Below are 72089 nucleotides of genomic sequence, written 5' to 3'. Positions count from 1 at the left end.
GGGATTTCAAAATCAACAGCAAGTTATTTTTATCCGTGAAAGGGCTGAAATGCCTTTCTTTTCCATCTTGGAAAACAAATCTTAAGGGACCATTGTGCCGCAGAGTTTTACTCTGGTATTTGAGCATTTAGGAGAGAGGCTTCTGGAAGACCTGGACTCAGAAGGAAAGAAATCCAGAAAACTGGGCTGCTGCAGCCGACGCACCCCCTCCCCTAGCCAGGAGTCCCCCGGGGATGGCCCAGAACGCAGCCCTGGTGTGGCCCCATGCTTTCGTGCCTTTCTCTTGCCCTCCAGAGTGGGCACCTCCTTCCATCCACCCCACCCACCAGCTCCCCCATTCACTGACCCACTTTTCTCATCCAAAATCTTAGCCTTCTGCATCTGAGTGGGGTCCAATTCAGGAATATGTGACTCCTTCCTGCAAGGCAGGGGTCTCCCAGGCTGGGAGTGCCGGCTCCAGGAACTGCACAGAATAGAACATGAGATGAGAGAAGAAACCATTAGAGCTTCCATTCATAGGTACTTTCCATCTAAAAATGGGAACTACGTTTCTATGTACTAATACTGAATGTATATATAGATCCCGGTACCCTCAGACTCCCACCAATCATTTGCATCCATGCGAAGCTCTGTGAGGAAAGTGAAGTTCTGCAAGGTGGGTGGGGGAGGTCCTACTGGAGCCCTGATTTCTCTTTTCGCATATAATTATGTGTGTGTGTGTATATATATGTTTGTTACATAGGTAAACAGGTGCCGTGGTGGTTTGCTGCACCCATCAGCCCATCATCTACATTAGATATTTCTCCTAATGCTCTCCCTCCCCTGACCCCCCACCACCTGGCAGGCCCTGGTGTGTAATGTTCCCCTCCCTGTGTCCATGTGTTCTCATTGTTCAACTCCCGCTTCTGAGTGAGAACATGTGGTGTTTGGTTTTCTGTTCTTGTGATAGTTTGCTGAGAATGATGGTGTCCAGCTTCATCCATGTCCCTGCAAAGGACATGAACTCATCCCTTTTCATGGGTGCATAGTATTCCATGGTCTTGCATAAACACAGCGAGTCAATTTACAAACCATATTATCTCATTTTAACCAAATCACATTTACAAAATGGAAAAATGTCTTAAAATAGCTTCTGTAAGGAAACTGGAGATTGTTGACAATAGGAGCAATTCAGGCCCAAGAAGGTAAGAAAAATGCCATATCATTTCTTCGACTCCTGGAACAAATTATTTGCCAGCCGTGTATTAAAGCTAAAAAAAAGTAATTTAATTAGGTTTCACAAGATCTGGCCAAAAAATTTTCCAAATCTTGAAGACTACATTAAACATGGATATATATTTATTGTCATTAATCACAATTAGTGCTCTGGGGTATTATATTACCAGGCAATGCTAACAGATATTAGCTAGGGCATGGAGTTTATAAATAAATAAATATGCCTGTATTGAAGGTGGTTCTTAAAAATATTTACGATGGGAGTATAGGGTCAGAAAAGTTTTGAAATGACTGCTGTAAAGGAATATCTGCTGAGGGCCAGCAAGATTTTTGCTGGTGGTGGTGGGAAAACCCCAACGTTTGCAACCGGTAAAAATCAGAGTTTAAATTCTGACTCTACCATTCAAGTCGAATTTACACACTCAGTTTACTATGTGACTTTGGGAATATATGTAACTTCTCTGAGTCTCAGTTTCCTCAAAATCACAATAGTGACACTTACCCCACTGATCTATTGTGAGGATCAGTGAAATACTTTCTATTGAGGGTCTAGGGTAGAACTTGACATGTAGTAAGCAATGCTCAAGAAGTGTTTGACTTATCCAGTCTAACCTTGCTTCTGCCGGGAAGCTAGGGAAGAGCCGCGGGCTCAAGATGAAGCCCATTCTCGGCAAAAGTCTGCTGGTGGGCCTGGGGAGCTTCCCTCATGGCCGAGAAGGTCAGCTTGTATTTTCTAACACATCACTAACAGCCTGTTCTTGGCTCTAAGAGGAGAGGACTATGTGTATGTGTTTAAAACCACTTTGGGTAGGCCTTCCTGGTGGCTTCCTAACCAGTATGAAACAAACGGTTATATGCTGGTTTCAGTCCAGTTCCCAGCAATCTTTTTTCAAAAAACGTTTGTGTCAGAAGGTATCACACAACAGGGCCACAGTTGGCAGGAATTAGCCCCCCATTATGCAACTGAGCCAAAGGTCTCAGAAGTAAATGAGCCTTGGAAACTTAGAACCCCCCACTGAGCCTGGAGCCTGGTCTCTGCCAGAACATTTGGACAGCCAAGCTATGCTATAAAAGAGGAAAAAGTCAGTGTGTATGTATTGGAGGGATGGTGTTCAGTTCTTCTAGTTCCTTTCCCAGGCTCCCATTTTGCACACAAGGATACAAGAAGGATGCTGAAGACATCCAAGCGTGAGAACCTCCATCTTCCCCACTACCAGCTCTGATCCATGTTGCTGCTCAGACTGGGATTCATATTCTCTGGAAAAAGCCTCATGCAGGCTCTGAGAGAGCACCAACCAGCTTGTACATATGGAGGTCCTTACCTCTCAGACTCTCCATTCTCAGCAGTGCTTCAGGCTCCAGCCTTAATCCTAGATCCACTACCCCCTGCAGTTGGTCCTGGGAGAGATTTTTGGGAGTCAGAGGCTCCATTCCAAGCTGAAAGAACTTGATCAGTGAGTGTTTCCTTCACAGTTGTCAACTGGGAGATGAAGGAAAACAAATGAAGCTGTTAAAGCCCAGAGCTCAGAGTACGTTTTCGAAATGGAAAGAGACTCTCTTTACAAAGAAATAGCAAAAGAGGAGTGATCTGGTCTGACTGCAGGGTCTTACCTGAACACAGTTCACAGGGAAACTGCTGTGGCCCGTTGCTCTCTGGGCAGCCTCCTGGGTGTGCTCTCCCGCAGCCCATTCCAAACAGGTGACCAACCTGTGAGTCAGGCTTGCCTGGGCTGGAGGCAGCTGATACAGGGAATTCACCGTTTCCATTCCTGTAACCTGACAGCGTTGAACTTTGGTCTCTGAGGTTTTACTCCAAGAGGGGACAAAACAACCCTTGTTTTTATAACTTGCCTACAGGTTATAAGGAAGGAACACTTTTCTTCCCTCTCTCACCATGCTTGATCTAGTTTTGTTTTGTTTTGTTTTTTTGGATTTTCTCTGAGCCACCCACCTCTTTCCTTGTCTCAGGTCAGACTTTCTTGGGTTTCAGATTAACTGTGCTTGATTTGTGACTCTGACATTTGGATAATTCACTTTTCCATTTTAACAGTTAACGCCCAGAATCCAATGTGCCAGTTCCTATGCTCATAGACAGTAATATATTTCTGGGATTCTTCCATCCTGCCAAGCATTCTTTACTCTCTGAATATCAGAAATCCATCTTGAGGGCTTAATTCTCTTAGAATCAAAATACCGACTTCAGAAGCAGGCAGACCAAAGATCAAATTGAGGGTCCTTGGACACGTAACTACAAGTCTGAATCACGATTTTCTCTTTTGCAAATGGGGTAATACCTACTTGATAGAGTTGTTATATTGTTTAAATAGAATCATGTAATAAAGTGACTTTCAAAGGACCTGATACATGGCAAATGCCCAATAAACATTCTACAAGGTAGAGAGTCCCGTTTAAATGGTTTCATTAAATATTAGTTTTATGTATTTTTAGAAGATTATATATATTGAAAATTTACATAACATGAAAATATTCAGAAGCCAATTAGAAAACTACCTGATATTCTTCACTATTGAAATTTTAGTATAAATCTTTTCAGCACTGAATTATGTACACATATATTTGATACCAAACTTGATTTTTATTGAGGTAAAATGAATATAATAGTGATATGCACAGATTTTGAGCAGTTTGATGAATTTTAATAGGTATATTTGTATAAGCAATATACCAGAAAATTCCAATATCCACACCCTACCGTCAATCACTATTCTGATTTCTTTTGGCATAAGTTAGTTTTGCCTGTTCTTGAACTTTATAATTTATGGGCATTAGGTATAGTACTGAAAGGTTTTGCCTCAATAGTAAAGCAAAATTAGCCCTAGGCTAAATACTGTTCTGTTCCTGCCAAATAAAGCTTAAAAGCAAGACTCGAAAGGGTCAAACTATTTCCAAGTAACTTAACTCAAGGGTATTTTTAGGAATACAAAAATATCCAGCCAGTCCACTATGTCTGGCATCCAATAAAGAGTTACCAGGCATACAAAGAAGCAGGAAAATATGACCCATAATGAAGGAAAAAATCAGCCAGTTGAAAATTTCCAAGAAATGACACAGACGATAGACTTAGTCCACAAGGAATTAAAAGAGAGTAACAATTTCACACGTTGAAGAAGCTAGAGAAAAGACCGAACATGCCAAATGTGATACAAAAGACCCAAGTCAAAATTCTGCAGTTGAGAGCTATATAACATATGACATGAAAGATACATTGGATGGGATTAATGGCAGATTCAACACTGTGAAGTCCTAGCAATGAAATGACCCTTAATAAAGCACACATAAAATAAAGAGTGAAAAGAAAAATGAGCAGAGTGTCAGTGAGTTGTGGGACAACTCTAAGTCTCTGAATAAACATGCAGTTGGAGTCCCCAGAGAGGCAGAGTGTGTGATAGAAAAAAAAAGGAAACTTTATTAATGGCTGAAACTATTCAGAATTTGATGGAAACTATAAACTCACCCATCTAAGAAGCCCCACAAACCCCAAGCACAAGAAACATGAAAACAAAATATGCTAAGTACATCAAGTTTCTTAAAGCCAGTAATAAAAAATAACTCTTAAATGTCTTAAAAGATAAGATATTTTACATACAGAAGATCAAAAGAAAAAATAAAAGATTCCTTGTCAAAAACAATTCAAGGAGGAGGATAGTGCCCAACATCTCTAAAGCAGTGAAAGTGAAAAAAAAACAGGCAACCTAGAGTTCTATACCTAGTGAAAATAATCTTTTGAAACAAAGACTTTTTCTGACACAAAATATTAAAAGCTTTTATCACCAGCAGAACTACACAAAAAGATTATAAAAGACATATTGTTTTCTTTTTTTTTTTCCGGCATGGTCCCATTTTTTTTTTTTTTTTTGAGAACCACTTCTTCTTCTTTTTTTTTTTTTTAACTTTTTTCTTTGTTTTTATTTTTTATTATACTTTAAGTTCTAGGGTACATGTGCACAACGTGCAGGTTTGTTACATAGTTATACATGTGCCATGTTGGCGTGCTGCATACATTAACTTGTCATTTACATTAGGTATTTCTCCTAATGCTATCCTTCCCCTGCTCCCCACCCCACTGCAGGCCCCCATGTGTGATTTCCCCATCCTGTGTCCAAGTGTTCTCATTGTTCAGTTGCCACCTATGAGTGAGAACATGTGGTATTTGGTTTTCTGTCCTTGAACTCATCCTTTCTTATGGTTGCATAGTATTCCATGGTGAATATATGCCACATTTTCTTAATCCAGTCTATCATGGATGGACATTTGGGTTGGTTCCAAGTCTTTGCTACTGTGAATAGTGTCACAATAAACATACTTGTGCATGTATCTTTATAGCAGCATGATTTATAATCCTTTGGGTATATACCCAGTAATGGCATCGCTGGGTCAAATGGTATTTCTAGTTCTAGATCCTTGAGGAATCACCACACTGTCTTCCACAATGGTGAAACTAGTTTACACACCCAGCAACAGTGTAAAAGTGTTCTTATTTCTCTACATCCTCTCCAGCATCTGTCGTTTCCTGACTTTTTTTTTTTTTTTTTTTTGAGACGGAGTCTCGCTCTGTCGCCCAGGCTGGAGTGCAGTGGCGCGATCTCGGCTCACTGCAAGCTCCGCCTCCTGGGTTCCCGCCATTCTCCTGCCTCAGCCTCCCAAGTAGCTGGGACTACAGGCGCCGCCACCACGCCCGGCTAATTTTTTTTTTGTATTTTTAGTAGAGACGGGGTTTCATTGTGTTAGCCAGGATGGTCTCGATCTCCTGACCTTGTGATCCGCCCGTCTCGGCCTCCCAAAGTGCTGGGATTACAGGCTTGAGCCACTGCGCCCGGCCGTTTCCTGACTTTTTAATGATCACCATTCTAACTGGTGTGAGATGCTATCTCATTGTGGTTTTGATTTGCATTTCTCTGATGACCAGTCATGATGAGCATTTTTTCATGTGTCTGTTGGCTGCATAAATGTCTTCTTTTGAGAAGTGTCTGTTCATATCCTTTGCCCACTTTTTGATGGGGTTGTCTGTTTTTTTCTTGTAAATTCTGGATATTAGCCCTTTGTCAGATGGGTAGATTGCAAAAATTTTCTCCCATTCTGTAGGTTGCCTGTTCATCTTGATGGTAGTTTCTTTTGCTATGCAGAAGTGCTTTAGTTTAATTAGATCCCATTTGTCTACTTTGCCTTTTGTTGCCTTTGCTTTTGGTGTTTTAGTCATGAAGTCCTTGCCCGTGCCTATGTCCTGAATAGTATTGCCTAGATTGTCTTCTAGGGTTTTTATGGTTTTAGGGCTAACATTTAAGTCTTTAATCCATCTTGAATTAATGTTTATATAAGGTGTAAGGAAGGGATCCAGTTTCATCTTTCTACATATGGCTAGCCAGTTTTCACAGCACTATTTATTAAAAAGGGAATCCTTTCCCCATTTCTTGTTTTTGTCAGATTTGTCAAAGGTCAGATGGTTATAGATACATGGTGTTATTCCTGAGGTCTCTGTTCTGTTCCATTGGTCTATCTCTCTGTTTTCATTGCAGTACCATGCTCTTTTGGTTACTGCAGCTTTGTAGTATAGTTTGAAGTCAGGTAGCACGATGCCTCCAGCTTTGTTCTTTTTGCTTAAGATTGACTTGGCAATGCAGGCTCTTTTTTGGTTCCATATGAGATTTAAAGTAGTTTTTTCCAATTCTGTGAAGAAAGTCATTGGTAGCTTGATGGGGATGGCATTGAATCTATAAATTACCTTGGGCAGTATGGCCATTTTCACGATATTGATTCTTCCTATCCATGAGCATGGAATGTTCTTCCATTTGTTTGTGTCCTCTTTTATTTCATTGAGCAGTGGTTTGTAGTTCTCCTTGAAGAGTCCTTCACATCCCTTGTAAGTTGGATTCCCAGGTATTTTATTCTCTTTGTAGCAATTGTGAATGGGAGTTCACTCATGATTTGGCTCTCTGTTTGTCTGTTATTGGTGTATAGGAATACTTGTGATTTTTGCACATTGATTTTGTATCCTGAGACTTTGCTGAAGTTGCTGATCAGCTTATGGAGATTTTGGGCTGAGATGATGGGGTTTTCTAAATATACAATCATGTCATCTGCAAACAGGGACAATCTGATTTCCTCTTTTCCTAATTGAATACCCATTATTTCTTTCTCTTGTCTGATTGCCCTGGCTAGAACTTCCAATACTATGTTGAATAGGAGTGGTGAGAGAGGGCATCCCTGATAAAAGATATCTTTCAAGCAGAAGAAAAATGATACCAGATAGAAGTCTGATATACTGAATAGAATTAAGAGCCTTGAAAAAAATTATATAGACAAATATATTTTCTCATTTTAAACATTTCTTTGAAAACTTGATTTTTTTAAAGCAAACACAGAAACAATGTAATATAGGTCTTATTACATATGTAGAAATAAAATGTATGATAACAGTAGTATAAAATTTTGGAGACAGAGAATGGAAGTACATTGTTGCAAGGTTTTCTAATACAAGTACAAAGTGGTATAATGTTACTTGAAAGATAACTGTGATAAGTTAAAGACATAATCAATGACCCTATATCAACCATTAAAATAATAAAACAAAGGAGTAAGAAATATTTTTAAAAGTATAATTAACCCAAAAGAAAGCATGGAGGAAAAAGGGAACAAAGAATAATAGTTGGAATAAATAGAAAATACTAGCCAGCTGGTAAATTTAAAATCAATCATATACATATTCACATTAAATACAAAAAGTTTAAACCCTTCAGATTCAAGTCAGAGGTGTCATTTTGGATAAAAAGAAAGACTCAACTATATGTTACCAACAAGGAATGCACTTTAAATACACAAACACATTAAAATAAAAAGATGAAAAATTATATACAATGTTAATAGTCATCAAAATAAAGCTAATAAGGCTATATTCATATTAAAAAGTAGGTTTTACAGCAAATAAGATTACCAGGGATAAAGAGGACCATTTAATAATGATATAGTAGTCAGCTCATCAAGATGATATAACAATCCTAAATATTTACACACATAATAACTGAGCTTCCAAATACATGGAGCAAAAACTTAAGGAAAACAAACATATTCACAGTTATAGTCAGAGATTTCAGTAATTGATAGAACATATAGACAGAAAGCCCATAAATATTTAGGAGATTTGAATAACACTATTAACTAAATTGACCTAATTGACAATTATAGAACATTGCACCCAACAACAGAATATACTTTATATTAAAGTATTAATGAAACATTTCCCAAGAGAGACCAAATGTTGAATGAGAAAACAAATCCCAGTAAATTTAAAAGGAGTCAAGTTATAGAAAATCTGTCCTACAGTGACAACAATGGAATTAAATCAGAAATGAGTGTATCAGAAAGATACCTGGAATACTCCAAGTAGTCTCAAGATAATATTTATAAATAACTCATGGATCATGGTTGACAAAATCAAAAGAGAAACTGGAAAGTATTTTGAACTCAATGAAAATGAAAACAAAATACACAAAAAAATTTGAGATACAGCTCAGGCAGCACTTAGGGGAACATTTATAGAACAAACAGGCTTCATATTAAAAAAGAAAAACATCTCCAAATCAATGAACTCGGTTTCCACCTTAAGAAACTAGAAGAAGAAAAGCAAATAAAACCCAAAGAAAGGAAAAGACATGAAATGATCAGAGCCTAAATAAATGCACTGGAGAACAGAAAAACAATAGAAAAAAAAAATCAATGAAATCTGGAGATGGTTCTTTGCAAAACTCATAAAGATCAATAATCTAGTTAGACTTATTAGGAAAAAAAGACAAAAGACAAACTACCAATATCAAAAATGAGAGAGGGGGCATATCTAATTTCTAAAGATATTAAAATATAACTAATCAAATGGTACAAACTGTATTATTCCAGTTATATTAAATTCTAGAAAAAAGCCAATTACTCTGTCCTGAAAGAAAACAGATCAGTAGTTGCTGAGGATAGAGGTGCAGGAAGAATGGATTATAAAGGGACACAAAGAAACTTCTGGAATTGATTAAATGTTTGTTATTTTGATTGTGGTGATGGTTTCATGAGTATATACATATTCAAAAGCTGATCACATTGTACATTTTATACATGTATGGTTTAATGTACTTTAATTATACCTCAATAAAGTTTCTCTGTAATGTTAGCAGTGGCTGATTAGCTCAGTTGGTTGTTGTCCAGTGTTAATGAGGCCAAGACCACAAGCTCAAGTCATTCATAGCCCAGTTAGCTTTTCTATTCCCAGTAGCAAGAAAATGCACCTCTATTTTCCTAAATTTTAAGGTCATTGGGTTAGAGTGTGAATGGCTCAGGGAAACCCATAACCACTACAAGGAAAAAATAATTTCTCAAAGTAAATTGTTTACAGATGATGGATCTTACCAGATTCTTGGTTTACAATGGTGAGCACTGTTTCTCCTTTTCTCTAAAATGGTCTCTAACTAATCCCACTTAATTCTGAATTTCACTTTATCTCTTAACAATAAAGACCAAATTGACACATTAAGAGTAACTATTACTTACATAAGTACATATAAATATTTTCATGTCATTTCTTGGCATCTAAATATCTGTTCTTCCTTTTCCTTCTTTTAAATAAAATTTAAAGAGTTTTGCTGAAGTATAATTGACACACAATAAGCTGTACAAATTAAAACACGTAATTTGATAGGGTTTAACTTATTGTACACTGTGAAACTATTACTGCATTAAAGCTAATGAACACATGACCCAAAGTTCCCTCTAGCCTTGTGTAATCCCTTCCTCCCACACAGCCCCTCATCTCCATCTCCTGTCCTCAGACAACTGATCTGAATTCTGTTACCATATTTTGGTGTATTAGTCTATTTTCGCACTGCTATAAAGAACTACCTGAGACTGGGTAATTTATTAAGAAAAGAGGTTTAATTGATTCACAGTTCTGCAGACTGTATAGGAAACAGCCTGTACAACAGACTGGGAGGTCTCAGGAAACTTACAATCACGGCAGAAGGTGAAGTGGAAGCAAGCACCTTCTTCACGTGGTGGCAGGAGCAGGAGAGATAAGGATATATACACATATATATGTGTGTGTGTGTATATATACATATATGTGTGTGTATATATATGTGTGTGTGTATATATACATATATATGTGTGTGTGTATATACATATGTGTGTGTGTATATATATATGTGTGTGTGTGTATATATATATATAGAGAGAGAGAGAGAGCGCAAAGGAGGAAGTGCCACACACTTTTAAACCATCAGATCTTGTGAGAACTCACTCACTATCATGAAAAAGCAAGGGGGAAATCTACCTTCATGATCCATGACCTGCCACCAGGTTCCTCCCCCAATATTGGGGATTACAATTCAACATGAGATTTGAGTAGGGACACAAAACCAAACCATGTCAATGAGTTTTCATTTTGTAGAATTTTGTATAAGTGAAATAATATACTATGTGTTTCTTTGTCTGGCTTCTTTTCCTGAGCATAATAATTTAGAGATTCATTAAGTGCATTTATAAATGATTTGTTCCCTTTTATTACCAAGAATAGATAACCCTGCCCCTCCCAACACATTTATCTGTTGATATATATTTGAATTGTTCTCAGTTTTTGGCTATGAAAAATCATGTAAAAGTCTTAGCACAGACATATGTTTGTTTTTCTTGGGTAAATACTTAGTGGAATTGCTTGATGATGTGGCAGATGTGTGTTTAATTTTTCTTGTGACATTAATTTTTCATTTTAGGATAAATTTGAGTTTACAATAAAGTTGAAAGGTAGTACATATACTCCCACAGCCAGATTTTCTTGCTATGAAGGTACTGCGAGAGTATGGTATGTTTTTCACAATTAATGAACCAACCTTGTTACATTATTATTAACTGAAATCCATATGCACTGATATCCTTGGTTTTCACTCAGTGTCTTCTTTCTGTTCTAGAGTCCAATCCAGGATACTTCATTACATGTGTCTCTAGCTCCTTTTGGCTGTGATAATTTCTCAGACTCTTCATGTCTTTGATCACCTTGACTACTTTGAGGGGTACTGATTAGATATTTTGTAGAATGTTTCTCAATTGAGATTTGTCTGATGTTTTTCTTATAATTAAATTGTGGGTTATACAGTTTTTTAGAAGATACATTCAATTTTTCAGAAACTTGTATGCTATTTTCCATGGTAGTAGTACCATACTACATTCTCACTAGCAGTGTTTGAGAGTCCCAGTTGCTCTTCCTCCTGGTCAACACTTGATATGGTCAGCCTTTTTACATTAAGATCTTGTAATGAATATGATATCATTGTGGTTTTAAGCTGCATTTTCCTAATTACAATGGTATTTGGCACTTTTTCACATGCTGATGGGAGATTCTTGTATCTTCAGTATAGTGTTCAAACCTTTTGCCATTGTCTTCTCATTGAGTTGTAAGAGTCCCTGATACATTTTGAATACATTTTTATTTTATTTTTGTCAAATATATGTGCTTAAATGTGTTCTCACAGTCTGTGACTTGCCTTTTAATTTTCTTAATGGTATCTTTTGAAGAAGAAATTTCTTTTCATTTTAACGAAGTTCAATTTATTGATTTTCCCTTCTGTGGTTCAGGTTTTTGATACTATATCCAGAAATGTCTTGCTTAATGCAAATTTTTCTACTCTGTTTACTTATAAAAGTTTTACTATGTTTACTTACAAAAGAGTAAGGTTTTACATTTAGGTCTATGATTCATCTGAATTAATTTTCATGTATGGTTAAGTACAGATCACATTAATTTTTTGCATGTAGATATTTAATTGGTGTACTACTATTTATTGAAAAGATTTTATCATGTTTTTCAGAAATCAATTGAATAAATATGCATTAGTCTATTTCTGAAGCTTCTATGCTATTCTGATCTATATGTCTACATAGTCCTCTGACTGATTTGTCTGTTTTGTTCACCAACTCCAAACTATCTCGGGTCATGTCATTTTATAGTAAACTTTGGTATTCAGTAGGGTAAATCCTCCAACTTTGTGTGTGTGTGTTTTCTTTTGTTTTAATGAAAATTGATTTGATCCTCTGCATTTCCATACAAACTTTAGAATCCACTTGTCCATTTCTACAAAGGACCCTGATAAAATTTTGATTGCTATTACATTGAACCTATAGACCAATTTGCAAAGAATTTTGATTTTAACAATATTTGGTCTTCCTATCTATATGTATGGTACACCTTACTATGTATTTTAGTCTTCTTTAATTTCTCTCAGGAACATTGTAGTCTTTTCAGTATAGAGCTCCTGGGAATCTTTTGTTAGATTTATTATTAGACATATCTTCTGGCAACAACGTAAATGTAATGTTAAAAAAAATACTTCTCATTATTTGCTGCTATTGTATAAGAATAACATTGATTTTTGTGTGTTAACCCTGTATCCTACAATCATGCTAAATTTATTCACTAGTTTTAAAATTCCTCAGTTGTTACTGACATAAAAAGTCATATAATCCACAAACAAGGACAAGTTTGCTTCTTCCTTTTCAATAATTACATCTTCTTTTTCATTTTTTTAGCCTTTATTGCAATGTCTAGGGCCATTGATAATTTTTGAATGTCATTTTTATGATGAAAAATGAAGTGCACTGCCATGTCTGTTGACCATTTGTACATAGTTCATTCCATACCTTGAATATAACTTGTTTGATAGCCTTTTGAAATCCCTTCATCCTCTGACTTTCATTCAAAATACTACCAAATAAATTAAAAGCAGTGATTAAAAATTAGTCTCTCATACTTAGAAATGTAAGAACATGATAGTGCACAGATTTAGTGCAAAGATGGACAAATATTTTTGTTTTGCCAAGAATAGAATAATGGAGTGTGTAGCAAGTGATACGTTACTGTCTACTATTTGCATGCTATTTCATGAATTTGAAGATGCTTTTGTATCTCACACGTCAGTGTACATAAAATAGTAAACAAAAGGTTCCAGGGAAGTAGCCACTTTGACGTTTTAAAAATCCAGCTTCTGGTGGCAGTGTAGACATTTTTCACAGCAAGTCATGGGGAATAACCATTAAGTGATACCATTTGGTGAAACAAGGAAAATCCTATGGTCTAACTCAGTATAAAATATTCACCCAAAACTAAAAACCTCTAGCTCTGAGTTGCAGCACTAATAAAAGAAACAAGCAGTCACAGTAGGCATACTCCGAGTTCTTTGAGAGAGTTACATTTCTAGCACTTGCTCATATTTCTGCAGTAGCTTATTAGAATAGAGAAATCAGTCTTTGTTTTGGGCACTTGCCAAACGGTTTTTGCACTTAGTACGGCCTTATTCAAAGAAATGACCATCTTGACATGCATTAGTAATGATCATCATGAGACACAGAAGAAGCTTAGTGGCAGTGAAAAAAAAATGGAATCAGAATCAGGACACTGAAAGTTCCTTAGCCAACAAGCAAGACTTGGTATTAATTGCCCAATCTGTGGCTATATCTGCTGTTATTGGTAGAAAAGTGCGTGTGTGTTTGCTGTCTGTCGACCAGTACATAGTTCATTCCATACCTTGAATGTAACTTGTTTGACAACTAATTCTTTTTGTTGACTTTTACACATTTGAATTACTGTATTAGCCTCTAACACTCAACCTAAGTACAGCGATCTGATACTTGCTGTCAAGATTAACAGTGAGGAGGGGGTACCTGTTAGGTGCTCTGCCTGTCTCACTTCCCCACACATCATTACATTTTCACACTATATGTTTCTGAGCACCTTTGGAATTTTTGGCTATAAAGCTGAGAAAGCTCTGTAAAAATTTTCATCTGTAAAAACTGGAATAATAGTAGTTAGCTATTTTGCAAGTCCTGCTATATGCAAAACAATATGCTAAACACTTTATATGTTTGTCTTAAAATAATAGTACCCATCTTCTAGGGCTGCTGTGAGGTTTAAAATAGATGTATGTGAAGCACAAAATCCAACCCCTGATACAAAATGAACATGAAGTAAGGCTTAAGCATGAATTAATGATATTAATCTGCTTCTGCTATTAAGAAGGTTTGTTTGACAAAAGTCACATTAATATCCAAATTGATCATTTTATCAAAATTACATGCAATGCTGTGGTGTTTATCTTTACATATGCAACTGCATGTCTGAAACTGTTTGTTAAGTTTAAAACTGTTAGAAATGGAACTGCTGTTCAGACGTTTTTAGTTGCAAGTAATAGGAAGCATCTTGAACTCTCCTTGGGAAAAAAAAATATTTTCTAGATTCAGAGGTGAGTGATGGGCCTCTGTGATTGTCAGGAAGGCAGCTGGAACTGTGCAGGTTCCAGAGCCAGGAACTGAAAAACTGTCAGAACTTCCTCTCCATCTCGTTTCTCCTGTCTGTGCATCTGTGGCATTCTTCCCTCTCTTGGCAGGCAAGTTTCCACTGTTTTTCTTGTTCCACATGATAGGAAGCATGACCTTGCAGCAATTCCAGAATTTATGCATCATGGGTCCAGCTATGTAACAAGAGGCCAAATCTCTCTCTTTCTCTGTTACAATATAAAAATCCCGAGGACAAGGCTCAGTGCTTACTCTTGCCTGTGTAGCTGTGGCTGTGGGGAAAGACACCCGTCATTGGGGGCTTCTCTTGAGGGTGGGCAGACAGGGCCCAGAGCAGAGTGCCTGGCAAGCAACTCTGTTTCCACTCTGCTGGGTCAAAGTTCGTGCATATAACACTTTTTTCTTTTCTTTTCTTTTCTTTCTTTTTCTTTTCTTTCTTTCTTTTTTTTTTTTTTTTTTTTGAGACAGAGTCTCCCTCTCTTGCCCAGGCTGGAGTGCAGTGGCGAGATCTTGGCTCACTGCAACCTCTACCTTCCGGGTTCAAGTGATTCTCATGCCTCAGCCTCCGGAGTAGCTGGGATTACAGGCGCCCACCACCACACCCAGCTAAATTTTTTTTGTATTTTTAGTAGAGACGGGGTTTTGCCATCTTGGCCAAGCTGGTCTTGAACTCCTAACCTTAACATCCACTCATCTTGGCCTCCCAAAGTACTGGGATTACAGGCGTAAGCCACACTTCTAATGTGTATTCCCAATTTCTCTCCAAAATGATTTCTGTCTATATTTCTACTAATGGTATATGTGAGCAGCTGTTTCTAAATAAAAATAACAGCTCTCCAGTCTGTTCTATTACATTCGAGTCTTTCAACTGTAATTGTCAGTGAAGGTAACTAATATATTAGAGAGGGAGGATCTAATGTTATGTCTTTTTCCTAAGGCAAAACATCTCTCCTACATCTTAAACTCCTGCCTCAACTCCTTTCTTCACGTCTCCTTCCCTTTTGCCCCTACTTTTGGGCAACTTCAAGGAGCTAGGCTCATCCCTCAGCCCCAGCCGCTCTCCCAAGAGGTTTACCAACTCTCAGAATTTCATTTAGCACTTTTGTAATAATGATCTTCAAAATCTAACTGCTCTTCTCTTATGTCATTAATAACACATTCTTTTAATATTTATGGTCAGAAACTGAGACATCAACTTCGACTTCTCCTTTTCCCTCCTTGGCTATATCCAATCTCTTACCAAGATGTTTTGGTCATATACATAGGTGTCTTTGTTTCTTTTTTGCCTGCCACCTCTCTCTGTAATCTACAGGCAAGCAACAAACATCAGATCCTCAGATCCCAAGTTTCGATTTTACGTTTGAGTCATACACAATAACGGACTCTTTTAGCCCCAATTCCAAATTCTCTGAGTGGGTCATGCACTTATTTCTAGACCGATTGGGTATGGCCAGGGGTGAGGGTCACACAGCAGAAATATGAATGGTTGTTGGCTCGTATAGGTGGGATGTGTTGTTTCCAGAACAGAGGGTCTGAGAGGAAAACTCCATAGGAGGCCATTACCTCAATCATTGAAACATCAGAGAAAGAAAGTCAAATGTTATCAGTTACCAGCATTTGGGAAATATTCAGTATCCTTTTGATGAGCTTTCAGTTCAACTATAGATTTCCTGAGTAAATAAAGCTTAATTTTTTGCTGGAAATTTTTTATATAATTATTTGATGAAAAAATAATAAAAATGATAATAATATTTTTTAAAATAACAAGATAATTTTTTTGAAAATGAAAATAATACAAATGGAAAAGGATACATCATTCTATCTTCCTGTCTTTGGATTAGACAGAAAATCGCACCACCAGTGACCAGCAGCCTTTGCAGATCCACATTTTCTTCACATGGACACGTAGCTTGTGACTCCTCTGCTGCAAAGGTTTATGGCCTTCACCTCCTTGTTGTTTCATGCTGCTGGAGGGACATTAGCACTCTGGGTGTTCTCAGTTGTGAAAGGATCTTAGTATGAGTTGAATTAGGATCAGGAATGGTAAGCAGACAGGTCTAGAAGAGGCTTCCCTGCAGTTTAAAATGCTACCCTTACTACATTAACAACCAAAGTTAAGCTCAAAGAAAACAATGAAACTCTAGGAGACAGTCACTCTTTTGACTTTTACATTTTCAGGCATCCCTATTAAGTATTCCAGGGTAAAGAAGTACATCAAGCTTTTCCTGCCTCATCTCTCATATTCTATACTGTTTTCCTGCAGAATTTTTTCACCCAGGGCTTGCTATACAATTTCATGCCTCTGGGCTTAAGCAACTGCTGTTGCCTTTGTCTTTTATGTGTAGCAAGAGTCGATTTCTTCTGTGTACTAAGGGTCATGTGGCAAGAGTCTACTGTTTCCCCAACATCTGGATCAAATACCACTTCTTCTACGCAGCCTTTCCTCAAATCTTTTCTCCTCTTCCACTTCTACTGGTACAGCAGTTCCTTTCTATGTGAACCCACCACGCTTTGATTCCTCACTCTTCAGTATTTAACAAACAGGTTGAACATGTACTTCGTGTCAAGTATAAGTAGTTGACTTGCGTAGGATGAAAATGTAAGATGAAAAAGCACTATTGTTGCCTACAAATAGCTTTTAATTTCATCAAGAGACACAAAAACAAAAATACTACATAACATGTTGGCACTTTTCTTCTTTACTCCTGGTGTTTCCTTTAATGTGGAAGGAGCTCCATTGGTGTGATATTCCCAGCTTTTCTCTGCTCCTTACTTGCTCCCCTCCCAGAAATGGGTGTTTTTTAATGGGTGGCTTTTGAAAGAAGAAATTAGTCCTGCCCATGAGGGATTTATATTTGTTTTTGTTAGGCCATGCCATAATTCTCACACTAATATAAGCCCCCGACTGGGGAAGGGTGACCAGTTCATCTGAGCCTGCATTTGGGAGTGTAAGTTAGCCTAACCTGGAAATATCATTAGGAAGCTCTCTTGTCCAGTTGCCATTAGGTGTAAACTCATCGCTGTTACATCAGCTTCCTCAGTAATAAGGGTAATATTTTGGTATCCTGTCTCATCTGCTTTTTGTTTTTATTTTTAATTACTTTTTGCAGAGCTTGGGTAGAAAAGGAGAGTGCTATTAACATGTTCCGCTCCTTCCAACCCTCCCCGTCATTCATGTAGACAGGTGCAGAGCACAAGGTACTTGAGAAAGGGGGACCCAAAGGAATCAGAGACATTGTCACAGAAGAAGTGACGTGAAAATTCTTAGTGAAAAAGTTGGAGTGTTTGGTGGACAGGACAGAGACACTGTTCCTGTCACGGGAGACAACGTGCCACAGCAGGAGCACGGTGGTTTCACGGAAGAATACATCCACTGGGTGGAGGCACTGAGGGTGTCTAGAGCTGGGACTGGAGAGGAAAATAGGAATCAGTTCACAAAGGGATCTGCCACGTTAAGGAATTCGGTTACTTTTCAATAGCCTGTGAGGGACCATGAAAGAATCTTAAATTGAGGAATGCTATGAGAAAATTTGGGCGTCAAAAATACGATGTGAGCAGCAGTAAGAACCTAACTTGGCGGGGATGAGAGAGGGCTGGGGGTTGGAGATGGGTTGTGCACCAGTCCTTATGAGAGCTGACAAGGAACCTGAGCAAGCAGTGACAACAGGAGAGAAACAAAAGGAAGGGACTCAGGAGACCTTTGAGAGGTAGAGGCTGGGATACAGCGACTAAATGTGGGAGATAGGGGAGCTGGGAAGGCCCGTGCTTGCTCCTAGATTTTAGGATTGGGCATCTACAAGTGGAAAGGAGGGGGCATCTCTAATCATTCCATCTATCTTACCATCTAAGATGTTGCATCATAATTCATTGATAATTCAATCACACTTGGTCATGACCTCTTCTAAAATGATGACTTTCATTTGAGTATCCACATGGCCTAGCATATTGCTTGATATATAGTGGGCTCAAAATATTTCTTTCATTTTTCATGTTTTCTGAAAAACACATACAGTACTTACTATGTGCCAGATACTATTCTAAGTTCTTTACAAGTATTATTTCACATGCTCTTTGTAGCAATCCTATGGGATAAACATTCATATCCTCCCTTTGCAGATTAGGAAACTGAGGCACAGAGTTGAAGTACCTTGCTTGATGTGATACCATGATAAGTGGCACAGCTGGGTGTCAAGCTCAGGTAGCCTAGCTTTGGGAATGTTGCTCTCAACCCTTGTGTTACACTGGATCAATATACAACTCTCTTGAAACCTGCTAGGTTAATACCTCCAAAGTGGCGTCTGCCTACTTTCAATTGATTTACATCTTTATAACTCAGCTGAGCTGTCCTCTGACCCTCCAGTGCCTCCTTGAGCCAAGGCTGAGTTCGCTGCCACTCCTGTGGGTTTTCAGGGTCCAGTCCTTGCCTCTGTCGGAGGTCAGACGCTTGTACCTGCTTATTCATTTGGACGCATGAGCACCTTGAGGGCAGCAGATTGTCTAACCTGTGTCTATGGTCAGAGCACCTAGCATTCATTTATTTCGCTAAAATCAGAAACAAATCACCCAACAAGGTTGATCGCATGTGGCAGGACCAGGAAGACCCTTGAAAAGTGACACTTGAGAGAGCTGGTGGTGGGGGAAGGAGGTGAATTGCAGGTAGAGTGAGAAACTGCTCATCAGGGCCCGAGCCTTCTCATCTCACGAAGAAAGGGAGTAGAGGTGGAGAATTCCCTTCCAGTGAAGGCTCCAAACATCTGTTTCTCATCTTACTGTCCATTTATGATTTTCTTCCTCTTCCTCCTTCTGACTCTTGGGATTGGCTGCAGCTGGAAAGTCCATGAGGAAGTAAAATTCTCGGTAAATCACCAAGAAGCCTCCAGGGCTTTCAGGCTCATTTTTCACTGGAAAGGGCCAAATCCAGCAGAGGCTGGTGAAGGCTGGTGGAGAAAGCCCGGCCTGGAGCACCTCTGTGTCTGGTTTCTGCTCTGCACAATGAGTGGAGAGTGAGGGCATGGGAGTGTGTGCGCAGGTGCTGGCCCCCATGCTTCCTTACTGCTCTTGGCAGGAGCCAGGGGTCCAAGCCTCTAAAAGGCCAAGTCTGAGAGACCTTCGAGGGTTATCCTGCTGTATTCCACTGGGGACAAGCTGTTGTGCTTCCATGAGAAAGTCTCTGTAAATGCCATGTCTGCCCCGAGGCTCTGCGCTTGCCACCCACAGACTTCACAGGAAAGGAAACAGGGGCTGGGAGAGGATGCCCAAATGACTTGGCTGTAGTGGGAGTTGCATCAGGCAGAAGCGGCTGTGACAGCCTAAGAACCAGGTAATAGGAAATGTCATCTCCTAGACAACTTCTGCAGCGCAGATGGAAAAACTTCACTTCTGTATACCAATATTGCTTTTTAAGTTTAAGCTGCTTTCTATTTAATTAAGCTACTTTCACATTTGGTTGGAGAGTCAGGTTATGGCACAAAGTTCCACAGGCAGAGAAAATTGCAAAGTACCTGTTATGACAATCAAGTTCTAGGTTGAGGTCCCGGATACATGCAGCAACTTTGTGTACATCATTTAACCTCCAAGTCTGGGTTCATCAGCCTTTATAATTCAAGTGATGCTGTATTCGGATAATAGATTTTGCTTTGAGGTTCTCCAGGGATGATGGTAGCAATGACTTTCTGTTATGAATGTGATCATTCTTGAGGGAGGCTTTTACTGGAACTTCAGGTGTTGGTGGTTCTTTCTGGAGGTCTTGGACTCCTCTGGGAGGGGCCTTTGGGGTATAGTGCTGGGCTTTGGATATTACCTGTAATTTTTTTCTCTTTCTTAGCCCATTAAAGTCCTCGAGTGACAGTAGAATAAATTCTCAGTCCAAAGTTCTCTCCATTAATGAATTTGCCCAATTTAAAGAACTAAATTTGAGACTCACATGGATATAAAAAAGAATTTCTGTGCTACATCCAAGTGTGAGAAACATCCTGGAAAATGTAGTTTCCAGAAAACATTGAGGGTTTATGAAAATAACAAATGAGATGTTTTGAATTGAGGCTGTACTTGACAGCCCAGTCCTCGAGGTTCCCCTTCCCTGTTTGCTTCTCAGAATTCCAAGGAAGAACTTCGCGCTTGCACATCTGCTCCCAAATTTCCATTTAACACTGAGTATAGGTGTTTCCACGCTACTACAGTGGGGGAATGATCATATTCTGGTGGAATTCACACTAAGAGGAAAACGGCTAATACCGGAGCCTGAGGGAAGTTGAGAGGCAGTTTGTGTGTCTGAACTGAACTGAATAGATAACACTGACCCCGCTACAGACAAAGGTGGAAGGCTCATTAGAAAACACCGCATGTTCTCACTCATATGGGAATTGAACAATGAGAACGCTTTGGCACAGGGCGGGGAACATCACACACAAGGACCTGTCGTGGTGTGGGGAGAGTGGGGAAGGATAGCATTAGGAGATATACCTAATGTAAATGACGAGTTAATGGGTGCAGCAAACCAACATGGCACATGTATACGTATGTGACAAACCTGCACGTTGTGCACATGTACCTTAGAACTTAAAGTATAATAATAATTTTTTAAAAATGAGACTTGAGGATCTCCCTGCCACTTTGTTTGACAGAGCTTTGTTGTTGGGACAATTCACCATACCTAGCTCTAACTTTTCTTAGAACGAGCTGTGCCAGAGACACCACAGGGCTAAGAGAAATAGACTTCTTTTTTGTATACTTTCAACCGTGAATTTGACAGAAATGCACAAACATGTTGAATCTGGCAGTATTGTCCAGTATACTGAAGAATAGTAACAACAACAACATCTAACATCTGTAGAGCCTTTGCTATGTGTCAGGCATGGTGTTGGTCACTCTGCATAAATTATATCATTTCATTGTCACAACAGTGTTAAGAGCAATGTACTCTCAATATGCCCATTTTGCATATGAGAAAACTGAGGCAAGGTTGGGGAGTGGTTACACAACTTGCCCAAATTCACACAACTAAGTGGCTGAGTTTGTTCTTGACAAGACTGGTTGGTTGACTGCAGAGTCTATAATCTGTGGTGTCTGCTGCTTCTCTGGAAACTGAGAGTTCTACAGTGTAAGGCAACTTTTAATTCACAGCTTTCTCAGAGTATCACCTAACATATCCTCACTCCCATAACTAGTGAGCAAGACTGATGTTCAGGGTTCCAAGCAGGCAGGTACCCAGGAGTTGGATGTTTAGTACTTTTCTTCTTCCATCTTCCCAGGAATAACTACTGGCAATATATGTAGTTCTGGTAGTCTTGTTAATTCCATTTCAGTGGCTGGATGTAGGTGGAAATGGGAAAGGGAACTTGGTTATTATTACTACTGAAAATGGGCAAAGGCATAGTAATACTCCTGGGAATGTCAGGATGTGACTTTTTCTGAGCAAACCCAAAGGCAGAGGGAGGAGAGGATAAGCGATTCCCTGGCTTTAACTTTCCCTCTCACTTAGAAATATGTGACAGAAAGAATGAGAAAACAAGGCATGACAGAAAACAGTGACAAAATGGTCCCTGCCAACCAACAGGGATATCCTAGGATCAAACAACTCAGCCAGAAAGGAACTGGATCTTTCATGGTACCCTGAGAGCTCAGTGGGGCCACTCATAGGCAGTTATCCCTGTGCAGGGCCTGCCATTCTCCTTATTTGGACTGTGCTCATTAACAAATCCTGTGCTTTGGAGGAGGGATGTCCCATTCCCTCAACCCACACATGGGCTTTAGATCTGTGGTTTCCTCGCTTCCTTTGCCCCCAACGCTGTGTAAGTCCAAGTGGATGGGGAAAGCTCTGTTGACATTTTGGAGGGAGGAGAAGGAAACGAGTGGGTGAGTAGGCTCCAAAGCCTCTTTCCGCAGCTGTGACCTTTAGGCAAGCTTTGATTTCTCAGGGCCCAGAGCTCACAGTGGGCTCTCTGGGGGCATGTGTGACTTGCATATCTTTTCCACCTCCTTAAACCGAATGAGGCCAGGGGAGGAGGAATCTTCAGAAGGTGAAGCAGCTGAAGTGCAGGGAATCTGCGTCAGCCAAGATGATACCAGTCGGGAACCCAAGCTTGAAGATGACCAGGCCCTTCCACCACAGCCTGCTATGGGGCTGGAATCCCCATCTCCCGTCATTCTCCAGGGGGCTCCTAAAGAGGTGGGCATATTTTTTTCCTGGTTTGAAACATGAGATGAATTGAAGGCAGGGAATATGGATGGTTCAAAGAGCCCCAGTCTGGTCTGGTTGCTTGGAGGCCGGGTTTCCAGTCCAGCATGAAGCCATGTCTCCCCTAGCTCCATCTACCAAGCAAAAATCATAATGCTGGCCATTTCATAGGCTAGTGTAAGATCATGATTCATGATCCCACTTGATTCAAAATGTCTTGTAAATGGTAAGGAACTATTCTCATGTAAGAGGTGACTATTATTACTGAAACAAAGTTGCAAAGACTTGGAACCAACACAAATGCCCATCAGTGATAGACTGGATAAAGAAAATGTGCACATATACACCATGGAATACCATGCAGCTATAAAAAAGAATGAGTTAATGTTATTTGCGGGGACATGGATGAAGCTGGAAACCATCATCCTCAGCAAACTAACACAGGAACAGAAAACCAAACACCACACATTCTCACTCATAAGTGGGAGTTGAACAACGAACACATGGACACAGGGAGGCGAACATCACACACCAGGGCCTGTTGGGGGCTGAGGGGAAAGGGGAGGAGAGCATTAGGCCAAATATCTAATGCATGTGGGGCTTAAAACCTAGAGGATGGGTTAATAGATGTAGCAAACCACCATGATACATGTATACCTATGTAACAAACCTGCACATTCAGCACACGTATCCCAGAACTTAAAAAAAAAAAAAAGCAAAAAGCAATCAAACGAAAAACCACAGTAGTATGTTTTTAAATAATAATATATGTTAACTATGTTATTACTTAATAACATAAGCAACTAATATTTACTAGATACCACATTAAATACTTTAATAAGACATATATACACACACACACACACACACACACACACACACATATGGTGCCTACTGTGTACAAGGCACTGTTCTAGAAACTGAAATAAACAAGATCTTTGCTCTCCTGGGACCTACTTACTCCTGGGAGAGACAGACAAAAAGACATGAAAATAATTAAGATAATTTTAGACATTAATGAATATTGCAAAGAAAATTGACTGGGTTTGGTGGCTCACACCTGTAATCCCAGCACTTTGGGAGGCCCAGGCAGGCGGATTATTTGAGCTCAGGAGTAAGACCAACCAGGCCAACATGGTAAAACTCTGGCTCTACTAAAAATACAAAAAATTATCTGGGTGTGGTGGTGGGTGCCTGTAATCCCAGCTACTTGGGAGGCTGAGGCAGGAGAATTGCCTGAACCGAGGAGGCGGAGCTTGCAGTGAGGGGAGATGGAGATAGTGCCACTGCATGCCAGCCTCGGCAACAGACTGAGACTCCGTATCAAATAATAAGCACTTATTTACTCAATGGTGCTGGGAAAACTGGCTAGCCATACGTAGAGAGCTGAAACTGGATCCCTTCCTTACACTTTATACAAACATTAATTCAAGATGGATTAAAAACTTAAATGTTAGACCTAAAACCATAAAAACCCTAGAAGAAAACCTAGGCAATACCATTCAGGACATAGGCATGGGCAAGGATTTCATGATTAAAACACCAAAAGCAAAGGCAACAAAAGCCAAAGTAGACAAATGGGATCTAATTAAACTAAAGCACTTCTGCATAGCAAAAGAAACTACCATCAGGGTGAACAGGCAACCTACAGAATGGGAGAAAATTTTTGCAATCTACCCACCTGACAAAGGGCTATAGAATCTACAAAGAACTTAAATAAATTTACAAGAAAAAAACAACAACCCCATCAAAAAGTGGGCAAAGGATATGAACAGACACTTCTCAAAAGAAGACATTTATGCAGCCAACAGACACATGAAAAAATGCTCATTATCACTGGTCATTAGAGAAATACAAATCAAAACCACAATGAGATAGCATCTCATGGCAGTTAGAATGATGATTATTAAAAAGGCAGGAAACAACGGGTGCTGGAGAGGATGTAGAGAAATAGGAACACTTTTACACTGTTGGTGGGAGTGTAAATTAGTTCAGCCATTGTGGAAGACAGTGTGGTGATTCCTCAAGGATCTAGAACTAGGAATACCATTTGACCCAGCAATGCCATTACTGGGTATATACGCAAAGGATTATAAATCATGCTACTATAAAGATACATGCACACATATGTTTATTGTGGCACTATTCACAATAGCAAAGAATTGGAACCAACCCAAAAGTCCATCAATGATAGACTGGATTAGGAAAATGTGGCACATATACACCATGGAATACTATAAAGCCATAAAAAATAATGAGTTCATGTCTGTTGCAGGGACATGGATGAAGCTGGAAACCATCAATCTCAGCAAACTATCACATGGACGGAAAACCAAACACCGCATGTTTTCACTCATAGGTGGGAACTGAACAATGAGAACACTTGGACACAGGGTGGGGAACGTCACACACTGGAGCCTGCCTGGGGTTGGGGAGCTGGTGGAAGGATAGCATTAGGAGAAATACCTAATGAAAATGACGAGTTCATGGGTGCAGCAAACCACCATGACACATGTATACCTATGTAACAAACCTGCACTTTGTACACATGTACCCTAGAACTTAAAGTATAACAAAAAAGAAAGGAAAAAATAATATTACACAGAAAATGGGCTAGAGAGACCTGGGGTGGGGAACATAGCAGCTTTAGATTCATGGCTCCCTGCTGAGGAGGTGACTTGTGCTGAGACAGAAGACTTGACAATGGGGGTGGGGGTCTCCCTGAGAACAGAAGACCTGGCTGACATTCCTGCGCAGAGCACACTGGAAGGCAGAGAGAGGGCCTAGCAGGGTGGATGGTCAGAGCAGATCCACCAGTGGACCAGGGCATGAGTTAAGTTTTTGCTTTTGTTTGTTTTTGAGACAATCTTGCTCTGTCGCCCAGGCTGGAGTGCGGTGGCATGATCTCGGTTCACTGCAACCTCTGCCTCCCGGGTTCAAGCGATTTTCCTGCCTCAGCCTCCTGAGTAGCTGGGACTACAGGCATGCGCCACCACTCCTGGCTAATTTTTTGTATTTTTGGTAGAGATAGGGTTTCACTGTGTTAGTCAGGATGGCCTTGATCTCCTGACCTTGTGATCTGCCCGCCTTGGCCTTCCAAAGTGATTACAGGCATGAGCCACCCCGTCCAGCCATGAGTTGAGTTTTATGGGCCGCCAGCGGGTGTGGCTTGTGGACCATGGTTAGGATCTTATTCCTGGTGGTGGGAACCTGTTGGAGCGTTTCAGTGGGGCAGCAACTTGATCAGATTCATATTTTGGCAAGAGTGAACATAGAAAGATCTGTTAGGAGGAATCCAGGTACATGATCTCAATGGATGATCATAACCCTGCCAGGGCTGGCGTGTCTTACATTGGGACACTGAGGCTTTAGGGATCCCAAGTGGCTTTTGTAAAGCCACACTGCTGTCGAGTTGTGGAATCCAGATTAGAACCCAGGTGGCTAGGGTTCCAGAGCCTGCTTTCATAACCTTCAGCACAGCGTTTCTCCCATCAAAAACTCGTGTAAGCCGCTGCCAGGACCGCTGTTAATTGTGGCTCACCAAGGCTTGGAGAGAGCTGGATGAAAGGGGAGCAGAGTCCAGTGTGGGTGGGGCTGGACTGGCAGTGGCAGAGGAGAGGCAGCTGCTGCTCACATCAGGATCTGGATGGCCTTGTCGCCGCGGGAGGCTGCGCCGCTCCACCCTCCCAAGGGTTTCCCGGCTCCGTCACAGGGTCTCCGTTCCCACCACAGTGTGTCCCAGCAGTTCCATTTGTATTTGTACCCAGAGAGCTCCACTGAGGCCTGTGGTCACAGAATGACTCCCTTCCATGTTCTGCCACAGGTTGCAAGCCATAGGGTGAAGGTCACACAGTTCTGTTTGGCCATAACAGCTGCCTCCATGGCAACAGCGTGTGATATCACTGGAAAAGCCATTTGTGGGACTCCAAGCTGGAAGGAAAAGGCAGAGCAGGAGAGAGCTGTGGGGGGGGGAGACAGAGAAAGGGTGGGGTCTCTCTGGGTGCTCCAAGGTGCTGGACACACAGGTCCCTTTCTGTAGTCCTTGTCACGGAAGATCTTTTCACTTAGGCTAAGCAAATCCAGATGTTCTTCCAATAATTCAGGCATATTTGGCCCAAGCATAAACTTCTCCTCATTTTTCGTCCAATCTGACAAATGTTTGCAATCACCTCACTCTGTGAGTACCAGGACACCTTTGGGCTGGAAGGGGTTAATGAGAACAAACCTTCCCTAGTGGCTTCCCTTCCCCTTGGTGCTGCCCCTCGGCCACTCCCAGGCCAGCAGGATTTGCTGTCCAAAGGCCCTCAAAAGACATCCAAGCAGTCTTTTCTTAGAAACAGGAAACTGTCTTCAGCCAAGTACAAATGAAGTGAAGCACCCAGAAACCTGAGGACCGCTCCAAACTGAGGCCTGGAGGCAGACAGGGAGGGCCCAGCTCCTGGCAGGAGGACTCAAGCGCTCATGAATGAGATTGAGCTCAGCTGCGGCCTCAGCCATTCTGCATTTGCACTCAAACCATTATGTAGTGATGGTAACAAATTAATTGAACGACCTTCGGCACTTTTTTCTATATATGTATATATAGACACACACAATATTTACACAATATTAGTTATTTGCTACTTTTTATAACCTCATCACCTTTTCATTGAACAGACACTAATCACTAGCAGGATTGAAAATGTCACTGACATGCTGCCTAGGAAGTGATTTGAATACAGGAGGATGGAATACAATGGAGATCATGTTTCTTTCTAAATACAGGAGGAAGAGTGATGGGGGAGGGGAACAGTGCAAAGGTGGGTAATTGGTATCTCTTTTGTGTTGAGCTGCTTCACAATTCCGTAAACTATCTTTTAGAAGGCTAAATAAATCTCTTCCATGCTCCTTGAGGACTGGGATCACGTTCTGTTCACTGTGGACTCCCTAGCACCTAGCTTGGTGCCTGGAATTGGCAGCTACTCAATAAATAGGTTTTGGATGGATAAACAAATAAACAAATGAATAAATTAATGAACTTAATTCTTGATTTCTCAAGATCATAAAAAGATTATATTGAATTGGGGAATGTTCCTTGCCAGAGATTCAGGAAGAGGAATAGAGGAGAGAAAGAGAGTTGGTATGCTGGTGGAAAATCACTTTCTCCCACGATGTTAGGAGAAGGAATGTTAGACTTGAAATCAGAAGACCCTGTGTTAAATCCTGTGATTGAGTAGCTGTGTGACCTCAGACACACTCTGGGACTCCATTTCTTCATCTCTCAAGGAAGACTTTCCAATGCCTATGGATACTATCTTGGGATTAAGAGAAACCAGGGTGGAAAAGAGTATGATAGAGCGTCTAGCACACAGTGCTTCTGCGCTTTTGATAAGCTGGCATTTCAGCAGGCTTGGCTCTGGAGCTCAACCTCTTTTAAATGTATGCTGTCATTTATTTTCCCACGGATGGAGTTCACCATCTGTTTTCCCAATCAGCCGCAGTCCTCCTCCCCTCTTAGTGTTCTTTCTTACAGGCCAGGAAGTCCCTCCTGTCCCAGGTATGCGGCTTCTCGTGGGCAGGTGGCGTGTCCAGCCTTCCCTGCATGGGGACTGTGGCTGTCAACACCATCAGTTTGAGTGAGCTCCTCATCATAACAGCTTGAGAAGGCACCCTCCTGTGTTTGGAGCTGTGGAGCATCGGCCACTGAGGAGAGGTTTTGTGTGCTTTTCCCTAAAATTGGGCCTGGGGATAAGCATTCATTACTGTGCTGGGCTCACCCATCTTTTATCAGTAACAATTCATGCAGAAGGGAGAGCAGGCACCACTACCAAGCCCTCCTGTGGCTCTGCACCCTTCTCTCCCCATCCCTGCTACCACCTACACAGGGCGGCGCCTGGGTGACAGCTCCTCTGTGGCAGCCCCTCCCCCTCCTGTGGCACTGGGCTTTCCGACAGGCCTGCCAGCTGAGGGAGTGGTTTCTGTGGTAGGGGCTGCCTCCGCTCATTTTCCATTAGGGTCACCAGGCAACCACCAGACAGTAACAACTCCGACGTAAACTCTGCTGCACCCAGCGACGAGCTCTGTATCCCATTACGAGGCCTGGGCTGGCTTACAGGGCTGGCTGTGCCAAGGGCATCTTGCTTGACAGGGCGGACAGGAGACCTGCAGCCACACTGTCCTCAGAGCTTGTGTGGCTGCCAATCTGGGACCAGGGGAGCAAGGTTGTGTTGGGTGGGCCAGGTTGATGCAGCAAGGTTTAAAATCAGATGTGGATCCCAAATGAGGCATTCTCCTTTGTTCCCATACCACGTGGGACAGTTCTCTATTAGGATGTTACCCAGGAAATTAACTGCTAAGTTACTTTAAAAAATCCAACTTCTCATTTTCACATGATGAGTTACAGTGTTCAAAGCAGATTTATTTCCATGTTTGAAATCTATCCTCCAACTAGCTGTTTGAGGTTAAGAATGGTAAGTGGCATTGTCTCCTTTTTTGAGACGGGAAACTGAGGCTCAAGAGCAATTGCCTAGCCAATGTTATATCAATGAGTAATTCACTGACAAAGACCATCTTAGGCATTCTCCTATAGCAAGCTGTGGTGTTATCTATCCTTTCCCAAGGATCCCACTCTCCCTTGAAATACTAGTTAATTAGTCCAGGTATTTACTTATTCATTAATTCCAAATGCCTACAGAGGGCCTACTGCATGCCAGGTACTAGTAAAGAGGTGAATAAACCACCCTGCCCTCGTGGCACTTAAATTCTTAGGAGAGACAGACAAGTACATGTGACATTTCAGGTGGAGATAAAGACATGGGGGAATGGTGAAGCAGGGCGGGAGGCTGGGGAAACCCTTTGTACATATGTGTTGGGCCGGAGGAGAGCCTCTGCTGAATACAGGGTGACTACGACAAGGCTGTTACTAAGCTGCCATCCCATCAGAGCCTGGAAGAAGTGAGGGAGGGGGCCTCCTGCCTGCTCCTGGGCGTGTGCAGTATGACATCATGGATTAGGATTCGCACAATGGCTCTATAAGGCAGGTGTCACTGCCCCAGCATCAGATGAGAAACCGAGACAGTAGCCTTTTCGGAATCCCACAGGGGAGGGAGGGTCCAGACCCAGGTCTTTCTTCAAAACTCTGCTCGTAGCCACCACCAATTTCAGACAGAGGTGCCTGGGGAGATAATTTGGAAAAGAGCTCTTACCAGCATCGCTCATAAAACACTTTATATCTGCCAATAGCACCTAGGTGACTTCAACAAGGGACGTTCTAGCAGTGGTCTGTTTTTATTATTTGACTTCCTTTTAATTTTGTGTTTCACATCAGGCAGAAGACCGGAGCTCAGGGATCTCAGTCAACTTCAAGTGTGTTCTGGTGAGAAAGACTGAAATCCTGTTAACATTTCTTCAAATCTCTCTTTAGTCAGGAACTATGCTAAGTCCTTTATTTGTAGTAACTAGCACTCTGTGTCTCATCTAAGATTCAACTCAACTTTTACATCACCAGCGAGATCTTGGCCAATTGTCCTAAGCAATAGGCAAGAGAAATTTTAAGTGGCCAGAACTGACGTAGAGGAGATATGGGGCAAGAGCTGGGGGCGTTTATGTGGTGGCTTGGCTGGGGTCACGTATGTGTCTAATCTGCCAAAGTGAAGTAAACTGAGATTGGCTCTACTTGAAACCTTTTTTCCTCTGGAATTAAACTATAGGGTTATAAGAAGCAACTCACGGGTTAAGAATGAGGGGGAACTCCCTGACATACTTAGTGGTTCATTTGTAAATTTCCACTGTTTTGATTGTTAAAATAGTATGCTTATTATCAAAAAGGCAAAAGTGAAAAAAGTAAAAGCATTTTTAATTCTACCACTCAAAGACCATCGCCACTCTGATTCATTAGTGTTCTGCCTTTTTTCTAGGCCATATTTTAAGTATGTAATTTGGTCAAAATAGTTCTTTACGTATCATAGCGTTTCTTGAGAACGGAGCTCTCCCTCTGTTCCCACGAGGCCGTATGCACACGCAGAAACAGCTCAGGTTCAGGCTCCGATGGCCCTCCTAGCCCCTAAGATGTTTCACCTTTAATCGCACAGGAGTTTTTAGGGAAAGCCAGGCTATGACTGGGTTCTGCAGTCTCTGGAAGGGTTTTAGTTGACTCCCAGACTTGGCACAGCCCAAGGGCATCAGCCTCTGCCACTGAGCTACACAGATCCCCTGACAGCAGCTCCCCCTAGCCCTTCCTAGACTGTGAATTTGTGAGCAGACAGCAGGATTCATGGCTGTCTGGCTTCTCCCTGTCCTCCCCCAGATGAGTGGAAGCCAGATGTCAGAGCACCAGGCAGACCTGAGGAGGATGGATGACGAGCCGAGATGAAATGGACAGTATCTGGTCCCACCTTGGGCTTTGGCTTAATCGCAACCACATGAGAACAATCAGAGCTACAGGGTATAGTTGGGATTAGAATAGAGATTCATTGTGGGATGAGAGCTTTTCTGCATGAGATACTGTACTGCCTCAGACATCATCCTTTTAACAACAACCACAGTAGTTAATGTTTATGGAGTGCCTATCATTTGCCTGGCATGATGATAAACGCTATATGAGCATTAATGCATTAGTTTTTATAATGCACTGCTAAGGTAGGTATTATTGTTATCTCCATTTTGGAAAAGAAGGCTCTGCAGCACAAAAAGATGAAAGAATGGACTGAGGTTCCCCCAGCAAGTACAGCTTGTAAGTGCTGGAGCTGTGATTTGAAACAAGGCAGTCTTCCTACAGATCCTAAATCTCTCCCTTGGAGTTTAATTTTATTTTATTCATTCATTCACTAAGTAACTACACTCATTCAAGCTACTGTCTTCTCTCACCTGGATAACAAGTGATAACAACTTCCTAAGTCTTGCCTTTCTTTTACACAGAGAGTTTCAACCTTGGTTGCACATTAGTATCACTGGAGAAAATTTAGATAACTCTAATCATCTCCCTCTTCTGCTTTAAACATTTCTTCAGATAAAGGATGAAAATCCTAACAAGGCCCACACTACGTGGCTCTGCAACATCTGGCCCTTTCCTTCTTACCGGCCTCATTTTGTACCACTCACCCCTCACTCTCAGCATGCTGCCGCCCTCGCTTTCTTAGCTTTCTGGATGACTGCATGCTATTCCTTGCCTCAGGGCCTTGACAATATGGATTCACTAAACATTTGCAAAATATCTTCTATATATTGGGTACCGTCTAAGGTTCTAAAGATATAAAAATGAATAACGCATTGTCCTTGCTGTTCAGTTGTTCTCAGTTTAAAAGCTGAGACACGAATATATAAACAAAAATTATAAACCAAGTTGATAAGTGTAATTGAGGTTGTATTTAGTGTTGATGGAAGTAGGATAGAGTAGAGTTTGAACACCTCTGGAGGAAAGATTTTTCTGGAAAATCCGTGACAGAGGAAATGTTTGAGATGATGGTCCCGCATCTGATGGGTGTACTGCAATGGGTATTCAAATACCAAAAGTGGTACTTCCACTGGTAACATGATGTTTCACAATGATAAATGAAGCTTGTTAAATTTCCATATGAGGCAAAACGCAATCTTTCTTTGATTTACCTAACAGTTGCAACAATTCAAACTGTACAAAATCAGGTATTTAAACTGTACAAAAACTAGATCCTGGGTGTTTGTATGTAAATGGCAGTAAGTGTTAGGCTCAGATAAGTATAAATAGTTTTCATCCACATAAATGCATGGAGGGACATTTGAAGACCAGTTAGAATGTGGGGCAATTTTTCATTGCACGAGAATGCCTTACACATTGCAGGATAGCTAGCATCCCTAGCTGTTTCACAATAAGTGGCAGTGGCGTCCCTTCTCGATATTGGGACAACTCAAAATTTGTTTTCAAATTGCTAAAGCTCTTTTTACCAGGGTGGTGCCACATCTGCATAGAACTACTGATTTTAAAACAGTTGCTTTGACTAATTAACATTACCGTTTTATGCAACTGCATTATTTGAAGGAACTTATGCTGTCTGTACAAATGTTCTAATGCTTACAAATTACTTTGGCATTATTGCCAAAAGATGATTCAACAGAGTTTCTTGACAGGGAAGGAAAGAATCTAAATACTCCCTTTCTATTTCTGGAAGCACGTAACCTTGAAATCTAAGCTGCTCACAAGAAGGATGTAGTTCAGAAGCTCAGCAAGCCCGTATTTCCTCAGGACTGGAAAACCAGCTACAAATCTGTTTCACGGTTCTAGGCAACAGCAGCACAAAAACACATGAAACATATTCTGAATAGAGCACATCCTCATTAATTTTTACTGATGGAGCTAGTCTGGATTAGTGAGAAGTCCTAGTTGTTATATATTTATAACATTACATGAATACTTAAATAATTATTTAATAAATTATTTTAAAGGGTAAATAACCCATGAGCCAACATATGAACACCTACATTATGTGAAATCACTGCACTAGTTGCTTTGAGTGTATAAAGATGCCTAACAAATGTTTCTGATCCTCAAAGAACTGAACATCTCAATTTGGAGATAGGATATAATTATGCAAAATTAACGACACCAACTGCAAATGCCTAAGATACAGACAGTAAGGACTTCAGGATTTCAAGGGCCGAGAGGCCTTTCAGAGCTAGAGTGATACGGGAAGGCTTCACAGAGGCTGGAACTGGGCGCTAAAAGATAGATATGAATCAAGTAAAACAATTTAAGAGGGCATTCCAGGTGGAAGCAATGGCCTTGGCAAAGACAAGGAGGCAAAATTTAAGTGTCGTCTTATAGAGGTTATAAGCAGACTTATCTGGCCAGAGAGGAAGAGTCATACGAGGTAGTAGTAGTCTAGTACCAGAGAGTGAAGCATCTTTAATACCAGGATGATATCACAACTGATTTTTTTGAGGAAAGAGGGGTCATTTAACATTTTAATCAGGAGAGCAAAAGAATAAGAAATTATTTAGGTGTTGGAGGAAAATCTTTCTTTCCCCCCGCCCCATGTTTATATTTCATCACGGATAAGTCTCTAGTAGAGAAATACTCCTGGCTTTTTAGTCTCCCAACTCAAACCTGTCCAGGGAAGAAGGAATAACGTTTTCCAACTGGGAATTTGGGAGATAATCTTGGGCATGTGTAATTCAGCCCCCTCCTTCCTCATCTCCTGAGATATTGCTGCAGAGCGGACACATCCTTGTTGCTTTGCACTTTAACTTTTACCGACATAGGTCCATGTGGAGAGGCCTGTGTCCAGATATGCTTGTGATTGGGTGAGCAGGTCTGTTTAATTCAGAATAAATTACATGCATGGTCACTAGCTATACACCTCAGCTGGATTCTCTGAAATGGATTTTATCTATAATAAAACTGACATTTTAATCCCTACTTGTCTAACTTCTGTGTTTCTCTCTTAATTCCAACTTGGGTAGAAGATGGCTGGTGCTTATTAGCCTCTACCACATAGGAGATAAAATATCCAATTAGACAGAAGTAAAAGAAAATAGTTTCACCAATACAAAGGCCCATTAAAAAGTCCTCCAAAGAAAAATTATGCTTCATATACCTTGGACTTGGAAATTAGGTTGGCCCTGAAATAGTCAAAGTCCCAGGGTAGCAAATAGAAAAATTTTAGGATGCTTTAGATCAGATGTTGACAAACTGTGGCTCACTGGGTCAAATCAGGCCCATCACCTGTTTTTATAAATAAAATATTATTGAAACATAATCATGCTCATTCGTTTGCATATAATTTATGGCTACTTTAGTATTTAGATATACTTTCCAGTATGTTGAAAATTTAGATATATTCATAAGAGTTGACTAGTTGCAACAGAGACCATATGGCCTATGAAGCATCACAATCATTTCTAAATTCTGAGTGGTCATTGAGAATCAGCTACCATTCACAAATGTTTAATTTTAGTTTGCAAAACCAGAGTTGGTTAAATTGAAAGTTTGAGATAGATTATGAAGGGAAAAGAAAGGTCTTTCCATATTTTCATCAGCGTATTGAATATTAAAAAGTAAATAATATGCCGAATCACCATAACTGAATCTTCTTTATCAGTTCATTCTGTCCTGTAATTAATTCTTGTGCTGCTATATATGGGGTAGCAGTCTGTGTTGATGACATCATCTGCTTTTGAACTAAAACGATTCCTGGAAATCCCCACTCGGCCCAGTGGTACAGTCTGACAATTGCCTAAGCCCTGTAAACCTGAAGTTCTGAAGCCCATGCTTATGAATTTCTACTCCTTGAAATATCAATTATTAAAAGTACATGGCATAGTCTTTGTATGAGGCTGTAAGATTGTCCTTTGCTGAAGACAGAACAGGTAGCGAGCATCAGAGGAAAGCAGAAAATATTTGTGGGTGAGAATAAATTAACCACATGCTGTGTTGCTAATTTATTGTAGTCATCAATAATATCCAAATGGAGGAACATAAAATTATCTGTTGGGGGGCAATACATAACTATTTCATAAGGTTTGATCAATGTTTCTCCTGAGGATGAGAACATACCGTGAAGAGTAAAGACATTATAAATCTCTAGGTACTTCCAACCCATAAAGGAAACAATTTGTGAACATTTATATTAATGACATTTTTACCTACATAAAATTATTCTTTGATCTAACAACTCTTCCCACATAGCTATCTGGACAGGGTACATAGTTAGTAAAGAATATTATTTTCTACCTCTCGTTGAGAGAAAACTAAATATATAAAGATCAATTGTAATTTTAATAGAGTGAAAACTTAATTCTAGTTTTTCATTAATACAATAGTTAGCAATAAAGATGCACAATTTCTCTTTAAAAAGTTATCTTATGAATAACAAACAACCAACTTTGTCAAAAATTTAACACATTTTATTGCATTTTTCAGATGGAAGTTTGCAATTATTTTAGACAAACTCAAAACTGAATTTCTGGAAAACTTTTACAAGTTTATATGTGAATTCAATTTTTAAAGATACATTCAAGTCATTCAAGTTTTTCTTTTGCTATCCTTTGTTGTATTCTGAAAACATCAGACACTTCAGTTTAGGATAAAAACCACTATCATGTTTTCCTTGATAAACTAAAGCACATTCCAACACTTTGCAAACATAATCTTATTTTCCCACTAGTATCTCTGCTAGAATAGTATTAATCACCCATACTACTATAACTTGCCACTAAATTGGCTATCTTCAGCTTTCATAGGAAAAACCTGGGAGGTAGGTGATTGATAATTGTCTGTTCATACACAAGCATTTTAGCAGACTTGCAAGGATATGACATACACAATACAACCCCCTATAGCCACAAAAGCCTTTCTAAAGCGGCAGAAAAGAGCATATTTATTAACATGACTGAAAGGTATAGCCACTCCATGACATATAAAAGTAAGAAACTATCTATCTATCATCTATCTATCTATCTATCTATCTATCTATCTATCTATCAATTTTGGAGTATTCTATCTTACTTGGAAATTATCCAGGCATCCAACAATTAGCCATTAATTAACTAGGTTTAATATTAGTCCGTCTTAAAATTAACTAAGGATCTTGGAAGTTATTTTTAAGCAGAAACATTATAGAATGTGTTAAAACTTGTTAAAATTGTATTTCAATTTGGTTGAAAACATAATTTTACAATTTTCCCAATCGTGATTATGTAGAAGTCATGTTAGCTAATTTGATCAGTAAGTCAATATAAGAAATGTAGGAAGTTCAGAATAACTAGTCACTTTATCAGGAAACACCTCAAATCTTATCAAACTAAAATATATATTTATACTTAATACACTAATAAGATCAGGGGAACTCTATATATGGCTATTTTGAAATAAAATGGCCAAACAAACCAGTCTGACCTAACAAAAAATTCACCTTGATTCAGTAAACTTGGATTTTTATGTAAAAATGCTTCTGGGCTAATTATTTCTATAAAAAAGACTTTTTACACTTAAAAAAATACTTAAAGTATAGTCTTTAAAAATATATTTAAAATATTAAAATTTTAGTTTAGTTTAGGAAAATATTCTGAATTCTGGGAAAATAATAGATTCATTTAAGCACATATTCTTTCTAAGCTAATTATGACATAGACCATAATTTAAAATACTTTATGATGTAATTTCTTAATAGACTTCAGAGGTAGAAAAATATTTCACGTTTATGTACTGAGAGGTAAAGTCTTTCTTCACTTACAGACGTAGAGAGCCCATGGCTGCAGTTCTACGACTTCAGACATGAGTCAAAGTAAACACAAAAACACACGCACCAGGCTGGATCTCAAAGATCTGTTATCCATTTTGGAAGACATACAATATTTATTTGAGCTCATGTGTGGCCAAAAAGACAAACAAAAATTAATTAACCATATTATCTACTGTTTCTCACCTTAGAGAGACTAGATTCTTGTTATCCAAGAGATCATCAAATGGTCAGATGACAAAACTAGATTCTCAACCATTGTTGCCGTCTATGGGGAACACCACCTCAGTCACAGATAAATCATACCCAGAGCCAAACTTGGTCAAGTAAAGAAACAAAAGTGAAAATACAAGATCAGGAGGAAAAGACCAGAAAAAGTCAAGACAGGTGAAGTTGTAGGTGCCACTTGGGAATCAATCCAGGAACCCAAAAAAGACATTCCAGGACTTCAACAATTTGTGAGATGCACTTTTAGGCAACACAGTTTAACTGACTCTGGAAGATGAGTTCCGTGGGTAGGTCAGTGGCACCTACAAAACAGTTAAAGATTAATTTTCAGAACGTTAAAAACAGTACTTTCATGCAAATATGGATGGACTACTTCTCAAATATATATTCATTTGTTATTAAGGGAGTCAGTAAGATGCTAAAAGTACTCAAAGGGGGAAGTTTTGAGGAACCAGACATTTTACAGGCATTTAAGTAAAAGAAGTAAAATAGGTATTAAATTGGTTAATGTTCTACAGGGGAATAAAACTATAACCTTTTGGATTATCTTCTCTACTGGACTGAAATATGCAATTTAACCTGAAACTTTACAATGTCTGTGCTCTAATAAAATTATAAAAGGAAAGACAAACATAAACAAATTCCCCAGGAAAACGAAAGAATCCTTGGGTGGGCCTATTAAACAATGTTCCAGCATGATATCGAAAGGAAACACCACCCACTCTACTTTGATTTTTTTCCCCTATGTTTGGATAATTTTTCTTGATACTTTATTGCTCTTCATGTTCTCTTCGTATGAGTGAAACGTGTTTGTTTCTCTGTTCTCAAACTACTCCATTCTTAGATTTCTCTGAGCAGGCTTGATTCCTAGACTGCAAGTATTTTGGGATTTAAATTTTGCCTCTGGCCTTCAGGTTAACATAATTTCATCATTTTTTTCCCCTATATCATTCCAAGATAACGGTATGTTTAAAATAAGGACCCTCATTTTTTTCTTCTTCGTTTACTAAAACAATCTCCTACTTTTCCATGGGAAAAACTGTAGCTTGGCATTCTAAAGTCCAAGGCCTTTTTCTAAACTTAAGTAATTAACTAAAGCAATTTACTCTTTGGTGACTCATGGATCTGTGGATAAACCACTTGAATTCAAAGTTATTTCTTCCCTACCTCCTCTCCAGGCTCTAAAAGAGGTTCAAAATAATATCAACAACGAATAAAATTATGGGTACTTAATCTAGGACTAACTATTCTTGGTTTAAAAGTGTAAAGCTAGCATCTCATGTAACAGTGCTCTGTAGCACAAACACAAAGTAGCTACCTTTGAAGTTTAAAATGGAGAACTACTTTCTTGACTGAGACACACAGTTGAAACAGCAAACAACTGTTCTGTGGCATCCCAAGGGCCTCGACATCCCTCAGTTCCTCCCTGTTCTACCACAGTGCCTAAATGTGTGTAACAGGAAGATTCTTTTCCTTTGATCAGATCCTTGCCAGAAATAACATGGCTTGCACAGGTTTACTAAGCCCCTCAGCCCATTTAGTTGGCATTTGCTTAGATTTCTGAATGTTGCAAAAGGTTATCATTTGCAAACAAAGCTGCCATTAACTATAGTGACTTATAGAGGTCAAAATGCCATATGGTTTACTTCTAAAGCCTAAGGCCTTTACAAGGTGCACTAGTTAAAAGCCAGTCACACAACTACAGGAACCAACCCCGTGACATAGAGTCAAATCCCACAATACCCAAAATTTATAGCCTAATGCCTATAATCAGGGCCCCACAGGAAGCCTTAAGGTAAATATACTATTTAATTTACCAAATTTCAATCCTTTTCTACTTCTAAAGGTTTCCAACCATATGTTGGCCTTCACAAGGAAAATAAGTAGTATCCCATCCCTTAGTTTATAACCAGCTAAGGGACGGATAGCCAATGGAGTTCACAAACTGAAGAGTAAACTATTGCCTTTATTGCCACTGAAGCTCTTGGAAAATAAGGCTTTGGTACAAAGGTCTTGTGGGTTTCAAAAGATTCTCTATATCGCATGAACACTTCCTCTCCTCATCACCTCCAATCAAAGTGCAGACTTTACAGGAGTTGTGCAGTGGTGGAGGTAGGGTGCATGAGGAGTTTGCCAAGCTACACAGCTAAGGCATACGTTTCTCTTCCAGGGAATGAGGGAGTGCAAACATTGTGGGAAGGCTCCCTCATAGAGCTCTTTCCATAACAGAACAGCAAGTCTAGGCACTGGGAACTAGACTCATTTTTTTTCAGATCAGGATCCTGGAACAAAAGGCCTGATAGGGGTTGGGATCTCAGAATCTCTCATTCATTCATTCATTAAATTCAGAAGCATTTTATTGATATTTCATTATGTGCTCCACATTGTACTAGAAAGGAGAGAAACAGTGATAAATAAGACTCATAGGGTTCCAGCTTCCACGGAATTTCCAATCTGGTATGAAAGAGATGAAAATTGAACAAATGCTTACCCTTGTCGTGAATGCCAAAAAGCGAGAAGACTCAGGGCACTCAGAGTGTGCAACAGAGAAATTTCCTTTTAAAATGAGAGAAAATCCATGTCAAGCTGGCTTAAGCAAAAAAAAAAAAAAAAAAAGAAGAAGAGGAAGAGGAGGAATTTTATAAGTTGAAGCCTTCAGGCTTCCCTGGCAACAGTAATTCCATAGCCATTTGTATCTTGTTTCTCTTTCTCCATTTCAAAGCTCTGCATCTACTGTGCTAATGCCATTTTCAGAGGGTTCTTGTAGGTACAGTGGCATTACAACTCACATCTCAGCTCCAAGACAGTAAGAAAAACTGAGATCTTGATTCCAACATCCTCAGGAAAAGTATGATTGGATAACGAGCCCATCTTCATACCAACCACCATTTGGCATAAGCCTGTGCCATGTGGAGCCTCACCAAAATGAGATGTGGTTCAAGAGCGAGGGACACAGAGTCCCCCAGGAAGGAGGAAATATGCATATTAAGAGAAGACTGAATGGATATGTGGGAACATAAGTTGCAGTTTCTCACCAGCAGCGAGTTAGTGTGGAGATGACCAAGGAGCTTCTGTGTGGAAGATATGGTGTCTCTGTAAGTGAAGGATGTGTAGGAGTTGCTTACATTTTAGAGATGGTGAAGAGCATCCCAGGCTGAAGAAACAGTGTGTGCGTGAAGATTGTTGGGGACTGTGGTAGGAAAGAACATCAGGCCACCATCATCAAAAACTGATTAAGAGAGAGAGAGGGATAGAAGAGGAGATTGGAGATATAGACAGGTGCCACGTTATATTTGGACTTGTAGGTTATAGTAGAACCTTTATTCTTTTCATTTAAATCTAACCAAAAGGATCAAGGGATGGTAGAGAATGGATTATATAAAAATAAAAACGGAAGGAAATTCATCTGGGTGATGATAATATCCACAGAAAATATTCCATTGTGATCTCAAGATCTGTCCATTTTAAAAAGCATCCTTGAATGCAGATCTCTCTACTTCTTGACATAAGGGGCCGTTTAGCTGTGCATTAGAAATCAGCCTGCTCACCAGAGACGTTTGAGATAGTGGTAGTGGGAATGGTTATGGCTTACGTATGGAGAAGCAATGTTATCATCATTCTGTTTTAACTTAGACTCACATATCCTTCGTGTAACTTCTCTGTCTCCCAGTGGTTGGAAGGAGGCCAAGATTGAAGCAATAGTGTTATAGTATCAATGCTAAGGAAAAAGGAATGAGTGTGCAATGTCTCAGCACAGATATAATTTCATAAAACATGAGGTGTGAGGGCTGTATCATAAGGTGAGTGTTTGGCTTCATTCCTCCTGGGGATCAAGATATTCCAGAAGACAGAAGAATCTGAAAGAGCAGAAGGGCAACAGAAATATCAGCCAGAAGCTCTCTTCCAATTGCTGCCACCTTCACTTCACCACTCTCTAGATTATTAAGAGATCAAAAGCTACTATGGACGTCAGGGGACAAATCCAGAATGTGTGCTACTGATGCTGCAGTGAGAAAGCTAATGGCTGGAAAATGTCTTCATCCTAGCAAAACTGAGATGAATTCAAAGTCTCTTTTCTAAGAGAAACAGAAGAATCAGAAAAGAGTGTTACAGAGCCAAGCTGGAATGATATTAAATCATGGAGTGAATCCTCTTATTACAGTAGGATTAGCAAAAGTGATTTGACAATATTTTTCTAAGTTTTTCTTTTCTGGGACAACGGCAGAAAATATTAGGGAGTGGGGGGGGGTTGCTGAAATTGACAGAATCTATCATCTTTCAGAAAACTAGGAAGTGACAAATTGAAAAATAGTCTTGTTTGTGCCAGATGTGTACAGCTGCTGATTCAGAGATATACAAAGTCTTGGACTAAGAAAAAAAGAGGAAGAATGTATATTAATAGATAGACGTCCATCTTAGGAATAGGGAGATGTTGAATGAAGCCGCTAGCTTCCCGAGAATAAAATGTGTATAAAATATTAGTAGAAGTCTTAGGAACAAAAATGTAACAAGGCACATTTGAGAGCTGTCTTAGTACTGATTCGACACAGAAAAAAAGGTAAAGATGACCCTTGGTCCTTGGGCTTGTGTCTGCCAGGATTTCCAGTTCAGAATATGTCTGAAAGGGAAACCTAGACGGTCAGTGGGCCAGATTTAGTGTTGTGTGCAGAAGGGCCTTGCTTTAAAAACAGGAGTCTCTTTGCTTCTTGGGGTAACACTACCCCTCCTCCAACTTGTGAACCAAATGAAGTACCTATTCTAGCATCAGGTCAGCTGTTTCAGAGTTGGTTAGTAGAAGAAAAGCTGGAAAAATATTAGGCTGAACTGAAAGGAAATCAGGCTGTGGTGTTTTTAAATTTGGGTTCAATTTCAGAGCTTTAGTATTGAACTGCTTTGGGCAATTTCTATCAGATATATCATTGTTGGCCTATGCCTAGTGTCAGAAGAGATTTGTAAGCATTCTGTGGGCTGAGCTGAAAAATTGCTGCAAGATTGTTTCAGTCAACCTCTCAAGGATAAATGATTTTTTTTCATGTTTCTTTTGGGATTCAAAATGCCATGCAAATGACCAATACTAGTCCCTTAATTGTTTGGGGTCAGATGAAATCTGGCAAGGCAGCAATGGGCTTTGGCTCAGCAAACTGATGATTGCACAACTTGAGGAATGGATAACATCTCTGCTCCTAAAGAATGGCTTTCTCAGCATATGGGAACCACAAAAGATTTGAGAAAATCTTGAAGCTAACTGGCTGGTATGTGCCAAATGCCTAGAAATAACACAATGAATCACTGGGAGCTCTCCTTGCTATAAGTAAGGGTGTATACAACAGTACCCATCAGCTAATTATAGCATTGCTAATCTGTCTTCAACCTCTTCTTGGCCTTGCTAAAAAATCTGAAACTTCTGGTCAGTTGCTGGGTCGCTGGAATAGTAGTTTCTCACCATTCTTTTTGTCTTTCCCTTCTAGATAGATTGAAAGAGACAGGCAGAATGAAGCCTTTCTGCAGTTAACGTGACAGTATGAACTGCTCACATCTGTGTAAGGATATGGGGAGGACACTAGCCACTTGCTAACATGGTTGCTAAGAAATGGAATGGGGAGATGTGTGTGGTTATGGGAGAAGGAAGAATGGCTGGGGTAAGACATGGTGAGAAGGGGCAAGGGCTATGGACAAGTCCAGTCTACTTTGGGGTTCTCGGTAAGGCACAAAAGTACCTTTCCTGTCCTGTCCAGGTAGAGGAATTCTTCCCGTGGAAATTTTCTCTCTCTCTTTTTTTCTTCTCTCAATTCTTATTAACTATTCATAAATTTCTCAAGATCTGTGCCTTCTGATCCTTTACCTCTCTTCTTTGTTTTTTCCATCGTTACCCAAGGCAAAGGCAAGGAGTATTTAGAGGCTGTTTAACGGACAAGGCAGTCAGAGTTGGGGTGTGGAGAGGATAAGGGACTTGGTGAGAAAATGAGAGACCCTCAGGGGCTTTTTTTTTTGGAGTGGAGGGCCCCAACTGCTCATTCTTTTCTTTTTTTGTTTTGCCCATCTACATCAAACCTTGCTGATTGTGCTCGTACATTTGAGTGCCTGCTTATGGGGTAAGGATGCTTTTTTTTTACCTTCCCTACCTTTCAAGGCACATGAACTTCTCTCTGCAGTGGAAAAAAATAATTATTCCTGTCAATTACTAGGCTGAGGTGTTCCCCAGGGGCCTAGTCCATGGCATATGTTTTTCCATATTAATGTATGAAAAATACTCCTGTAGATATGAGCAGCTACCATTGCTTTCCCTAGCCCTTTCCTCAGAAGTAGGCACCAGTCCACTGGCTGTTGGGCAAAGGCCTGCTAAGAAATCCAATGCCTTGGCCAAACATGCTTTGAAGAAATAGTAAGTGAGGCAGGTCTGACCTCTTCTTATAGAACTCCCTGATTCATAAAATCTAACAGCAGAGACTCCTAGAGACCACCGAGTCCCAGTCTTTTCATTTTATAGAAGAGAAACTGAGGTCAATAGAGCCCTTTTTTATAGCATGAGAAGGAAAGTGACTTGCCCAGGACTCCTATTACAGTAGAGTTGGGACTGGCATTTATATCTCCTGCTCCTTTACTTAGTCCTCAATGTAATAAACAGCAAAACACTCAGGGGTCCTTCTTTCATCTTTCCAAACCCTGGAGGAGCTGAGGGGGAAGACACGGGGGCTTTACTGCCCGTGTTGTTTCAGACTCAGACTTCTCAGCTTCCACAGTGAGAGACTATTTGCAATTGCTTCTCCTTGTTGCCCAAATTCCTGGCTGGCAGTCCAGACTGACACCAGAGACTTCCTTCCCAGGGACATCCATCCTGGGCAGGTCAGCAGTTTGCATCTTCCCTGGGGCAGAAGTGGCAGAGTCTCAGAACTCTTGCTTCTTAAGACTCAGCTCAATCTCCACCTGACTCAGCAGAGGTTTCTGGAATCTCAGATGGGTCCTAACCAGAAGCAGCTAGGTTGCTTCTCTGTTTCTGTAATGAGAAGACCAAAAAAGCTGACGATGACCATTGAGAAAGAAAATGCACCCATGTAAACACAGCAATCTTTACCCTATAAATAACCCTAATTAAAATGAAAACACCCGAGTGCTCCCATCATTTTGATTTTTTTTTTTTTTTCTGCTGGACACCATGGGAGGTCCTTGCAGCAGAGCTCTGCAGCTTGCCAACAATAACTAGGCTCTGAGAAGAAGCTTTTGTGTGCTTCTCTTGCCAGCTCAAGTCTAACTCTTTTCTAAGGCTTCCTTCTGGTTCTTCTTTCCTTTTCTGTCTTGTGAGGTGATTTTTAGAGCTCCCACCTCTAACTCCATATTTCCTCCTGAAGTTCCAAGCATTGTCCAGTTGATTTACGAACGCAGTTCAGCAGGGCTTGATTCATCATGCAATTTAAATAGTGCTATGAGGGTTTCCCTTGGAGGGAGGAGCTGTGGCTATGTTAGTCTCATTTTCAGAATGGTCCAGATAATATTAGACATAGCACAGAAATCTCTCTTATAAGCTGGTAGGAGTGGGAGAAGTGGCTCAGCTGGCTGCAAGGGTTGAGAGAAGCCCGGGGACTCAAAGCTGGGCACTGGGCACTGGGACGGTTGGATCTCTGCACATGAGCCTGAGGATGTGCTGCTGCCTCAGGCCAGCTTAAGAGTCAGCGGACTGTTTGCACAAATACCAAGACCCCGCCCTGACCCTCCCCTCTGTCTGCTGAAAGAGGGGCTTGAAGTTTTTACATTCTGCCCTGCAGGTTGGGAGACTTATAGGGGTACACACCATACAGCCCTAGGACACAGGGCATGAAAGGCAACAGGGAAAGGGGTCTGGAACCAGGGAAATAACAAAGCAATCAGGCATAAAATGCAAGTTTTTCAAAACTTAAACTTAGACATCATTGTCATGCAACTCCTAATTTTATCAACAAAAGAAACATTCTGAGAAGGATTACTTGCTCAAGTTCATGGAGCTAATCAGTGGCAGGGCCAGGGCTGCTCATAAATGAAACAATTCTCCGTGGTCTCTTTAAAACTAAACTCCACATTTGTACATCTCATGCTACCTTTAGATCTCCAAACACTCCCACACAGTAAGGCCACAACTATTTATCGAGCATAAATATTTAGTGCCCCTCTGCGTTTCCAAGCTTCCCATGAATAACTCTATCATTTAAAAAGATGACATTGAACTCATCTGTTTCTAGCTCTGCCTGTTGTACTAGTTGTGAAGACCGGAACCATGTATGAATCATCTTTATAATGCTGGTATCCATGCTTGCTGGATTTTACTGACTTTTTCAAACCGGACTCTATTCTAGAGGCTTAGGAAGGTACAAAAGATATAAAAACATATTTCCCATTATTTCAGCAACTTATAGCCTAAGGGAGGTATAAAAGGGGGAAGGAAGGAAGACCTTACAACATTTCTACAGAAAGATCTTTACAAATCCAACTTAGTAAATAAAATTTCAAAAAATTAACCTTACATGCCAAGTGATTCTTTATTTGGTCTGGTCATTTTCTCACATCGGCTAATTCTCTGCATGTTTTTCAACTATTTGGACAATTGTAGGTGCTGTGAACATTCTTGCACTCCCCAACTTTACTCACTTTCTGTATAGAGTGACTCCCTCCCCCATACCCTATGTTGAAATCAAACCTATCTTTCAACATCCATTTCCAACGCTACTTCTTCCCGATCACTTTCATCAGAAGTGGCTTTGAAAGCCTTTCACCACGTGCTTTGTCCTTTCTCATGATGCTTATCACATGGCCTTTTATTTCCCCAGTATCTTCCCATCCTCGTTCTGCAGGGAACTTGCATCCCATAGATTAAGAGTCACAAGCTGCCTACATTCAGACTGAAAAGCTGCATGTGGCTGGCTTGACTGAACCACTTTTCACTGCTGTCACCATTGACTGTACCTTTGTGGGCCTTCTGGACTCCAGTGAAGCTGTCAATGCCACCCTCTCAGCTCCCCCAAGGCGGGGAAGCTCTTATATGATCTGCAGTACTGCTGGGACTAACCCATCCTTCCAGGAACTGGCAGATTTTGGAGTCTGCAGTGAATTCTTGACCCCTGTGAGGTTCTTTCCCTTATAACCAAATACTACTCTGGGATTAGTACTCTGAAAGGTGACTGAAAGATGTACCTTTCCAGATATCCAGATAATTTTTTACCACCTAAATTGAAGGAATTTTCAAGTAGAAAGAAATGTTGGTTCTCGCAGTGAATTTTTGTGGTTGTATTTAACCCATTTTATTATTTTTGTCGATAATTTTGACAATGGCAGATTGAGTCTGTTATTAATAGATTAGAGCATCATCTCTAGTGCCCTACATAAATAAACAAAGGAAAACTGTTGAAGAAATGTGTCAGTATATGTAGTATCAACACTTTTGGGTCTAAATTTAATTTGGAGCCATGATGTCTTTTGTAACCTAGCTTTGTGACTTTATCAAGTTTAGCAGGCACATTCTCTGGGGCTCTTTCATGAGAAAGGTCCTGGAATCTCACCTTAAATTAGATGAAAAAGAGAAAAGGAGGTTAAAAAATACATCCAAACTCTCTATATAAGTGTTTAAGAAACACTGTTGTTTATTTCCTTCTGTTATAACATAGATTTCTATATAATTATTTTGGCTATAGGGAGAGTATATTGGTAAATCAAATAGAAAAGTTCTAGCAAACTAATAATTTCAGTTGTATCATTAGAAGTTCAGGTTGCTTCTGTTGGAGTTACACAGTGAGTACAGGAAAGGGTGATAAGAGTAGAAGCAACACAGAAAATATAAGGAAAACAAATTTTCATACATAGATGAAGAAATAAAAGAATGAATTATCCATAAGCAGAGAGGAGAAAATCAAAATTCTGTATGTGGCTCAACTGTGTATTCACTGTGCAAGAATCTGAAATTTCCCTTTCTTAATCATTGGTCCGTCGAGTATCCTCACCAGTCTTTGAAAGGTCTCTCCCTGATACATGAACTACCTGAAGTCAGAGGAGAGTGTTTAGGACTTCACTATTGCCTGGGCAGGGTACAGTCAGATTGTGTGGCTTTGTACTGAGCAGACTAAGATATCAGGGCCCTTGAGTGTTTTGGATGGAGGGGGCCAGCCCTAACTCTAGAGCGAGTTGGATCAGTAGTCTCTAAAACATTTCCATTAGCTCACACTCAGGGTGGGAGCAACCTAGAGACCACTCCAGAGTCGGATCATTAGATAAAACATAGTCAACTCCTGTTGAAAACTATGGGAAAGGAGTAGAAATAAGGAAGGGGCTATTTATCATCAAGCTCAGTCCCCCATTTGACTTGTGAGGTAGACATCAGAATCAGAATCAGAAGGATTTTTTTTATGAGAGGATCCCAGATAGTCTCCCTGCTTCTCAGAACCTGTGGGAGAAACCAACCTGATCCTTCTCAAGCTGATAGATCTGTGGAGTCCTTTTTTGCTTGTTTCTAAGCTTGATTATTAACTTTTCTTAAAAAATTTAGAAAGAATAATGTGTCAGGGTCATGCATCTCCTTCCCTCTCAAGCCACATTTCTTGACAGGTAGCAATGAAGATGAGAAGTCAGGCGATTAGAGTCATTAGGTACATGGGCTTTGGAGTCCGCTCATCTATACTTGAGTCCTACTTGCCCTTAAAATCTGTCTGAGTTTGGGCAAGGCATTAATCTCAATAAGCTTTCATTTTCTCATCCCAAAATCAAGGTCCTGGTAAAATTAGTACCCACCTCAAAAGGATGTTGTGAAGATTAAATTAGATAATGTATGCAGTGCTCAAAATGTATTAACTTTTATTATTGCAGATGTTGGGCCAAGTTAGAGCTGCCTTTGTCTCATTGTTTCTAAATAATTTAGCTGAGGTTTAGACTTGAGGTTTACAACTAGAATCTGCAAGTTCTCTCAATGGAAGACAATTCTGACTGGCACCAGGCACACTTGTGGTCTTCAGGCTGGCTAAAAATGTCCTACAGCTCTCTTTGAGGGATCCTAAACTTGTTTTTCAAGACCATCTCATGAGTAGTGTGGTTGTTGCTGGTTGATGTGGACCTATTTCCAATCTGAGTAAGTATCTTACATAATAACAGGGTTGAAAAAAATTAGCTGAGAGTTTCATGTGCATCAGTAGTGATTTGTGAAATCAAAAATGGCAATTTAAACTCAGATTGTATTAATGGACATCTGAGAACTCGAACAAGGTAATGATGCTCCTGCTATATTCTGTGCTGGTCAGAACTCATCTGGAGTAGCTGATGAACTTCTGAGCATTGCACTTTAAAAGGAACACCACTGAAGGAACTACACAAGCCCAGAAATTTGGAGCCAGTGTAGTGAAGAGCCTTGAAAACATGTAACTAAGGATGAATGTAGGAACTAAAAAGACAAGGCCAAATGGGGTACTATCACTGTCTTTAAATATTTACGTGGGAGAAGAACTAAGTACTTTTCCCATGCCGAATGAGAGGACCTAGAGGGTTGTAAGTAGCTCAGTGGGGAAGGTTAGGTAAGATCAACTTTTAGCTTGGCTTTGTGTAAGGAAAGCAAACTTCATGAAAGTAGGGATTTTTTTGGGGGGAGGGGGTGGGGTGCTTGTTTGTTTACTTTTTTTTCCTATCATCTAAAACCAGGCTTGGGCACTTAGTTGGCACTCAATAAATATTTGTTGAATAAATGAATGATGGTTTTTCAAATAGTTAGAGTTGCCTCAAAATGAGCTGGGATGGCTTAGGAAGCAATGAGTTATTTATTCCTGGACTTACCCAGGCATGATCTTTGGTGAGATGTGATAGAAAACATTCAAATGTGAAGTGGGGGCTGGGCTAGGAGAGCTTCAAGGTCTGTATTAACCTTTAGATAGAATTATTCTATAAATTATGGAAAGGACCAGTGTGCAAGGGAACAAACATGAAGTTTGGTGCCCTTCCAAAGCAGTCGCTCAACAATTCATGTATCTCTCAACACCCCATCCTGCCCACTCCCAGTTTTGGTTATAATAAACCCATGGCTAGCCAAGGAGGTTCTTTCATCAGCTGAGCAGTTGTCGTGTCCTTCCACGGATCTGCCGAGCACACAGCTTTCAGCTCTGACTTCCATCATTTCTCTTAAGTGTTCCTGAATACAGTCTGGTAGCATCAAGAACAGAGGATACATTTTTCACCCAGAATCCAGGACTAGGGAGTCCCTCTTTCATGGGCCCATCACCCTACACCCCAACAGCCTGTGAAATGCCTGCAACTCCCTGCTTAGCTGCTTGGCCTCCTGTCTACACCCCTCACCCCCCACACTTTTTTTTTTTTTTTTTTTTTTTTTTATCAGAGCCGGAACCAAATTCTCTGAGACCCTAACTGGTGTATAGACTCAGAGTATAAACACGATCCCTGGCATTCATCACGGGTAATAGAAACCAGAGATGAACTGTCACGTAGCTGGCTATCCTGTTGCTGAGTCAATGCAACCTTTTTAAAAACACACTAAAAAATACACACACAGGCTGGGAACAGAGCATGAAAGAAATTCCAAGGAATAGTTTCCTTTTTTCCTTGCTGTTCTTATTTTAATTATATAGAAATTCTGTAACCAGAAAAACATAAAGAATTAAAAATAGAATCCGGACTTCTAAGGATCTGCAAATAGAGTAGTATGTGGAGAAAAAGCTTCTTATTATTTATAGGCCATTCTTGTCGCAAGAGATTTAATCATTTTAATATGAAAAAGATGCATGGTCCCTCTGGTGGCTACCTCTTCACCTCAGTTGCTGCTCTCAGCAACCATGCTGTTGTCATATATTCTAGCTGCACAGATAACTAGTTTTGATGTTAGAAGATGTTTTAATTTTAATTCCTTTATTACTTATGTGACTTTGAGTAAATTACTTTTTTCTTTCTAAATTTTAGATAACTCACTTGCAAAATGAGAATCAGAATATCCATTATGCAGGAATTTAACGAAGATTCAATGACATAGTCATCTGTCCAGTCCAGACCCTGAACCATATCAGGCCCTTGACAACGGTTAATTGATTCTAGATCTGTTTGGAGTTAGAAAATAGCTCAGAAGCATAGGCCTTGGCACTACTCAAAAACATAGTAGCCATTCTTCACCAAAACCACGTATCCACAAATAAATAAATATATATATATAAGAATAAATGAAAACATAAATATAAATATATATATGACATCAACATATATAAGTTTTTTTGTTATGGCATTTCACATTGACAGAATAATATTTATAATGATATGAAACCACTTTATTTTTGGTTAGGTTAATACCCCTTTGTTGTTAGAGTCAGCAAATGCACAGCAAAGCACGAGAAAAATTAAGCATCTAACCCCATTGGTTCATGATTGGTACTTTGTAAAGATAAGGCACTTACAAGATAGATACAATTAAAATAAGACAAGCAACAAGGCAGAAATTAGAGGTGACATATTCATTTGGACGTCCATCAACCACAATCTCCTCAGCTATATTCCTAATTAGTACTTAAGCATCTTAGTTTCTATCCAGCTTCTAAGCCTAATTACTTCCTTGACCATTATTTATTGCCTGGTGTGGTAAGACTGATGCAATTATTCCCATTTCATAGTAAACATGAATAAGCCAGAGAGAAGCTAAGCAATTTCCTGAAGCCACCCAATGTCTGCTATGGAGTTAGGCTGGAATTCAGACAGGCTTTGAGTAATTTTAAAATAAAATACCTTTAGCAGAGTGAAGCTGGGTTTGCCTAATAACCTCTATTAAGCCGTGAGCACAGGGCCATGTGTGAAAGTGGCTTACTGCATGTTGAATGTTAAGTGAGCGAGCACACTCCACATGGCTAGGGTAACTATTTTATCTCACCGTTCAAAGAGGAACACCTCTGATTGTGAAAGAGAGCACTATCATAAATATTCTGAAGCAACCTGTATAAACAAGACTCTCATGGAAATTTCGAGACATGTGATCACCCTACGTAAAGCAGACCACTCTGGTGAGCTGTCTGAGGTTCTCAGACAGAGTCATTCCCTGCAAGCGGTCTGCAATTTGACCCTGGAACTTGCAGCCCAGGCTTTCTTGAACATTCTTGGTTTAGAATCATGGAAATAACATCATCCTGAATCAACTGATCATATCCTCTTTTGTGCCATATTCTGTGGGTACCATGTGCTAAAGGGAGAATTTCATGTAATTACAGTTGATTACGTAAATGGTTATTGTCACCTTAGTCTACATAACTGAAGTCAGAGTTTCTTGAAAGTAGCATAGAGAATCATACAAATTATTTAGTGAATCTCTAGAATATGGTATTTCTTTCTTTGGGTCAAAATGCCTGTTTCTTTCTCTTTTAACAAGTTTTTGAAGAAACTGGTTTTAAGCTTCTGAATCAAATACAGATTTTCTTAAACTATTTGCATCTTTAATTTCCTCTTTTAGGTCTCCTGTGAAAGTTCATATGGTGATTTTGTAACACTTCAGTAAACTTAGCTCCTGGTATGTGATTTAAAGAGAACTATTGAACATTGTATTGTGATATAGTGGAAACAATACAGGACCAAAAAGAATTGTGTTTTGTGTTTTTAAAAAATATATATATTTTATTATACTTTAAGTTCTAGGGTACATGTGCACAATGTGCAGATTTGTTACATATGTCCAACAATGGTAGACTGGATTAAGAAAATGTGGCACATATACACCACGGAATACTATGCAGCCATAAAAAATGATGAGTTCATGTCTTTTGTAGGGACATGGATGAAGCTGGAAACCATCATTCTCAGCAAACTATTGCAAGGACAAAAAACCAAACACCATATGTTCTCACTTATAGGTGGGAATTGAATAGTGTTTTGTGTTTTGATCCAAGTTTGCCATTAAGTTGCTCTTGACTTGAAATAAATTATTCAAGCTTTCTACGTCTCAGTATTTCTCTCTCTCTCTCTGTGTGTCTGTCTCTGTTTGTCTCCCCACCTCCACATATACAGTAGTCATGCATCACTTAAAAACAGGAATACATTTGGCCAGGCGCGGTGACTCATGCCTGTAATCCCAGCACCTTTGGGAGGCCGAGGCGGGTGGATCACCTGAGGTTGGGAGTTTGAGACCAGTCTGACCAATATGGAGAAACCCTGTCACTACTGAAAATACAAAATTAGCTAGGGGTGGTGGCGCATGCCTATAATCCCAGCTACTCAGGAGGCTGAGGCAGGAGAATTGCTTGAACCCGTGAGGCAGAGGTTGTGGTGAGACGACACTGTGCCATTGCACCCTAGCCTGGGCAACACGAGCAAGACTCTGTCTCAAAAAAAAAAAAAAAAAGAAAAAGAAAAAAGAAAAAAGAAAAGAAAAACAACAACAACAACAAACAGGGATACATTCTGAAAAATGTGTCACCAGGCAATATTATAGTATGCAAACATCCTAGGGTGTACTTACACAACTCTAGATGGTACAGCCTACTACACACCTAAACTATACGGGTAGCCTATGGCTCCTAGGCTACAGACATGTACAGCGTGTGGCTGTACTGAATACTGTAGCCAATTGTAATACAATGGAAAGTATTTGTGTATCTAAACAGAGAAAATGTACAGTAAAAATACAGTATTATAATCTTATGGGACCACTGTGGTTGGTCATTGACTGAAATGTTATGTGCCAATGATTATATACACATATACATACAATACATAATAATATATATGCAGTATTTTATATATATATATAATACACATGGTGTATATGTGCCACATTTTCTTAATCCAGTCTATATATATATATATATATATATATATTCACGTACCACACAAGGTGTGTCCATTCATCAGTTGATGAACCTTTGAATTGTTTCCACTTTTTGGTTATTATGAATAGTGCTGCTGTCAACATTCTTGTACAAGTTTTTGTGTGGACATATGTTTTCATTTCTTTTAGGTATCTACCTACGTGGAATTGCTGGGCCATTTGGTAACTATGTTTAAACTTCTAAGGAACTTCCAGACTTTTCAAAGCAGCTGTATCATCTTTAATCTCACTAGGATGTATCGGGGTCCTAATTTTCTCATATCCTCCCCAACACTCGTTATTATCTGTACTTTTGATTCCAGTCATCCTTGTGGGTGTTAGGTGGTATCTCGTATAGATTTTGATTTGCATTTCCCTGGTGGTTCCTGTCACTTCTCATAATCATACAGTTATTTATCTTGATTAGAGTTCAGAACTACAGAATGCTGCAAGTATATTGGACATTCCTAATCCTGGGACTGAGTGAACAATCAACAATGGAAGATGTGTTTAAAGTTTAGCTTTAACCTATGGAGGAAAACTTGATTTGCTGGGTCCCTGACTGTGCCAGAGGCTGGTGGTTCCTGCTGAGGAAGGAGTGAGGATCAGCCCTTCCCTCTGGTCTGCAGCCTCTGCTGACAGCTGGCTGGTGTCCATCAGTGATCGTCACACTAGCAGGGTGCGCCTGGTCCAACACCTCTACACTTGTCCCAATGGTTTATTTGTCTAATGGCTCTTCACAAACAAGAGAAGGAGAATCACATCTCCCTTGAACATGCATCCATCTTTCGGTTCTCAGGATTACATTTGTTTGCTCTGACCTTGGCAGTCTGTCTCAGACAGCTTCTTTCTATATCAAATGGGTTGTGTTAAAACCTAGTTTGAGAACGAAGAGTAAGCCAGGGAAAAATGCGTCACTTTGCAAGGTTCGAAACCAGACATTTTAAAGAACTAACACATCAGTGAAGACAAAAGATAGGGCAATGGATTTAGAGAGCCTGTGTTCTCCCAAGCCCAATTTGAGTACTCTGTGTGTATGTGTGTGTGTGTGTATACTGAAATTACCTGGAAAAACTTTTTCAAAACATGCATGCCTGGACCTCAGGGTCTGATGATCTAATCCAGATGGAGCTTAAACAATTTTTTTTCTCCCTAAATAAGTCCCATCATCCCGTGTGTTGCTGAAATTGAGTAGATAATCAAAATTAGTGAATAATTCAAAGTTGTACCTATTTGGTTTCAAAATATAGATTATTTTCTGTACAGTAGATTTGCTTTTTATGTCGTGTTGTGTTAGCACAGTATTAGAATTATCTCTTGTGCATATGCTGGCAGGGGGAAACGCTAGGGATTATATTCTCTATTACATGCCTATAGGACATGATGCAAATGTATTATATTTGTATTCAAAACCTTCCATGGTTTACTCCATGTCTATTTCTCCAAACTCATCTCTTGCTACTTTACCACTTGATAATCTATGTATTATTCAGTGTTCTGCAGAGAAACAGAACCAAGGGGCTATATAAAAGTATATAAGAGGTGATTTATTAGGGCAATTGCCTCATGTGATTATGGAGGCCAGAAAGTCCCATGATATGTCATCTGCAAACTGGAGAATGAGGAAAGCCAGTGGTGTAATTTAGATGGAGTCCAAAGACCTGAGAACCCAGGGTAGCAATGAGGCTGGGGTAGAAGTAGTGCTGGAAGAGGGGTGGGCACGGGTGTTAAGTCCTGGACTCCAAAGGCCCAGGAACCTGAAGCTCTGATGTCCTAGGGTAGGAGGAGTTGGATGTTCTAGCTCTAAAAAAAAGAAAGAATTTACCCTCTCCTTGCCTTTTTGTTCTATTTGGACCTTCAATGAATTGGATGATGCCCATTCACTTTGGTGAGGATGAACTTCTTAATCCCAGGCAAATTTGAATCATTACAATTTATACCCCAGACATGTTAAAAACTTACATTTCTTTGAATGTTTGTTTTCTTTCTTTTTGGTTTTGTATGTGCTGTTTGTTTTTCCTGGAAAGTTTTTTTTTTTCCCTAAAACTCATCCAGCTGGTGAATTTATGTTAATTCTTCAAGATTCAGTTCAATAGTCTCTGTGGAGCCCTCTCTGATACTCCACTCCAGAACTGACCTCTCACTCCTTTATACAGAAACAGTTGATTTCTTCTTTCCACATTTCTTGAGCACTTGTATGTTGTGCACTGAGCTAGGCTCCCAAACAATTGTAACATGACTTCATTCCCTCTTAGCTTTCTCAGTAGAGTAGAGGAGAAAGAAAAATATCCAGATAATTACAATGTTAGGTGTGTGAAGGGTTTGTTGGGAGAATTTAAGACATTCTTTGGGAGCTGATGGGAGGCACACATAATCTATGGGGAGAAAACATCATTGTCAGCTTTTGGATAAACTGATCACCTGAACTGAGCCTAGAAGGATGAGTAAGAATTAACTGGGAAGAGAGGGCAGGGTAGCAGACCAGTAGTGAAAGGAGAAACAGGGGCCACATCTTGAAGGCAAAGGATGATACGTTTGTGAGGTTTCAAGTCATCAGGTGTTTGCAGAACGTAGTGTGAAAGTGTAGTAGGGGGCAGAGGTCATCATGGTGTTAGTAAAAGCTGGAGAGGTAGACTAAGATCCTTCCCAAAATAATTCTTTGTTTATATCCTTTATCCTCTCCTCTTCTTGAGAAAAGCAGTCTTATTTTATTCAGGTTTATACTTCAGTGACTAGTACAGTACAAATTTATGGAAGGCCTTCACACAAAGTGTTCATTGAATGAATGAATGGGCAGATGAGTGAGATGAGGCCAGGATCACAAAGTAACTGTGAACAGACCACGAGGAAGAAACATGGATCTTCACAAAGCATTTGGGTGACTTTGAGAAAGGATGTTGATTTCATTCTTTTTACTCCTCATTTCATCCATTTTATTACCATATATTTCCTAAAGAGAAGGTCTGGCCAATATCAAAACAAAGCAGACTACTCTGTTTTTAATTACCTTTTTCAAGGCTACACTGGCAAAGCAAAGGCTGCCTGGGTCTAACTTGAGCCACAATCAGAAACATATTGTATGCTTTTCTTGTAAGCGCTGAATGGAGTGCATGAAGCTTATATTGATAAGGGTTGAATTTTAGGTTTTATCTTTTAATAGGGGTGATAAGATTCGAATGCCTCAGCCCTCTGTGCTATCTGGGTACTGATGGTGGGAACAGTCACCAAAGTGATGTGCTGGTCGGTGACGGGGGCCCTGGGCTAACCTCAGAAAAACACAAATATGAGTGGGTGGAGTAGTTGCTTTCCATGAGAATCTTTCTCCCTCTCTTTCACAGCCTGGCCCACACGATTGGGCCCTTTGCCAGCCAGCAAAGCAATGGATTATTTTTCCCATTGGTCAGAGGATGTTTTCTTTCTTTTTTTTTTTTTCTTTTTGTGAATGGAGATAAAAACCTTTCATTTTAAAGGAGAACTTTAGGAATTTCATTTTAGTAAAATGAAAGACTACTCAGATTCCCAGGAAGCACTGGAGGAAGGAGCAGAGCCTGGGGCAGCAGGGGCTCTTGGAATCACGCAGATGTGAGTGTCAACCCCGTTTCTGCTGCAGGCCAGCTGTGCTCCTCTTAGAGTCCCTCTGGCTTTCAGAGCCTCCAACCTCTTGATAATATAGGAAAATTTTTAGGTAAATAAAATGAAATGAGTGCGAATAACATATTTAGTAGACACTCAACATGTGTTATTTTCCTTCTTTTGCTCTCGAATGAAAACAAAGGATGACACGGTCTTCCCATCAGTCTTCTGTATATTTGGGGGAAAAATCATGAACACAAATCTAAGAATCCCAAGGGAAAGCTTTGCATACACAATGTCTCGTCCTGCTGGCTGATCTCATTCACTTCAACTCACCAAATATTTATTAAGTATATGCTTGTGCTTACAACTGCTTATGATTGTGGAGTTTACAGTTGGATAAGAGATGCTTACTGAGCTTTGTCTTCAATAAACATATCTCTTTATTTACGACAATGGCAGGACTTTGTATGCAGGGCAGGTAAATAGTACAGGGCAATATGTATGTGGGTGTGCGTGCGTGCGCACGTATGTGTGTTGTGTGTGTGTGTGTGTGATCATGCACATAAGTAGTTTTGTGAGGTGAGAAATCAAGGGCTGGCAGAATGAAGGAGCTTTTTAATTATTTAGACTGAATTGGGAATGGCTGTACAGTGAGTAAAAATGTCATCCAGACAACTGTTTTTCCATACAGGCTATACTTGGGCCAAGGACAAAAGACTTTGGGTTTCATAAATACTTGGTAAATTTCCCTCTTCGTATTTCTTGACATGTCCAAAACATTGGTGCCTCCAGGCCTCTGGGCACGCTCTTCCTTCTGGCTGTAATTCTCTTCACCGGCTATGGAAATTGAACTCATTCTTCCAACCCCAGCTCAAAGCACAGCTTCTCTAGTAAGCCTTCTTTCCTTTTGTCTATTACCTCATGTAAACACAACATACCTATTTTAGGAGTGAATGAAATCAGTCTTACAAGTGGTTTCGAAAGTTAATTTCTCTCAAAAAATTTCCATTCATCCCCAAATTGTCCTGGGATCTTTAATAACTCCCCAGTAGCCCATCAGTTCTTGCTGTCATCTTCTCTCACATCACCTCTTACCAGAGTCAGAGAACAAAAGCTTCTACAGGAACATAAAGCCCCCTCTGCCCTTAGCTTATTTTTTTTGAAAGTCAACAGTCAGAAGGAAAAACAGAACACTGTATGTTTTGCAACACATCTGCCCCTCTCAGCAAAGTCATTGAGACCACACAGCTTAATAGTGCAAATGCTGGACAGACACAGAAATTAAGGAAGGACATGAAGAACATAACGTATTAAAATAATAGTGGGGCACATGCCATTTATCTGCTTCAAGAGGGTGTGGACAAGGGAAAATTCACTCACCTTGTAGCAGTATGATACTAAGCCAAGAGACTGAAATCAGAAGAAATCCAATGCAATCATTTACCCAAATCATTAATCTTGCCAATTTTCTCCTTTGACATGTGGGAATCAATTTAAAGTGCTTTGATTCCACAGATAATATGAAACTGCCATCCCACTATGGAAAACTCTATAAATGTTCCTTTAGTTATTCCTCTCTAAAGTGGGAATAATCTCTAAGATGTGAGTAATGATCATCTGACCAGAAAGGACCCATGGCCTGGCCAGGCCTTAGGATCTTGGCTGATGAGATTCCCAAAATACCCTAAAAATACTGATTTTCAGTTGTCCCATTGGACCCAATAAAAATATTGAATTCTTAATAAAAATATTGAGTCCAATGGGACAACTGAAATTCAGTAGGAAGCCCTTGAGTCTTCTGGGATTTACAGAGTGTTCAGAAGACAAATTCAGGGGGAACCCACAGAGTGTGGCTGAAATTTCAGCTTGGTTTCTGGAGGAGCTGAGTTCTACTGAAGCCACACCCACCTCTGCTCCGGTCTTCCCTTTTTTACCCTGTTTATCCCTGTGAGTTGTGGATAGTGGCCTGGGCAGGATGATCTCCTAACAGAATGGGTAGCCCATTCTCAGCTCAGCATTCACTTGCTTCCATTGCTTTCTGTGGGATTTCAGTTTCTATCAGGTCTTGTTTTCAGTCTTTATCAAAAAAAGCTCTCTTGCCCCTTATTCAATTTGTCAGGTAATGCCAGCTTTTCTTAAAAAAAAAAAAAAAAAATTGGAGGCAGCTCTGAACAGCTTCCAGAGCAACAGACAGCTGGTTGTTTACCACTTTGCTCACCGAATTCATAGCATTTTCTTTGCCTTTTGCCCCCCAAATCAAATGGAAATTCATTGGCAAGGATATAAACGTAAGTTTTTCCATCTCTTTTTTATCAGGAAAAAACACTGGAAAAACAGATTGCATGCCTGGGCTGTTGGCCCTTGAAATTCCCTGCCTCGTCAGACCTGTTATCTCAGTAACAAGAACAGTTTAGATAATAGGAATCTAACCAGCTTTCACTTCAATTAGCTCCGGGACAAGTAGGCTGGACTCTCTCTCCTCTTAAGGGACGAGAACTGGGCATTTTAGGGAATTCAACTCTATCAGAGATGGAAGAAGATTTTGAGCCATACTCTGTCAGTCATTTCCAAGTAAAATATATTTTCTTCTAGAAGGGGCCAGAGGCTGCACAGGGACACACATTTGGAATTCCTTGTCCAAATGGCCTCTAGCCACTTCCAGGGTATTCCCATGCCCCTTCCTAGTGTGTGTTCTCTGGAAGGCAGGTCCTGGGCACATCTTAATCTGAAGGATTGCCAAGGCATGGCTCTTTATGGGAGTGCAGATGGAGATTGAACTTCCGGTCTGGAAGACAGAGGTGACGGCGGGTGGGTGGGCCAGGGGTGAGCTGACTTCAGGCTTCCTTGTTCTGACAGAGAATCCATAAGAGACTGAGAATTCTGAGTTTGGGCCAAGCCTTGTAGATGGTTATGAAGGTAAATTGACGGGTAAAAGGGTAGGATTTTTTTTAGTTGCTGGTCAATTAGCTTGATGCATCGTGTTTGAATATTTAGACTCGTGGTTTGTGACTCTCCATTTCTGTTATTGCCCAAGGCCTCCAAATGTTAAATTAGAGCCTGGAGAATGATACACTGTTTTTACTTAGGCTCCTCAATTTGAGGAACTAGGTCAGTAGGGACAGGTTGAGTATATTTGGTGGGTGTACCTATCTCTCTACCTTCTCTTTGGAAATCGGGAGGAAGTCTACTGTTGTGGAAAGTACCTGCGATTGGAGCAAAAGAGAATTGGATTCCGCAAACATTTATTAAGCACTTATTGTATGTCAACCACTGAGCTAGACACCAGGATAGGTAAAACACAACAAAAATTCTCAAGAAATTTATAGCAAGAAAAGGGATGTGTAAAAAAAATGACAAGGCAATGTATTAAGAGTCACCGTGAGCCGGTATACTTTAAACAAATAAGGGTGGACAGTTAAAGAGGGAGCAGCTCACTGGGGGAAAAGTTTCAGAAACCTTCACAGAAGGGATGTATTTCACCTGGAATTAGTGGATGTTTGGCAAGAGAAAGGAGGAAAGTCTTACGGAGGGAATGAGTAGTGCAGAAGAAAGGAGGCATAGGAGGGGATCTAATTTTGACTTGAGAACTATCTTTGAAACTTTTTTATTGGGTGACTTTTGGATACATAATTTCTCTTAACCCCAGTTTTATCTTCTGTGTAAGTGGGATAACAATATAATGTCATGATAATTAAATGAAATAGTGAATGGGAAACAGATATCTTAAATTCTGAAGCACTAATAAAATTTTAATTATTGTTGAAAGTGAGATTTCAGGCCCAGATCCCTCTAAACTCCAGTTGGGGAACACTCTGTTGATTCTGGCATGAAAGCTGAGATACCTCCTGGGGGCCCTGTTAGCATGCATCCTGAAAGTAAACAGTCATATCTGGCCTTTCTTACAGAAGGAACACTGGGTTCAGAGTGGGGCAGCCTAGGAATGCTCCTCTGGGTTGGTATAAGGAGGAAAATCAGGAATGGAAGGACTGCTGGCTCTTCACAGGCATCCGTCTTTGCTTGGAAGTAAACCAGTGCTTTCCTACAGCCCAACAGTGAGGCTGAGTATGTGACCTGTGTTTATGCAATATAAATTATAGGATCTTCTAGATTTGGGGTCAGGCTTCTCCAATCCCCGCTTGCAGAGGCCTCACCCACAGGTCCAGTCTTCTGCATCATTTTCAGGTGAGAGACAGCGATTTTGAGTTCTTCTTTTGGCACTAGTGTGGCTGATTAATAAATAATCTGAAGACAAAGACTGTGTCTTTTATAATTCAGCGTCTCTGGCATCCTGAACCGATAGTGAACACAACATAGATTTGTCACATGAATAAGTTACTGGGAAGGAGGCTGCTCCTCCAGGCTCTAAAGGGGCCTGTTCCTTTCCCTGCTGATGTAGAAAGACAATGTGTGTTGTGTGCTCTGGCCAGTTCTCCAAGAGCATGACTGTCTAGCCCTAATTGCTGAGTGCCCGCCCCACTGAAGACACATCAACAACAGTGCATCTTACTTGGGGTCATCTCCTCCAGGGCAGATCCCCTTGGCCCCCAGGACATTGACAGCTTCTGTTTCACATCTGTTTTTACTTCTGGCCGGGCCTTCTGGGTCACTGCCTTGGCCCAGCAATCTCCCCTTTCACCTCCTTCCCACTCCAGGTCAGGACAGAGAGCCCTCCTCTTCTCTTCCCATCCCCAGGGGCCTCCCTCTGCTCCCTGACCAGACTCTGTGGGCCTGTGTCAGCCATCCTGAGGCTGCAGAGTCCGAGGTTGTCTCTGCACTCCTGCGCTCAGCTCTCGCCAGCCTAGCCTGCTCTCACCCCTCAGTCAGTGCCTGTTTGCCGCTCACATGTGCTCACCCTGACCTTTGACTGTTGCAATGTCAGTGTGCACATGTAGCGAAAGAATCCAATCTGCTAGAAGCATTAGGTCTTCAAATTGTCAGAACTCTGGGCGACTTCTTGACATTAGCATTGTATCAGCTGTGTATTTTCCCAGCTTGTCATCCTCTCCCACTTCTACTCAATCGTTTGGGTCAGAGTTGATGGGACATGCCTAGATGCAGGGCTGAATTGTTTTCAGCAAAAGGGAGAGAGAATAGAGTCTTTTCCCTTCCCTTCCTTTTTTTTCTTCCGGAAGCTTCATTTGGCACCAATGCATCATTTATCCCAAAGGGCTTGCATAAAAAACATGTTCACTACAGAAAAGTACTGGATGGAGGGGTAAGGGAGCCCACTGCAGCTATATTAGTGGTTGTTAAGGAAACACAGTAGGAATGAAGGTTGAAGGTTGTGGCTTTAATCTCAAAAAGTTTATACTCTATTTGTGAATACAGAACTCACCCATATGAAGCCATGGCAAAGCATCTGAAAGAAATGACTAGGTGCCTAGTTGTGGAGCACAGACCCTAAATGTCACCAGCAAACAGAAGTAAGAGACTGTGGAAGCTGTGAGGATCTGGGAAGGCTTCCTGGAGGAGATGGAGCTTGAGTTGGTCTGCAAGGATGGAGTGTGTGTGTGTGTGTGTGTGTGTGCCCTTATTATATCCCCAGCACTCAATACAATGACTGACATCCCATAAGTGATTGATATGCATTTTGTAGAAATTAGTGAATACACTGGAAGGAGAAAAGATGAAGAGAAGATGTGAACGTGGAGATGAATGGGGCGTGTTCGTAACCCAATGGACTGGTGTGGCAGGGAGAGAGGGATGGGGCCAAGTGGGTTGCCATCAGGCTGAATAGATAGGGGGAGGGGATGAGCAGTAAAACCTTGCAGTTGTCCAAACCTCTATTCAGTGGGAGTTCACGCTGTCTGATGTTGCTGGTGGTGCCCATCAGGGTAGGGCGTGCTGAGCTCAGATCACTTTTCACTTTATGAGCTGGTTTTGTCATTCCAGGGGGCTATGGGAAAATGTTGCCATATCACAGAGATCAAAAACATGGTGCTGCAGATAAGGAGGGTAGGGTGACTGCAGGTAAGCAGTAAGGGTCACTGAGATAGGTCTCTATTCCACAGCAAAGCCAAACAATTCAGACTTTCACACCCACTAAATCAAACCCAAACAAGACTATAAAATGGGAGGGAGGGGCAGTTGGAAGGGAATTCTGTGCCCAATGTACACAAATACAGCTGGGCGAGAGTAACTGCACAGGACACATTTGCTTTAATGTTATTGTTCCTCTAGTCATTGTGCATATCTGTGGAAAATTTCGCCCGATTTGTGAGATTTAGGATGTAAGCACCAGAATATATCGGCTGCTCTGAGACCATACATGTGTTTGTTTGTTTACCCTATAGACATTTATTGAGTGTCTATTATGTGCTAGGCCTGTATACATATACATTGATCATTGTATGTGGGCTATGGACTCTGTTCTTATGAATCTTACAGTCTACTGGAAGGAGAAAAAGAGGCAAATTCAATAAGTAGAAAGATGTAAAAAGTCTGTCTTCTATTGAAAATATTCAGATGGGTAAAGGATAAGGAACTTCAGAGCACCGAAATATAGCATAGCTGATGTTCTCTCTAGAAAGGGGCCTTTTCTTGCACTAGAAGTAAGTTTAAGATTAAAAAAAAAACCACATACATAAAAACCTATGGTATAATGAGCTGGGACCAGAGCTTGGGGCTGCTTTCGAGAAGATGATTTCTTCCACCTGAAGATGAGAATACACAGAGAAGCATAACTGTGCTTCTAAAAAGAATGGTGCAGGGCATTTGACAGCACATACTCTCTAGAAAACACAGCTTTATCGAGATAATGCATCCACAGGAATAAATGAGGGGGATTGCAGAGAAGTGGTGCTGTGGAGTGGTTAGCTCTTCAGGCAGCCTGGGTCTTTTTTGACTCTTCAGAATCAGAAATATTTGAATTCCAATCAGCCTCCTGCTTTCTAATTGTGTGAATGTAAATACGCTTAATCTCTACAAGCCTTGGCTTAGTCATCTGAAACATAAAGATAGTCATACCTTTTAGGTGGTTCGGTTCCATTATTATGTAACATATGTAGCACAGCGTCTGGCATAGAAATTATATGTGTCACAGATTGGAACCATTTCAGCCTATATCCCTGGAGAAGCAGTGGGTGACAGGTAGAGGTCGAAGAGTTCGTCACCAGGAACAGCACACGGGGAGCACGACGTAGAATGACATTCTAAAAATGAGAATTGGGGTGGGGGGTGGGAACAAAAGACACAAAATCCTGTTTGCTGGGTGAGAAGCAAGGGTGAATCTTCCAATTGTCTGGACTCTTCTCCAAGGGACATTGCTTTATGTAGCAGTATGTTTGCCCTTCCTGAAAGTAAAGTGGATAGGTCTCTTAGGATCTCTAAACAAATTGAGCCCCAAAGGCTTCGTCCTATTTGTTAGCATGGTGGAAGGTTATATTATTGCATAATCATGGCTGTATGTGTGTACATAAACACACACATGTAGATCAATCCCAAATTTATGCAGTGTATTTTCATGGATAGACAATTATTCTTCTGCATGAGTCACTGTTCATTTAGTAGGATCTCTCCCTCTCTCTCTCTCTCTCTCTCTCCTCGTTTGTGTGTGTGCGTGTGTGTGTGTTGCCAGAAAATGCGTTAGAATTCTGGTTTAAAGAGTTGGACTCTTTTATTTTTTATTTTTTAAATTTTTGGTAGATTATCTTTCGGGTAAGTACCTGGTCTCCCAAGATTCCCTTTCTCTTTTGTGCTTCTCCTCCAGGTGGGGTAAGGAAATACTTGTGTGACCTCATTGTGGTGGGAAAAAAAGAGCCTCAGGTCTCCCTTTTGGCCTTGATTCTTGCTGTTCCGTTTTGTGAAGAGGCTGGTTTGAACAGGTGGGGCTGGTTGTACACATGGACTGATGTTCACTAGGCAAGCCTGGTTCTTTTCGTCTCCTGAGGCTTCGTTCTGACTCCCCTTGCGAGTCTATAATCCCAGCCATTGCCTCTGGTTGTAATGTCCACTTGTTAGGGGTGAGAAGCTCATATTCTTCCACTTCCTCACTCCTCTCCCCCTGGAACATGTGGTCCTCAAGATTTCTGCATTCTACACACACGTTCTGGAAAGAGCCAGAGTGCTGCTTCAGAGCCCACCTTTCTAGCCAACCACCTCCTCCAATGCTGCACTCTCTCCCTCTCTCTCCTGTGCCACCTTGTATGTGACCTTGAGCTGACTTCTCAAAGAGCACTGGTTCTTGACTTTGGTGCCATATTGGAATCAGTTGAGATTTTTTTTTTTTTTCCAAATACTGATGCCTGAATCCTATGTCCAGACATCATGCTGTAAATGGTCTGGGCATATAGAGACAATTCTGGTAGCCCAAAATGCCCCAGAGACTTGCAGTCTCCCACAGACTAGGAGATGGGTCATTAACCCTTGCATTTTGGAGTCTGTGTCCATCCAGATGTCCCCGATAGGGCCTAATCTACTGCTCAAGGTTCTGCACCCACGGCAGGGAGAGGAAATTAGGACATAGACTGTGACTTCTTTATCCCACATCTTCCTTCTTCTTCTCTGAAACCAGAAAGGAAGGCACTTGTACTTTGCTTTGCTTGTCTCTCCACCAGACTTCCCATTCATCAACACACCTTGAGTTCTTCACCCTTGGCTTTTGGTAACTTTAATATTTAAGTTGCTTAGGTACTGATGTATCAGTGGAAGCTTAAAAATTTAGAAGAAAATTTGTTTTTTCTCGTAACTAAAAAATTCCATTCTGGATTTCAAAAGCTAAACCATCTTTCTTTATATTTCTGTTATAGAAATTCTAAACCTTCTTAAGGGAAATGAATGAAAATAGAAGGAGAAAGAGGAGTCAATGTTATGTGTGCGTATATGTGTACATATATATGTGTGTATTGTGATGGTGAATCCTGAGTGTCAGCTTGATTGTATTGAAGGATACAAAATATTGATCCTTGGTGTGTGTGTGTGAGGGCATTGCCAAAGGAGATTAACATTTGAGTCAGTGGGCCGGGAAAGGCAGGCTCATGCTTAATCTGGGTAGGCACAATCTAATCAGCTGCCAGCACAGCTAGAAAACAAGCAGGCAGAAAAATGTAAAAAGAGACACTGACCTAGCCTCTCAGCCTACATCTTTCTCCTGTACTGGATGCTTCCTGCCCTTGAACATTGGACTCTGAGTCCTTCAGTTTTTTGGACTGGTTCTCCTTGCTCCTCAGTCTGCAGACAGCCTATTGTGGGACCTTGCGATTGTGTGAGTATTTAATAAATTCCTCTCTCTCTCTATATATATATATACACACACATATATTCCATTAATTCTGTCCTTTAGACATATATGGCATAAATAGCACATTTCTAAATAACATTTCATTGAATCCCAACAAATTTATGTAAAGTAACTTCTTTTATTTGAGGAAGAGAAAACTGAAACACAGAATCTAGGTGACTTTGTTCAAGGTCACTGATATGTAAACTGTAAGAGAACTTAAAAGAAATGTGTGTATGCATGGATGCGTGTGTTTCGGTGTGTCTGTGTCTCCATAGTGTAGGTCAAACAATAGAAGGATAAAATAATTAAATAACAATACCTTAGCCTGTATTTTTTTTTGAGGGGGAGTAGTTGAGAAGAATGATTGATACAGTTGTAGGAATTTAGTAAAGGCCCTAATGCAAATGACAATCATACACCCAAGCTCAGTCTAAAATAGACATCAGAGTGCATTATAGAAGGGGTTCAGTGAATAGTAAACAGCTAGGACCATGAAAATAATCCAGACTTAACTCTATTGCCTGATGCTTTACATTAAAGGAAACTCTTTAGGATGAAGAGAAATACCTAAACAAGTAAGACTAACTATCTGTTGCAGAGAAGATTCTTTCTCTAGCCTGGATAAATGAAATGGAGAACACAAAATGAACTGACACAATTTGCGTTCCACCAGCTTTTTATAGCGTTTTTGAGTGAACTATCTCATTAAATCTTCATAGTGTTCTTCTGAGAAAGTTAATATCATTATTATCTTCATTCTGTTTTTGAGAAAATTGAGGCTCCTATAGCTTGAAATGCATTGCCAAAGATCAGTCAGCCAGTAAGCAGAGCTGGAACTAAAATCCAAATTGTTTTTTTCTTTGACATTCTATGTTCTTTACAGTGCACTATACTGCTATGCCTTTAAAACAATTCTTTACTAAACAGAGATTTTTAAAGCAGGCCATGTGTTTTACATATGGTTGTATGCCCTATGGCCACCACATTGCCCAGAACCTAGTACATTGTTGATGCTAAATAACTTTTAAAAAATAGATGAATTAAGTGAGGAAAGGAAAGACTTCTATTCAAAGACAAAGGCCTAACTGCATGGGTTTATCTATTTTGTTTCTTCAGAGCATATTAAATTTATGATAAAATAGTAATAATAATAAAGATAACAGGAGCAGGGTTATAGGAGATTTTGGCAAATTTCTAGAAGATGAAAAGTATAATATATTGAAGGATAATTAATGAAGTCAGGGATGGGCACTGCAGCTTATTACATCAATGGATAATGCACCAGGACACCAGGATGAAGTCCTCAGCCATTTGGATCACAGAGAGTCTCAGGTATTGGAAGTGTGGTGGAAGAATGTGAAATAGAGGCTACAGAGAAATTAATTTGTAGTTTGTATACAGAACAACCTCTTCTCTTCCCAGGTAAATGCAGTCTGAAAAAAACAGATGTTTGCCTCCCTCAGAAAACAAACAAATGGTGGAGGTATTCTTTTGTAAAGAAACTTGATTGCCCTATTGCCAGGGTTCTCAGCTTTGGCATGTTTGGCATTTTTGGCTGCCTATTCTGTGCTGTTGAGGGATGCTCTGTGTACTTAGGATGTTTAGAAGCACCCCTTGGCCTCATTCACTATATGCCAGTGGTGTCCTCTCTTCCTCAGATGCAATAAATAAAAATATCTCCAGATATTGCCAAATGTCCTCTGGAAGGCAAAATGACCCCTGGTTGAGCCACTATCTTAGAGAAACGATTTCCACATCCTTTCATTTAGGAGACCTCCAGTATAATGTCCAGTTTGTGCATGAGTACCTTAAGCAAAGTTCAATAGCATTCAGAGTATCCAATCAATTTCTAATGTCTGTATTATTAAATATGAACAAACAGAAACATTTGAGAAAATACAGCATTATACAAGAACAAGTGTGATGATAAGGGAAAATAATCAAAGAATAAAAAATGCATTACTTAGAAATATAATTTTGTGATAGCACAACAGCATGGGTATAGTCAATAATAACTTAACTGTACATTTAAAAATAACTAAAGGAGTGTAATAGGATTGTTTGTAACACAAAGGTTAAATGCCTGAGAGGATGGATACCCTTTACTCTATGATGTGATTATATTACATTGCATGCCTGTATCAAACCTTTTCATGTACTCCATAAATATACACACCTACTATGTACACACAAAAATTAAAGAAAATAAAAATGTCATATTTATAAAATATATAAATACTTTTATATAGCAAATTGGAAAGTAAAGTCTATGAGACCAAGAATGCTTAATTAAAATGTAAAGTTATAGAAAATATGAGAACAAAATGTCATAGACATAGCTGATTAGTCCAGGAAGTCAAATATCTGATTAACAGGTTCCCCGAAAGAGAAAACTGCATACGAAGAATTAATTTAAGACAAGGCACAGTGGCTCATGCCTGTAATCCCAATGCTTTGAGAGGCCTAGGTGGGAGGGCTCTTGAGGCCAGGAGTTCAAGACCAACTTGGCCTACATAGTGAGATCTCATCTCTACAAAAAAATTAAGAATAATAAATAAATATAAAAAATTAGCAGGGTGTGGTGGCACATACGTGTAGTCCTACCTACTTGGGAGAGTGAGGCTGGAGGATCTCTTGAGCCCAGGAGGTTGAGGCTGCAGTGAGCTATGAGCACAGCACTGCATACCAGCCTGGGCAATAGAGAGAGAACTTTTCTCTAAAACAAATTAAAAAAACAACAAAACCTTATTAATTTAACTATCTAAAAGAAACATGTAAATTATAATGATATCTGAATGTCTCACACAATGAATGAAAAAATACCATACTTAAACATATGGTCAAACCACAGAATACCAAGAAAAAAGAGAAGGTTCTGAAAGCCCACTGAAAAAGAAAGAGAGACACACAGAGAGAAGTGGTGGTAGGGAACAGGAGAGAACACATTGGAGCATTAGCATTATATTTTTCAGGAAAAATGAGTTTTCAACTTAGAATTCTATACCCAACTAAACTATCACTAAATTGTTATGGTGAAGTAAGGGTTTTGTTTTTCCTTATAAGGACTCAGAAAATTCACTTTATACACTTATTTTAGAATGCTTCCTGAAGAAATGCCTATGTTGGATAAAATTACTCAATGGAAGAATAGAGAGCTATAACTCAACTGGTTTACACAGAAAGACACTGATTATCTCAAATAACAAGAAGTCTAGAGTGGATAGCTATAATGTTGACTCAATTATGTTAAGAACATTTTAAGTTCTTCCTGCTTTGCTTTTCTGTTGTTCTTGGTGAGCTGCATCATTCTGGCGATAGTTCTCTTTGCGTTGGAGGATTACTTGTACAACCAGATATCATGTACAGTTATGAAAATGACCAGAGGAATAAAGGACATTCTCTTCTTGTGATTATTTTAAAATCAAAGACTTCACCAGAGATCCTATGACAACATTTCCCTTTCATTGTCTAGAATTGACAATATGTCAATTTTTCAACCCATCAGTAGGAAGGGAAAGGTTGACACAATTGACTTGGTGAAGTTCAAGATCATTAATATAGGGTGGAATACCAGCACGAAAAATAGGATATGTTAGAAAGAAAGAGGGATGGCCGGGCGCGGTGGTTCACGCCTGTAATCCCAGCACTTTGGGAGGCTGAGGCTGGTGGAACACGAGGTCAGGAGATCAAGACCATCCTGGCTAACACGGTGAAACCCCTCTCTACTAAAAATACAAAAAATTAGCCAGGCGTGGTGGCGGGCGTCTGTAGTCCCAGCTACTCGGGAGGCTGAGGCAGGAGAATGTTGTAAATCCCGGAGGCAGAGCTTGCAGTGAGCTGAGATTCGGCCACTGCACTCCAGCCTGGGCAACAGAGCGAGACTCCGTCTCAAAAAAAAAAAAAAAAAGAAAGAGGGATGTGTGTTTGCCGCGATGCTGCCACAGACCAGGGAGTAAACCAGCAAAGAAGACATAGTATCTAGATATGGTGGAACTGACCCAGGAAAAGAATAAGAATTCCCAGGAAGTTGAATGCACATGGCCTGACGGCACAGCCGTCGATTAGAGCAGAAGGACAAAGGGGCCTAGGCAGGAGAATTGACGTAAAAAGAGAGTGGGAAGGATTTTTGATATAAAATTTTGAATTGTGATAAAGGCAAAATTTTTAAAAACTGGCATCTAGAAATCTCAGAAAAGTGATAAAGCATTACAAGAAAAAACTGTAATCATGAAAACACTACATTATTCTGCTTTGTGCAATATTGACACAGTCATAATAACAGGGATATGGTTGGTTGACTTTAAACTTCTGTAATCAGCTCAGGGATGCAAGTTGGCTATAGAATAAAATGTACCTTCCCTCCTCTGTGATAGTATAAAAGAAGTGCACATGTGAGAATTGGGAGGTAGCAGGTGGTGTGGTGGGGAGAGCTGATAGTGGAAAGAAAGGACAGGGATGCTAAAAGATGTCTTTAGTTGGTAAAACAAGAAACAAAAGTATGATAATAAGTAATTACAAAAGAGTGAAGAATAAATGACATAATTTTTATTTACTGCGAGACTGGGTTTAGGGTGAGTTTGTGTGAGCTAAATCTGGGGATTCAAAAGATAATGTATAAAATGAATAAATTAAACGTTCTGGCAAAAACATGCACTATCTAGAAAGATGGCACTAACTCCCAGAAAAATAGCCAAAAGAGTTAAAAGAGTTTTCTCTGGGGAGGGGAAGGGGAAGAGGGAAGTGGCAGAGGACTTTCATGTATAACCCTTTTACTTATTCTTTATTTCAACCATGTGCACACATATTATTTGATAATTGAAAATATATTGTAAAAAATAATTTATTTTTACTTTCTGTCCTCATAATGCAAATGTATTTTATATTATTAATTTTCTACTTACAGCTTTAACATAAACATTTTCCTTGATAGTACATGGCCTTTATGATGACTCATTTATATGGTGATGTAATATTTTGTATTGTTTCTCTGGCAGTCCTGATCAATTCATATTCCTTCTCACAGTCTTCCTGTGTCTATGAATACCTGAAAGAAGTGGTTGAAGCTTGGAGGAGCAGTCTATGGCCAAAGAACAACATTGTTTTTCTCTTTTTTTTTCTCTGAAAAGAACTAAATGTTGACCTGGGCCTCATTAGCACTGTGCATTAACCAAGTTCAAAGCACCAGGCAGAGCTGTGTAGAGGTCTCGCTTATTGCAGCAGCCCCTGGGTGGTGCACACACACCCTGAGACCTACAAGGTTAGAGACAGTTGCATCCCAGCCTGGACAGCATCAACCTAAGGCCGCCCTTTGCACTGACACTGCCCCCAAGTTCATTTGAAATGGGAACTGCCAAAAAGACAAGGCTTCATTTGCAAAGCAAGAGCATGGTTTTAATTATCCTTTAGATCCATAAAAAAGCAAGGGGGGTGGGGATAGATTTATGGCTTTAAATTCTCTTCTTTGCCATTTATAAAACAGTATTTATCAGGTGTGGGGCACATGGCAGCTCTGGGGAGTGCCAGACGGGGATCAAAAGCAAAGCATAAAAACCTTCCTCTTTCAACATACCTAATCTTTTCCTTCTATCTATAAATGGCCACATTTACCTCCTGGCTCAGAAAAGCGATTCATTCTGGCACTTTGCTGTTTGAGGTATCAGGAGTGAGTAAGAGGCTGGCTTCTGTGTGCGGGGTCTGTACTAACTGCACTTTGATGTTTCCTTCAGAAGAACAGAAAGATGGCCAACAGCCCCTGGTGGGTGTTGGCACTGCCATTGCCTTGGAGAGTGTCCCTTTCGTAAGGAGGCATTTGCATCCCTTCTGCTAGAGCATCATATAGGAACACAGCTGGAGAAATAGCAATAAATCATTCATCCTTTCAGTGTTGTTTAGTTATCTCCTAGGTACCCCCAACACTGCCAGGTCGCAGTAGATTCCAATGAAGTGTAAGATATGATACCTTAACTTCAGAAAGCATCAATGTTTGTTGACAAGCAAATCGTGTACATAGTAGATTCATATATTATTAAAACAAGTTTTGGTGGTGTTGAGTTTTGGGAAACAGACGATCATTGGTGGGGCTTCAGATTGACTTGGGTTTTGCCCAGAAAGTATGATGTGGGCTGAGCCTTGAAAAATGGCTTTATGGACTGAATGTTTCTGCCCCTCCTCCTGCCATTCCTATCTCTAGGGTTGAAGCCCTAACCCTAAGCATGGCTGTATTTGGAGATGGGGCCGTTAAGGAAGAAACTAAGATTAATGAGGTCATAAAGATGGAGTCCTGATCTGATAGGATTAGTGTCCTTGTAAGAAGAGATACCAGAGAGAGACCTCCCTCTTCCTCTCTGCCATGTGAGGACATAGCAA

This window comes from Theropithecus gelada, chromosome 14 (genome assembly GCF_003255815.1).
Source record: "Theropithecus gelada isolate Dixy chromosome 14, Tgel_1.0, whole genome shotgun sequence".
Lineage (NCBI taxonomy): Eukaryota > Metazoa > Chordata > Mammalia > Primates > Cercopithecidae > Theropithecus > Theropithecus gelada.
This window is presented reverse-complemented; position numbering follows the sequence as displayed.